The sequence below is a fragment of the Zea mays genome, chromosome 4 (genome assembly GCF_902167145.1).
Source record: "Zea mays cultivar B73 chromosome 4, Zm-B73-REFERENCE-NAM-5.0, whole genome shotgun sequence".
NCBI lineage: Eukaryota > Viridiplantae > Streptophyta > Magnoliopsida > Poales > Poaceae > Zea > Zea mays.
This window is the reverse complement of record NC_050099.1, coordinates 117,321,766-117,393,854: the sequence shown is the minus strand read 5'-3', so window position 1 is coordinate 117,393,854 and position 72,089 is coordinate 117,321,766. Positions and strand designations below refer to the sequence as shown.

The window sequence follows — 72,089 nt, the reverse complement described above, 5'->3', positions numbered from 1 at the left end:
AATCAAGAGAGACAATCCAAGAGTGAAATAAGAGCATTTTGGACAAATCAAAAATTCTAACTCTATTATTTTTGAAATTCACAAGTGGTAGCTGACCCATTTGCTTTGGCCTTAATTTCTCCCCCTTTGGCATTAAGCACCAAAACGAGATCATTATTGGCCCTTTAACCCCATTGCCTCACCAAAAATGTTAATTAAGAGCAAAAAGGCAATGAGAGCATAAGTATGAACTTGGAAGTAATTACACTAATACCGGAGTGCAGTGGAAGTCTTTGCATTGTCCAAGTCCACATTTCTCTTTCAATGTACCTTTTAGACTACTCAAACAACCAGCTTAGTCTCAAAAGGTCAAGTTGTATCACATCTCCCCCTTAATATGTGCATCACTTGCATATGGACTTGTGAGGTCCGGGGATCACATGTACAACTTGAACACCACAAATAAACAATAATGGATTTAAATGCATAAAGTAACCTGATCAAATGCATAGAACACATGTATGCTATAGATCAATCCAAGTTACGAGAATCTAAGACATTTAGCTCACTACACAACCTGCAAACAGTTTTCTCATCCAACGGCTTGGTAAAGATATCGGCTAGCTGGTTTTCGGTGCTAATATGGTACACCTCGATATCTCTCTTTTGCTGGTGGTCTCTCAGAAAGTGATGCCGGATGTCTATGTGCTTAGTGCGGCTGTGTTCAATAGGATTATCCGCCATGCGGATAGCACTCTCATTGTCACATAGGAGTGGGACTTTGCTCAGATTGTAGCCAAAGTCCCGGAGGGTTTGCCTCATCCAAAGTAGTTGTGCGCAACACTGTCCTGTGGCAACATACTCGGCCTCAGCGGTGGATAAGGCAACGGATGTTTGTTTCTTTGAACTCCAGGACACCAGGGACCTTCCTAGAAATTGGCACGTCCCTGATGTGCTCTTCCTATCAACCTTGCACCCAGCATAATCGGAGTATGAGTATCCAATCAAGTCAAAGGTAGACCCCTTTGGATACCAGATACCGAAGCAAGGCGTAGAAACTAAATATCTAAGAATTTGCTTAACGGCCACAAGGTGACATTCCTTGGGGTCGGATTGATATCTAGCACACATGCATACACTTAGAATAATGTCCGGCCTACTGGCACATAAATAAAGCAAGGAACCTATCATAGATCGATATGCCATTTGATCAATGGACTTACCTCCTTTGTTGAGGTCAACATGCCCGTCGGTTCCCATCGGTGTCTTTGCGGGCTTGACGTCCTTCATCCCAAACCTCTTGAGAAGATCTTGAGTGTACTTCGTTTGGGAGAGGAAGGTGTCGTCCTTGAGTTGCTTCACTTGGACCCAAGGAAGTAGGTCAACTCGCCCATCATCGACATTTCAAACTTTTGTGTCATCACCCTGCTAAACTCCTCACAAGACTTTTGGTTAGTAGAACCAAATATTATGTAATCGACATAAATTTGGCACAGAAAAAGATCATCATCACAAGTCTTAGTAAAAAGAGTGGGATCGGCTTTCCCAACCTTGAAAGCATTAGCGATTAAGAAATCTCTAAGGCATTCATACCATGCTCTTGGGGCTTGCTTAAGTCAATAGAGCGCCTTAGAGAGCTTGAACACATGGTCGGTGTACCTGTCATCCTCAAAGCTAGGGGGTTGTTCCACATATACCTCCTCCTTGATTGGCCCATTCAGGAAAGCGCTCTTTACGTCCAATTGAAACAACCTGAAAGAGTGGTGAGCGGCATAGGTTAATAAAATTCAAATAGACTCTAGCCTAGCCATAAGAGCAAAAGTCTCCTCGAAGTCCAAACCTGTGACTTGGGCATAACCTTTTGCCACAAGTTGAGCCTTGTTTCTTGTCACCACCCCGTGCTTGTCTTGCTTGTTGCGGAACACCCACTTGGTTCCCACAACATTTTTCTTTGGACGTGGTACCAGGCTCCAAACTTCATTCCTCTTGAAGTTGTTGAGCTCTTCCTGCATGGCCAATACCCAGTCCGGATCCTGCAAGGCCTCTTCTACCTTGAAAGGCTCAATAGAAGAGACAAACGAGTAATGCTCACAAAAATTAGCTAAACGTGAGCGAGTTGTTACTTCCTTGCTTATGTCACCCAGAATCTGATCGACGGGGTGATGTGTTTGGATCGTCACCTGAACTTGAGTTGGAGGGACTCGTGGTGCTTCTTCCTCCATCACTTGTTCTTCCTGTGCTCCCCCTTGATCCTGTCCCTCTTCTTGAGGTACCTGTTCACCGTCTTGAGTTGGAGGATGCACCATTGTGGAGGAAGATGGCTGATCTTGCTCTTGTTGCTCCTGTGGTCGCACATCACCTATCGCCATTGTGCGCATTGCGGCCGTTGGAACATCATCTTCATCTATGTCATCAAGATCAACTTGCTCTCTTGGAGAGCCATTAGTCTCATCAAATACAACGTCGCTAGAGACTTCAACCAAACCCGATGATTTGTTAAAGACTCTATACGCCTTTGTATTTGAGTCATACCCTAGTAAAAACCCTTCTACTGCCTTGGGAGCAAATTTAGAATGTCTACCTTTCTTCACCAGAATGTAACATTTGCTCCCAAATACACGAAAGTAAGAAATGTTGGGTTTGTTACCGGTAAGGAGTTCATACGAGGTCTTCTTGAGAAGGCGATGTAGGTAGAGCCAGTTTATGGCATGGCAAGCTGTGTTCACAGCTTCTGACCAAAACCGCTCGGGCATCTTGAATTCTCCAAGCATCGTTCTCGCCATGTCGATAAGCGTCCTGTTCTTCCTCTCTACCACACCATTTTGCTGTGGTGTGTAGGGAGCGGAGAACTTGTGCTTGACGCCTTCTTCCTGTACTCCTCCACTTGCAGATTCTTGAACTCGGACTCGTTGTCGCTTCTTATCTTTTTCACCTTGAGCTCGAATTCATTTTGAGCCCTCCTTAGAAAGCGCTTTAGGGTCCCTTGGGTTTCTGATTTATCCTGCAAAAAGAACACCCAAGTGAAGCGGGAAAAATCATCAACAATTACAAGACCATACTTACTTCCCCCGATGCTAAGGTAGGTGATGGGTCCGAAGAGGTCCATGTGAAGAAGCTCCAGTGGTCTTGATGTTGTCATCACATTCTTGTTGTGATGAGTGCTTCCCACCTGTTTCCCTGACTGACAAGCTGCACAAGGTCTATCTTTCTCAAAACAAACATTGGTTAGTCCTAACACATGTTCTCCCTTTAGAAGTTTATGAAGGTTCTTCATCCCAACATGTGCTAGGCGGCGATGCCACAGCCAGCCCATACTAGTCTTAGCTATTAAGCATGCATCTAGATCGGCCTCCTCTTTCGAAAAATCAACTAAGTAGAGTTTGTCGTCTAATACACCCTTAAAAGCTAGTGAACCATCACTCCTTCTAAAGACAGATACATCAACATTTGTAAAAAGACAATTGTAACCCATGTGACATAATTGACTTACAGACAGAAGGTTGTAACCAAGCGACTCTACTAGAAATACATTTGATATAGAGTGCTCGTTGGTGATGGCTATCTTTCCCAAACCCTTGACCTTGCCTTGGTTCCCATCTCCAAAAATAATCGTATCTTGGGAATCCTTGTTCTTGACGTAGGAGGTGAACATCTTCTTCTCCCCCATCATGTGGTTTGTGCATCCGCTGTCGATAATCCAGCTTGAGCCCCCGGATGCATAAACCTGTAAGGAATTTAAGCTTGGGTTTTAGGTACCCAACTCTTGTTGGGTCCTACAAGGTTAGTCACAATAACTTTTGGAATCCAAATACAAGTCTTGTCTCCCTTGCATTTGGATCCCAATTTCCTAGCCACTACTTTTGCATTCTTACATGAAAGAACAAAAGAAGCATTACAAGCATGGTAAATAGTAGAAGGTCCATTGCACATTTTTCTAGGAGTATGAGACACAACATGATTTCTCCTAGGCCTACTTCTACCATGAACAAAAGTAGAACTAGAGGCAAACATAGCATGTGAGTTATAAGCATCATGATCATAACTCCTATTGTAATGAGTGCGACTAGCAATTTTCCTATCATAAATAAAGGCATGATTCCTTTGAGGACTACTAGCCACAGGGGCCTTCCCTTTCTCCTTGTCGAGAATGTGAGCCTTTTGGCTTGTCAAGTTCTTGGTTTCCTTTCGAAAACCAAGTCCATCCTTAATGGAGGGGTGTATACCAATAGTGTAGGCATCCCTAGCAAATTTTAAAGACTTGCCACCTCATCATTCAATTTAGTAATAGAAGCAATATGTTCATTACAGGCATCAACATTAAAATCCTTACATCTATTAAAATAACAACATGCTCTACACATGAACTAGATTTATTAACTTCCTCTAGCTTAGCATTTAAATCATCATTTAAACTCCTTAAACTAGAAATAGATTCATGGCAAGCAGACAACTCAGAGGATAGCATTTGATTTCTTTTTAATTTCTAGAGCAGAGATTTTTGAACACTAATAAATTTGTCATGCTCTTCATACAAAATATCTTCTTGCTTCTCTAGCAATTTATCCTTTTCATTTAGACCATCAACTAATTCATTAATTTTCTCTACTTTCGCTCTATCTAAACCTTTAAATAAACTAGAGTAATCTACTTCATCATCGAAGGATTCCTCATCACTAGAAGAAGAGTAGAATATGTACCTTATTCTCCTTAGCCTTGAGGCAAGTGTGGCGTTCATTGGGGAAGAGTGATGACTTGTCGAAGGCCGAGGCCGCTAGTCCCTCATCGTCGGAGTCGAATGAGGAGCAGTCGGAGTCCCATTCTTTTCCAAGATGAGCTTTGCCTTTTGCCTTCCTATAGCTTTTCTTCTTCTCCTTCTTCCCATGTCTTTCTTGTCCCTGGTCATTTTCATTATCGGGACATTGAGCAATAAAATGACCAGTCTTACTGCATTTGAAGCAGGAGCGCTTTCCCCTTGTTTTGTTCTTGTTGGGGTACTCCTTGCGTCCTTTAAGTGCGGTCTTGAAGCGCTTGATGATAAGCGCCATCTCATCTTCGTTGAGGCCAGTAGCCTCCACTTGAGCTACCTTTCTTGGTAGTGCCTCCTTGCTGCTAGTTGCCTTGAGCGCAACGGGTTGCGGCTCGTAGACGGGCAGAGGGCCATTTAAGGCGTCATCTACATACCTTGCCTCCTTAACCATCATGCGCCCGCTTACAAATTTTCCGAGTATCTCCTTGGGTGTCATCTTTGTGTACCTAGGATTTTCATGGATAAGATTCACAAGATGGGGGTCAATAACTGTAAAGGACCTGAGCATGAGTCAGACGACGTCGTGATCCGTCCATCTTGTGCTTCCATAGCTTCTAATCTTGTTGACCAAGGTCTTGAGCCTGTTGTAGGTTTGTGTTGGCTCTTCTCTCCTGATCATGGCGAATCTCCCTAGCTCGCCTTCCACCAGTTCCATTTTGGTGATCATTGTAGCATCATTTCCCTCATGTGAGATCTTGAGGGTGTCCAGATTTGCTTGGCATTGTCCAAGCCACTTACTTTATTATACTTGTCCCTGCAAAGAGATGCTAACAACACAGTAGTAGCTTGGGCATTCTTATGGATTTGCTCATTAATAATCACAGGTTTATCCGTACTATCGAAATGCATTCCATTTTCCACTATTTCCCAAATGCTAGGATGGAGAGAAAATAGATGACTACGCATTTTATGACTCCAAAATGAGTAGTCCTCTCCATCAAAGTGTAAAGGTTTTCCTAGAGGAATAGAAAGTAAATGTGCATTCGAATTGCATGGCATGCGAGAATAGTCAAAAGAGTAGTTTTGATTAACCGTCCTCTTTTTCGACGAAGAGTCATCGTCGTCGTCTCTTGGTGAAGAAGAGGAGGCATCGCTGCCGTAGTAAATGATCTTCTTGATGCGCCTCTTCTTCTTCCTGTCCCTCTTCTTGTGACACGATCCTGAGTCCGTGGGCTTGTCGTCCCTTGGCTCGTTGAAGAGAGACTCCTTCTCCTTGTCGTTGACCACCATCCCCTTTCCCTTAGGAGCCATCTCTTCGGGCGGTTAGTCCCTTAGATGAAGAGTACAACTCTGATACCAATTGAGAGCACCTAGAGGGGGGTGAATAGGTGATCCTGTAAAATCAAACACTAATAAGCCACAAAACTTAGTTATGAAAGAGTTAGTGCGACTAAGTAGCTTTGAGGCGAGTTCTTATGAACAAAACAATCACAGAGAAAGCAACACAAGAGTCACACGATTTTATCCCGTGGTTCGGCCAAGTAACACTTGCCTACTTCCACGTTGTGGCGTCCCAATGGACGAGGGTTGCACTCAACCCCTTTCAAGTGATCCAATGATCAACTTGAATACCACGGCTTTCTTCCTTATAGTCTTCTTCCCATTTGCGAGGAATCTCCACAAGTTGGAGCCTCTTGCCCTTACAATATTGATCACAAAGAACACACAAGAGTAAGGTTGGGAAGAGCAACACACACAAGACTCAAATACGAAGCACAACCACGCACACAAGTGATGACTTGAGCTCGAAACACAACACACGGAGTTCACAACTCAAATGGAGCTCAAATCACTAACACAAATAATCGAATGCGTGAAGTTGGAGTCTTGGAGTCTTAGGATGCTTAGTGAATGCTTAGATGACTCCTCCATGCGCCTAGGGGTCCCTTTTATAGCCCCAAGGTAGCTAGAAGCCGTTGAAGACAAACTTGGAAGGCCATCCTTGCCTTCTGTCGAGTAGAGCACCGAACAATCCGGTGCGCCACCGGACAGGTCCTGTAGACGGTCCAGTGCGCGATCTCCTTCCGAAAATGGCATATCCGACTGTTGCTCCTCTGGGCTAATTGGCGCACCAGACACTATCCGGTGCCCACCGGACAGTCCGGTGCACCAGCTGACTGTTGGAGCAGTCCACGTGTCGCGCGAAGATTGCGCGGTCGACCGTTGGCGTAGGCGACCGTTGGCTCACCGGACAGTCCGGTGAATTATAGCCATGTCGCCCCTTTGCTTTTCCCGAGGGCGACGAGTTTGCCGCGGATGACTCACCGGACAGTCCGGTGAATTTTAGCCGTACACCGCTGTCGATTCCAGAGAGCAGCCATTTCACCGGAGAATAGCCTGGCGCACCGGACACTGTCCGGTGCACCATCGGATAGTCCGTTGTGCCAGGCCGAGCTGGACTTTGGTGCACACAGCCAAGTCTTTTGCAATTCGTTTCTTTTCTTCTCTGCTCTGTTTCTAACACTTAGACAAATACATTAGTATACAAAAAGCAATTACTAAGTCTAGAAACATACCTTGTTATATGATTTGCACTTCTTGCTTGTTTGGCACATAGCAACTCACTTACTATGTGTTGGACACTTAATCACCAAAACATTATAGAAATGACCCAAGGGCATATTTCCCTTTCAATTTTCACAAACAGAGTCATGATTCTTGATTAAGCCTTACCTTGACTCCCTCCAAGCCAGCATATCCTTGAGAGTCTTTTATTTTGATGGGTAAGACTTGCGAAAATACACTTCGTACTCAGGGTTTTCAAACCCATGTTGTTGTAGGTGAGGAAACAGCAAATTTTTGTTGCTTTTGCTCTAAGGTGGTTCCAAAGGAAGAATCTCAAGGGTGAAGCCTCGGGATGATGTTGTCCTCCTTTTAAAAACATTACACCTGTTTGTGGGAGGGGTTTTTGCCTCCTGAGTTTGTAATAATAATACATGTGCACTCATATATGACTGGTCTGTGATAACAACACTCTTTCTATATTTTAATGTAAATTAAGTTACTGTAATTGCTTCCGCTTATTCATTCCTCCGATGTGTTGTAATATCTGCGTGACGGGTGAAACGCTCTTGGGAAAGGTAAAGGATACAGATACCGAACTTGTCGAGTGATCGGGTGCATCTACAGGGTGTCTGAGGTCCGCTGGACAAGGACAACTGTAGGTGGGCCTAATGACTTGGGAGGTTCCTTCACAGCTGGTATCGGAGCGAAGCCCATATCTTCAGATATTATGAAGCATTTCAAAAATAATTTTCAAATACTTATCCAAGAAAATTTCTTTCATTCTCACCTTGCCACTTTCTAAAGTACTCCTCTTATAAGACCAGGTAACAGAGTGCAATGTATAGGAGGTTGGGAATCAACGAAAGTTGATTCCATAATTATGCATGCATCATGTTTAAAAATTATACTAATAAAGTTTTCCCCCTTATGGAGATATGCCGCCGAGTATGAGGAAAACCGCGCGTAAGTCCACTGGACCTATTGGCGTACCTCGGCATCAGCTGGCTCCAAGACATGAAGAGAGCAGCAGCGGCAGGAACGACCCCATCGGAGACCTAGAAGCCCAAGTGGAGCAGCTTTGGACGGAGCTACGCCACCGAAACAGGGTGTGGGTAGAAGATGGTCAGCGTATGAATGAATTGAGAGCTGACGTCAGACATCTGCAAGACAAGCTTGCTAAACGGGATTTGGCAATCGATTGGGCTGTCAATTCACGTTCGGTTGCTTGGGACCGGGAAGCCAAAGCTCGTGCTCGTGTGGCAGAGCTTAGTGCAGCCACTGACAACTTGCAGGTGTATTCACGACTGTACCCAGACGTGCCTACCGACCCTGTTGGAATGGGAGCCGGACCCTCAGGAACAGCAAGTGAAGGACTTGGTGGGGAATTGGACCTTTTTAAGCCCCCCTCCTTCTATGAACCTAGCTGATGAACGGTCCCCTACAACAGACAGTGAAGCAACCAAAGACAATAAAAACTAGAGTAGTATAGTTTAGATATAGTACTAATGTAAAATATGTAATAAAGTCATGTTGTACATATGAGTCTGTATCATTACATCTTGGTAATGTAAAATGATGGTGTGTATCAGCATGTTATATTTTCCCAAATATTTCTTTGTCTTAGATGCCATCCAGAACTCGTGCACATGAAGGCGCGGGTACTTCCCGTGGTCAGGAAGACACGCCCAATCCACCGCCTGTACCGCCAACGTTGGCCGAGGCTATCGCTGCCTTGGTCAATACTACCACCGATAATACCCGCTTTTTACATGAAATGGCGGGTAACCAGTTCCAGCAACATGGCGGAAGGGCTTATCCGCAGGGAGCACATGAGACTTTATACCTGGACTTCTCTGAAACCCGTCCCCCACTCTTCGTTAAAGACGAAGACCCTCTGGAAGCCGACGAATGGGTACGGGTTATAGAGCAGAAATTTGGACTCATCCGCTGCACTGAAACCTAGAAGCCGTTGTTCGCTGCGCAACAATTAAGAGGCCTTGCCAGTACTTGGTGGGGAAATTTTGTGGCCATTCAACCTGCCAGACATCAGGTCACGTGGGATGAATTTAAGTTAGCGATTCGTGAGCACTATATTCCAGAAGGAGTGCTACACATGAAACATGAGGAATTTATGCGACTCAAGCAAGGAGGAGATACTGTTATGTAGTATCTCAACAAATTTAATCATTTATCCCAGTATGCAATTGATCAAGTAAATACTTACCTGAAAAAGAAGAATTGCTTCATGAGAGGTCTCAATGACCGGCTTCAAAGAAAAATGGCCACCTGCCTAGATCTCACCTACAGCAGGGCTGTCAGCACAGCGCTGGCAGTAGAAGCTAAGAATATAGGCCAAGGAAAGTCGAAGGGATTCAGAGGTGACAGGACCAATCAGGGGCCTGAAAAGCGACCAAGGTTGGTAATCCGACCTTTCAATCAAAATCGTTCTTCACCTCGTCCACCCTCCTACCCATTTAAACAACATGTCTTCATTCGCCCCGCCACTGCCCCCACTTCAACAAATCAGCCGAGTGCCCCTAGTGCTCGTTTCCCCACCCTCCCTAGTTCCTCAACTGGCTGCTTCAATTGTGAGAAGTCTGGACATTTTATCAAAGACTGCCCATATCCGAGGCAGAATAAATCCAACAATCAGCAAAACTCAGGGAACTCAAATCAAGGCAAGGGAAACATGACAAATAATTCAGCAGGCAAGAATATTAAGAAGACTGGGCGAATATACTACACTCAAGTGGCCACTACACCGGAGGGAGAGCCGGTTATGATGGGTACGTTCCTTGTGGCCAGTCACCCAACAGTTCTTCTCTTTGATTCTGGTGCTTCGCATACATTCATAAGCAAGAAATTTGTGGCAAAGTATTGCATTCCTTGCACTGAATCAAGGGAAGGGTTTATTATTCATTCGCTCAGGGGACAAATATTTACTAAAGAAGTGGCCTTCAATGTGTCAGTAACATTGACTAAATGGGATTTTCCCACCAATATGATTGTTCTAAAAGGCCAAGATATAGATGTAATTCTGGGCATAAATTGGTTAGCCCAACACAAAGCTATCCTCAACACTGATTTAAGAACCATCAGGTTGAGCTATGGCCATGAAGAGGTTCTCATGTCCATCCCTGTAGCTATTCCAGCTAAACCATTTGGTAGAGTCTATGAAGCTATCATACCGGAAATCCAAGATATTCCGGAAGTATGTGAATTTCCGAATGTCTTTCCAGAAGATCTGCCTAGATTACCTCCAAAAAGAGATGTAGAGTTTGTGATTGAACTGAAACCCAGTATGGCTCCTATTTCTAGAAGGTCGTACCGAATGCCTCCAAATGAGTTGGCAGAGCTCAAGACTCAATTACAAGATCTACTGGAAAAAGGATTCATTCGGCCCAGTTCGTCACCTTGGGGATGTCCCGCAATCTTTGTCAAGAATAAGGATCAAACGCTTCGAATGTGCGTGGACTATAGACCCCTTAATGAGGTCACAATTAAGAATAAGTACCCTCTTCCCCGGATTGATATCTTATTCGATCAGCTTACTGAAGCTCGGGTATTCTCTAAAATTGACCTCAGGTCGGGCTATCATCAGTTCCGTATCCAACCCGAAGATATACCCAAGACCGCATTTACTATGCGATATGGATTATTCGAATATTTGGTTATGTCCTTCGGATTGACAAATGCTCCTGCCCACTTCACATATCTAATGAACTCGGTATTTATGCCCGAGTTGGACAAATTTGTGGTGGTCTTCATTGATGATATCTTGATTTACTCCAAGAATGAAGAGGAGCATGCTCAGCATTTACGGGTCGTATTAACGCGCTTAAGGGAACATCAATTATATGCTAAATTTAGCAAATGGGCATTCTAGCTGGAGGAAATCCAATTTCTGGGACATGTATTGTCTGCAAATGGGATTGCGGTTGATCCCAGCAAGATCAAGGATATTCTAGAGTGGAAACCGCCAACCACTGTACATCAAATTTGAAGTTTCCTTGGATTGGCTAGCTATTACCGCAGATTTATCTCGGATTTCTCCAAGCTTGTGAAGCCAATCACAAGTTTATTGAAGAATGATACAAAATATAACTGGTCCTCAAGATGCAACGAAGCCTTCGAGCAACTGAAGGTATTATTAACCACTGCTCCGGTACTGGCTCAACCGGATATTGAAAAGCCTTTTGATGTGTATTGTGACGCATCAGGTAGTGGTCTAGGCTATGTCTTAATGCAAGAGGGCCGAGTTATAGCATATGCTTCAAGACAATTGTGTCGGCATGAGGAACATTATCCAACTCATGACTTAGAATTAGCTGTTGTGGTTCATGCCCTTAAAATATGGCATCATTATCTGCTGGGAAATATCTGCCATATATATATATATAGATCATAAAAGTTTGAAGTACATTTTTACCCAGTCAGAATTAAATATGAGGCAGAGGAGATGGCTTGAGCTGATTAAGGACTATGAATTAGAAATTCACTATCACTCAGGCAAGGCCAACGTGGTGGCAGATGCACTAAGTCACAAGGCTTCCTGCTATTGTCTTACAGTAAAGACTTCTGACATCACATTATGCCAAGAAATGGAAAAATTAAACCTGGGAATGATTCAACATGGAACCTTAAACCAATTGAAGCTTGAGTCAGTTCTTCTGCAAAAGATTATTGATGCACAAAGAAGTGACAAGGGTATGAAACACATTCATGAGAAAATGGAAGCCGGTAAAGCAATCTGTTTCAGAAAGGATGATCAAGGTATAGTATGGTTTAATAACCGCATAGTTGTGCCCAAGAATGATGATGTCCGCCAGCAAATTTTAGATGAAGCACATCTTAGTCGATATTCCATTCATCCCGGAAGCACTAAGATGTATCAAGATTTAAAGCAACATTATTGGTGGACAAAAATGAAGATTGAAATTGCACGCTATGTGGCAAAATGTGACACCTGTAGACGTGTCAAAGCCATACACATGAAGACTGCTGGTCCACTGCAATCTTTGCCCATCCCAACTTGGAAATGGGAGGACATTAGCATGGACTTCATTGTGGGATTACCCAGGACCGCAAAAGGTTTTGACTCCATCTGGGTTATAATTGATCGGCTTACGAAAATAGCTCATTTTCTGCCAGTCAAGACGTACTACCCGATCATCACTTATGCCTAGATATATGTTGCTCGTATTCTCAGTTTGCATGGAATTCCAAAGACCATAGTGTCGGACCGTGGACCACAATTTGTATCCAAATTCTGGGAAGAACTCCACAAATCTTTGGGTACTAAGTTGTTCCATAGTTCGGCCTATCATCCTCAAACCAGTGGGCAGACTGAGAGAGTGAATCAAATACTTGAAGACATGTTGCGGGCATGCGTTCTGGAATTCCCACAAAAAAGGAATGAATATTTACCATTGGTCGAGTTTTCATATAACAATAGTTATCAAGAAAGTATCAAGATGGCACCCTTTGAAGAATTATATGGACGACGGTGTCGTACTCCATTGAATTGGTCTAAACCAGGAGAAAGGTGGTTTTTTAGACCTGATATGGTTAAAGAAATGGAAGAAAAATTTCCATGAATTATACATAATCTGAAAGAAGCACAAGCTCGACAAAAGAGTTATGCAGACAAATGACGTCAACCCTTGTATTTTCAGGTTGAAGATTATGTTTATCTGAAAGTATCACCAATGAAGGGCGTAACTCGTTTCAGTATAAAATGAAAGCTTGCACCTCGATACATTGGTCTATTCATCATTCTTGAACAATGTGGACCAGTGGCATACCGACTCCAACTACCCGAAACATTGTCTGCAGTGCACAATGTGTTCCATGTATCCCAATTAAAGAAGTGTCTTCAGGTTCCAGATCAAACTATTGATGTGACAGATGTTACATTGGAACCAGACTTAACATATTCAGAACATCCTATTCGAGTTCTGGATCAGAAGGACAGGATCACCCGGAAAAGAGTTCTTAAATTCTATAAGATACAATGGAACCAACACACTGAAGATGAAGCTACATGGGAAACCCAAGATTTTTTAGAAAAAGAATTTCCCTGGCTTTTTAGCTTCATGTAATTTGTGAGATATGTACAATTGTTGTAAAAGAGGAGTAGACCCCATACCACCCCCTGCCTTGTACAAGAAATAAGGAGATAAAAATATGACGCATTTCCTTTTCCACTACTTGCCTTAAGACTTTTAAATCTCGGGACGAGATTCTTTTATCGGGAAAGGATGTAATACCTCTGGTGTTACTGTCACTAAAACTTGAGCATAACATCATGAGCATTAGCATATCATGTGTTTGTTACACTTAGAGTGCATTCACTAGGCAAAAATTTCAAACAAGTTGTATTGGTGTGACTTGGTATGTGTGTAACCTTAGGGTAGAGTACTTAACCCTAAACTAGGCTTATGAGTGACAATGAAGCCCAAACAAGTTAAAATCTCAAAACTTATTAGAAGTGATCATACGATATCACATTTAATGGACTTGGGTAGCACCAAAACCCTGAAGTGTTAAAAACTCCGAAAAGACCCCTGGAAAACCCTAGATGGGAACCCTAGGGGGCTAAGTGTAAAATTTGTACACTTTTGACCCAAGTGCAAATACCAAGGTAGTACAACATCACAAACTATGTGTTTCTCGCATTTGAGGATTTGCAAGCCAAATGATGAAGTTTGGACTTATTTGCAAAAAGGACACCCCATACATCCCTATGCCTAAGTCTGAAAACCAGTGCATAGAGCCAACTTTGGAACCCTGTATCTTTCAGTTCATGAGGAATTTGCCTAGGGTCAACACATAAAACTTGTAGTGCTACTGTAGGAGTGCAAATTTGCTTAAGTGATTAAGCCTTGGTGTCATGTAAGATTTGGAGATAATTAGGTCTAAAGTCAAGCTGACAATCAGCCAATGAACTGAATAAGGGGTAACAGTGAAGTTGGGCAAGCTTTGAGATTGGATTCGACCATGATCCAGTAATTGTTTGACTATGGTTGCTATAGCAAGATTGTAGCTGGATTATAGGCCTACAACTTTGATACAGAGAGATGGTCGAGTCACTACATGAATTTGGGAACAAATCTCCCTACAAATTGCTCTGACAGGCTGACTGAATAAGAATATGATGGTACAGTAAACAAAGATCTCCTGTTCAACCCCCCTCGCTGCTGGTGGCCTTTGCGCCCGGATTCACGCCGACCGTCGCGATTCGTGCCTCGGTCGAGTGGATTACTCTCGACGGTAAAAAGAAATAATCGTGGATGAACACAGGACACTATGGCCGCTCTGTCTTTTGCCCACCTGCACCGGCGACGTGGCCGCACGGCCATTACCGCGGCTATCGTCGTTCTCCTCGGGTATGCCACGTCGTGGCTCGTTACTGTGCGGTAGTAACCATGGCACACTTAGGATCGCAATCGTTGAGCCGTTGCACTGGTGAATGCCACAATTAAAGCCACTAGTGTTCTTCTTCCTCTTCGACCGTCAGCGCACTACGTCCAATTCACAAGCCACCGCCCTCGAATCCTATAAATTGATTGTGCTCTCAACTCCACTAGGTATTCAAGCACCCAACGCACCCACTCGTGTCTCAAATCATTCACCAGAGAACTCCAATTTGGGATTTCCCCCAAATCAATCAAAAACACCGTGCGGTGTGAGCTCACCGTGGCTAGTGCGTTACAGGTCCGTTCATGGCTTCTTTGCTCTCGTTTTAGCGTCTCTGTGTGCTGTAGATACTTAGCCACCCGGCCAATTAAGCTAGATTTGGCTAGATCACCGGGAACACCACGAATTGTCCTCGGTTTGCGCCGTTACCGTGGATAGAGCGATTTAGAGTTAAAACTCTGCAATTGATGGAGAGGAAATTGTTATTAGGAGTCAAATTTGGTGTCAACCATACAGGAGCACCGGTAGTTGAGTTATCCGGCCGGTATAGGCTTGCCGGAGTTCCAGCTCTGCCATCCACGATCGTGGACTTCACCTTATGAAGAAATAGAAAAGGGGAGGGTCTATTTGCATTTGTAAGTGACTCAAAGAAATAGTGTTACAGACTCTTTATAGGTTTCTCAAATACCCAGGGTTCTCTGTGCAAACTGTCCACCGCGGGCGCGCGCGGGCGTGTTTGCCTGTTCACGGGCTGACTTGGGCCAGTTTCAGCCCATCACTATTCATTATTTCTTTTTTTTTCTTTTTCTGCCAGGATTAGAGAATTCATAGAAAATTGTAGAAAAATGCTAAAAATATGAGACCAATTTTGTTGAATTCCTAAATTTCTATAGTATTTAATAAAAATGGTTTCAAGATTTTTAATCCAAACCAGGAATTATGAAGTATTTAAAATAGCTAAAACCTATACTCCTGGAATTTTAGAAATTGATTAGTAACTCCAAAAATCACCAAACTTTTTGGATAAGCTTAAAATGATATTTAGAAACCTTGGGTGAAGTTTGACTTGATTTGGATAATGTTTGATATCTAAATCCCAAAACCCTAATCTTCTAAGTAGTGTTTGTCCTATGAAATAAAATACTGACTCCAAAAACCCTAGTTTCCTAGAGTATCGTGAAGGAAAATTGTATTCAAGATACAACTTGATAAACCTTTTCTATTACTGCATTTTCATAAGCATTACATGAGCATTCATGGTTATATATATGGTTATATATAGAGAACGAGGAGGAAATAGTGGTTGAAGAAGAAGGAGTTGCACCACCACCACTTGAAGACCCATCTGCTAGGAACAGCTTATATTTTGACATTTTTGGAGCAAAACCCAATTCTCCTATAACACAAGGCAAGCCTCGGTGCATTTGCCACCTCCTTGCTATTTTAAAATCTTTCTCACTTGCTTGATGCATTAGGTGATGGGAGTTGTGTGCTAAACAATTGATGCATTTCCTTCCTCGGAAGATTGAGTACCTTTCCTTGATCACCTGTTTTATGAAAAGGTTTTTCTGATGCTTAGTCTTGCTCTAGAAAAACAAAATGTTTTGTTTTGACAAAAGATGATGCTCCAAGTGGGATGGGATGTTTTCAAAAATAAAACTTGATGGTGGATCCATCATGGCCATGATGGGTTCAACATCGGAAAAGATGTACCTCTGTCAGGTACCAAACTTTGGGTTTTTAAATGATAAAGCTGAGACTGGGTGGGTGACTTGTACGAGAAGAGAGTCTCGGTGTAGTGTCTCCGTCTGCGTCGATTAAGGACCGTGTCGATGTAGGCTTGATGATTGAGGACCTTTTAACTACTCACATGCCTCATCATGGGTAAGCTTTGCCTCGGGCAGACTTATACCAGAATAAGACAACACGCAATGGGAGTGGAGAGATGGCGAGAGTAGCGTGTACCCTCCGTGGCAAGAGGCTGGACGGTGGTGTATCTATGCTCTCGGTTGGCGTGAACCTGATCTGGTCTTAAGAACCCCTGTGGCGAGTTGACATATGCAAGGGTTAAGTGCTACATATGTCGTGTGATTGGAGATCCCCAGCTGGGTAGTAATCGATTCGGATCGCCGTTACTTCTCGGACATGAATACTTGGTCACTGACCTACACGTAGCATTCCAGTGAACTTAAAGGGATGATAAAAGATGGCTAGTATAGGCCAAGTGCTTGAACTAGGGTAGAAAGAACTTTAGTGACAGGTAATGACTTAACTTGCTAATAAAACTGGATTTTTAAGGATCCACTATTAGTAAGCATTTTCGCAAACAGAGTCGTCATTCTTAATTAAGCCTTACCTTGACTCCCTCCAAGCCAGCATATCCTTGAGAGTATTTTATTTTGATGGATAAGGCTTGCGAAAGTACACTTCATACTCAGGGTTTTCAAACCCATGTTGTTGTAGGTGAGGAAGCAGCAAACTTTTATTGCTTTTGCTCTAAGGTGGTGCCAAAGGAAGAATCTCAAGAGTGAAGCCTCGGGAGGATGTTGTCCTCCTTTTAAAAACATTACACCTGTTTGCGGGAGGGGTTTTTGCCTCCCGAGTTTGTAATAATAATACCTCTGCACTCGTATATGATTGGTCTATGATAACAACACTCTTTCTATATTTTAATGTAAATTAAGTTACTGTAATTGCTTCCGCTTATTCGTTCCTCCGATGTGTTGTAATATCTGTGTGACGGGTGAAATGCTCTTGGGAACAGTAAAGGATACAGATACCAAACTTGTCGAGTGATCAGGTGTATCTACAGGGTGTCCGAGGTCCGCTGGACAAGGACAACTATAGGTGGGCCTAATGACTTGGGAGGTTCCATCACAAAGTGCGCGCGGTGAAAAGGGGGAAGAGTCACCCGAGTTTGCTAACATGGCGTTCACTGGTTTACGTTCTACGACGGTCACTGCCGAGTCTTCATGGCTTGCGACGAGTGGGGAGATTACTTAAGGCGTGTCACAACCGAGCTAGACAGTGGCACAACGGCGACGGTCGCACAACCACGTCGCCGGTGCAAGTGGGTACGGCGATAGGGTGAAACAGTGCCCCAAGTTCATCTCTTGTGCGATATTTTTCACCCTATGTAGTTATCTGCACTCCACCAGGCACGAATCGCAACGGCGGTGAGGATCACGGCGCGGGATCACCGGTGGCGGTGCACTGAACCTGGTGATCTTCGTCAGGTTACTGTACCATCGCGAACTCCCATCCTGGCGCCTGACAGAGCATGTTTGAGAGCGTTTTACTCCAAAAATCGTTCAGCGCCAGGTCAAGCTTGGTATAACAAAGTTGTTTACTAATGTTAGAGCTTCAACTTTGCCACAATGACCCTGACCTTATCTCCATTGAATTAACCATGAACTGCTTCCAAAGTTAACCAAATGTTTATGAACTTAGGTTTTCAGAGCTAAGGCTGTCTAACAGGCCAGTTTCAAGTCTCCTTTTCTCCATTTTCATGTAGTACTAGGGCTTACTCACTTAATCAAATTTGTACCCTTTACATAGCTCTACAAGTTCGATGTATTGACCTAGGGCAAATTCCTTATGAATTTAGAGATATAGATCTCCAAAGTTGGCTTCAATACACCGAATTTCAGACTTAGTCACATAGTGGTCATGTGATCCTTTTGCAATTAAGTCCAAATTCCATTATTCAACTTGAAAATTCTCCAATGTGAAAGTTACTTGGTTTGTGGTGTTCTATTACTTTGATATTTTCACTTTGGTCCAAAGGTGCATAAAATTTACTGTTACCCCCTAGGGTCCCCATTAGGGTTTTCTAGGGTTTCTTTTAGGGTTTTGAGTACTTTAGGGTTTTGTGCCACAAAAGTTCATTAACTTTGATATCTTGTGAACATTCCTAAGGACTTTGGAGATTTTTACTTATTTGGGCTTCACTTTCATCCATAGGCCTTAATTCCAGGGTTAAGTACCCTACCCTAGGGTTAATCACTCTTCAAGTCACATCATCACAACTTGTTTGAAAATTTTACCTAGTGAATGCATTCTAGGTGTAACAAACACATGAAATGTCAATGCACATGATGTTATGCTCAAGTTTTAGTGTCAGTAACACCAGGGGTGTTACAGATGTCAAAAATGCCTTTTAAATGGGTATATAGAGAAAGAGGTATATGTTAGGCAGCCCCCTGGTTTTGAGAGTTCCAAGTTTCCAAACCACGTTTTTAAACTCCAAAAAGCTTTGTATGGTTTGAAACAAGCCACTAGAGCCTGGTATGAGCATTTGAAATCTTTTCTACTTTATAAGGGTTTTAAAATGGGCTCTGTGGACAAAACTCTTTTTCTCCTCAAGCATAATAATGACACCCTTTTAGTCCAGATTTATGTGGATGATATCATCTTTGGTGGTTCTTCTAATGCTCTTGTGTCTAGATTTTTTAGATCTTATGAGCAGGGAATTTGATATGAGCATGATGGGCGAGCTGAATTTCTTTCTTGGGTTGCAAATTAAGCAGACTCAAGACGGTACCTTTGTACATCAAGGCAAGTATACAAAGGACGTCCTGAAGAAGTTCGACATGGGCGAGAGCAATCCTCTTTCGACGCCCATGTCCACCTCGACGACACTTGACACTGATGAGGATGGCGAACCCATGGACCAGAAGGAGTACAGGAGCATGATTGGCTCTCTCCTATACTTGACTGCGAAGAGGCCGGACATACACTTCGCAGTATGTTTGTGCGCTCGTTTCTAGGCTTCCCCACGCACATCTCACAGAACGGCTGTGAAACGGATTATGAGGTACCTACGTTTCACTCCCGAGTTTGGTTTGTGGTACTCCTCATTGTCCGTTCTGTCCTTGTGCGGTTATTCTGATGCTGATTTTGCGGGTTGCCTTTTGGAGCGCAGGTCTACTTCTAGGACTTGTCAGTTTTTGGGTACTTCGTTGGTTTCATGGTCTTCCCAAAAACAGTCTAGTGTTGCCCTGTCTACCACAGAGGCCGAGTATATTACTACCGCTAGTTGTTCGCAGTTACTTTGGATGATGGCTACCTTATGAGACTTTGACTTGGATTTTCATCATGTGCCTCTGCTTTGTGATAGCACGAGTGCCATAAGTGTTGCCAAGAATCATGTGCTACATTCAAGGACCAAGCACATTGATGTTCGCTTTCACTTTCTTCATGATCATTATGAGAAAGGCGACATCGAATTGCGCTATATTGATACCACTCGCCAGCTTGCAGACATTTTGACCAAACTCCTTGATCAAAAAACTTATGTTCATTTGCGAGGGGAATTGGGTGTTTGTTTCCCTTTTTGATTAAAGGGCTCCCTTTTTGGTCTTTTCTTCTTTTCTGCTTTCACTTTCTTTTGTATTATATCTGCATGTCATATTGAGCTTCACTTGTATAACTGCTAGAATGTGATTCTGTTCCTAGTAGTATGTTCTTTGTGTACATGATAATGCTATGGCATGCTTAGGCTCTTTTTGCTCATATTGATATAATATTGTTGAGCTAAGTTGTTTTCATAATTGTGAACTTGACTATTACTTGCTCAATCTAAAATTGTTCACCATTAAGATTGGCACCTAGCATATGTAGGATGTGTTGAAGTCCTTTTTGCTATACTAGTATGCTAGGTGGCTATGTCTCATGCCTTGAGTCATTCACTTGTCTTGATTTATTCATATCATGCTAATGTTTCAAAATCAAGATAAGTGATAATTAGAAAGATCGAGATGGGTTTGTATTTGTCACCACATCACTGTATCAAGACTGCTTCCATTTGCACTTTTGGATGAACTTGAGCAGTGTAGTGGACGATCGAAACTGGTGTTTTTAGCTTCTGATTGCTTGTCTGCATAGGCTACACTCGGTTGAAAAGTCAGACAAAGACAATGCTTACAACCTCTCGCACTGACATGCTTTTCAATGAAATTTGGAATCCACTGCAAAATCCAATAAATCTTGAAAATTTCAAATGGTATCTATTTCAGATATGTTTCTAGCATGATGAGTGATCACTGTTTGGGGTAGTTCACATTGTTCACTTGTGACTGGCACTTAGTTGATTTCCTGCTTACTATATGCTTAGTGTTGTCTTTGTGGTGAACATCTCTTTGGAATGCTTAAAACTGAATCAAAATACTTACACTTCACATATCTTGTGCATATACCCAGTTTGAGCATCTGCTAGCACGTACATTTATTGTTGCACACTTAGCACAGCACCACTTAGAGCATTTTTTACACTCTAGCTGGTATACTCCTGATGCTCATGCATTCATACTCTGTTGCATTTCTGTTTTTTTTCTCAGGGGAGAGTTTTTCTTTCTACCCTTGTCTGTGCTTGATGAGTTCACTTGTCAACAAGGGGTAGAGATTTTGAGATTTCCCGTTTTCTCTATCTAGGGGGAGAATTTTATCTTCCGGGCTTCCTATCATTCAAGAGGGCTAGATATGTTATTTGGAGCTATTGCTAGTTGTGTTGAGTCGTTTGCCTCCTTCTGGAGGAACTAGCTTTGATTTTAGCTTTTGTGATGATCTTATGCTCTGAATTGGTTTTTTATGCTTGAAAGTCGCCTAGAGGGGGGGAGAATAGCCAAATCTAAAATTTATAAACATAAGCACACACTACAAGCCGGGGTTAGCGTTAGAAATATAAACGAGTCCGAAAGATAGGGCGAAAACAAATCACAAGCGAATAAGAGCGGATGACATGGTGATTTGTTTTACCGAGGTTCGGTTCTTGCAAACCTACTCCCCGTTGAGGTGTCACAAAGACCGGGTCTCTTTCAACCCTTTCCCTCTCTCAAACGGTCACTTAGACCGAGTGAGCCTTTCTCTTCAATCAAATGGGACACTAAGTCCACTGCAAGGACCACCACAACTTGGTGTCTCTTGTTTTGATTACAAGTGAATTGAACACAAGAATAGAAGGAAGAAAAGCAATCCAAGCGCAAGAGCTCAAAAGAACACAATTGTCTCTCTCACTAGTCACTAATTGATTGGAATGATCTTTGGACCTGGGAGAGGATTTGATCTCTTGTTTGTGTCTTGTATTGAATGCTATAGCTCTTGTATGAGATGTGAAGGCTGAAAACTTGGATTCATTGAAGTGTGGTGGTTGGGGGTATTTATAGCCCCAACCACCAAAGGAGCCGTTGGTGAGGGCTTCTGTCGCATAGCGCACCGGACACTGTCTGGTGCGCCAGCCACATCACCCGGCCGTTGGGTTTTGACCATTGGAGCTTCTGACAGTTGGGCCACCGGATAGTCCGGTGGTGCACCGGACAGTCACTGTTCACTGTCCGGTGCGCCTTCTGGCTCTGCTCTGACTTCTACGCGCACTGTAGCGCATTAACTGCTCGTTGCAGACGACCGTTGGCGCTATGTAGCCATTACTCCGCTGGCGCACCGGACAGTCCGGTGAATTATAGCGGAGCGACTCCCAGAATTCCCGAAGGTGGCAAGTTCGGAGTCGGGTTCCATGGTGCACCGGACACTGTCCGGTGCGCCAGACCAGGGCACACTTCGGTTGTCTTTTGCTCTCTTTATTTGAACCCTTTCTTGGTCTTTTTATTGGTTTATTGTGAACCTTTGGCACCTGTAAAACTTATAATTTAGAGCAAACTAGTTAGTTCAATTATTTGTGTTGGGCAATTCAACCACCAAAATCAATTAGAAAAAGGTGTAAACCTATTTCCCTTTCAATCTCCCCCTTTTTGGTGATTGATGCCAACACAAACCAAAGCAAATATAAAAGTGCAGAATTTGAACTAGTTTGCATAATGTAAGTGCAAAGGTTGCTTGGAATGAAACCAATAATTATTTCTACTAGATATGCATGGATGGCTTTCTTCTTATTTAAAATTTTGGACCACGCTTGCACCACTTGTTTTGTTTTGCAAATGTTTTGTAAATTCTTTTCAAAGTCTTTTGCAAATAGTCAAAGGTAAATGAGTAAGATTTTGAGAAGCATTTTCAAGATTTTGAAATTTTCTCCCCCTATTTCAAATGCTTTTCCTTTGACTAAACAAAACTCTCCATTAATGAAATCCTCCTCTTAGTGTTCAAGATGGTTTTAGATATTAATTTCGAAGAGGGTATACCAATTTGAAATTATATCAAAAATAAGATACCAATTGAAAAATCTTTTCTTAACTCAAATTTGAAAGACTATATTTTTTGAAATTGGTGGTGGTGCGGTCCTTTTGCTTTGGGCTAATACTTTCTCCCCCTTTGGCATGAATCGCCAAAAACGGATACTTGTGAGTGAAATATAAGCCCTTATCACTTTCTCTCCCTTGGGCAAATGATATAGGAGTGAAGATTATACCAAATTGGAGAGCGTAGTGGAGCGATGACGAAGAATGAATAATTCAATGGAGTGGAGTGGAAGCCTTTTGTCTTCGCCGAGGACTCAATTTCCCTTTCAATCTATGACTTAGCATAATATTCACTTGAAACTACATTAGTCATAGCACATGAAAGAGATATGATCAAAGGTATATAAATGAGCTATGTGTGCAAAATATCAATCAAAATTCATAGAATCAAGAATATTTAGCTCATGCCTAAGTTTGGTAAAGGTTTTCTCATCTAGTGGCTTGGTAAAGATATCGGCTAATTGTTCTTTGGTGTTAATATAAGCAATCTCGATATCCCCCCCCGTTGTTGGTGATCCCTCAAAAAGTGATACCGAATGGCTATGTGTTTAGTGCGGCTATGCTCAACGGGATTATCCGCCATGCAGATTGCACTCTCATTATCACACAGGAGAGGAATTTTGGTTAATTTGTAACCATAGTCCCTAAGGGTTTGCCTCATCCAAAGCAATTGCGCGCAACAATGGCCTGCGGCAATATACTTGGCTTCGGCGGTAGAAAGAGCTACAAAATTTTGCTTCTTTGAAGCCCAAGACACCAGAGATCTTCCCAAGAACTGGCAAGTCTCTGATGTGCTCTTTCTATCAATTTTACACCCTGCCCAATCGACATCTGAATATCCAATTAAGTCAAAAGTGGATCCCTTGGGGTACCAAAGGCCAAACTTAGGAGTATAAACTAAATATCTCAAGATTCGTTTTACGGCCCTAAGGTGAACTTCCTTAGGATCGGCTTGGAATCTTGCACACATGCATACGGAAAGCATAATGTCCGGTCGTGAAGCACATAAATAGAGTAAACACTACAAGAAACTGGTTAAAGAACGTGGGTGAAAAACCGTCGAACTTAATGTAATAGGCCGTCGAACTTACCATAAGAACGTGGGTTTACCCACGAACATAGCCGACGGCGATTTTTGGACGAACTTAAAGAAGTAAGTTTGACGGCCCCGTCGAACTTACGGTTAAGAACGTGGGTACCGTCGAACTTAAGGTTAAGAACGTGGGTACCGTCGAACTTAAGGTTAAGAACGTGGGTTTTTAAGTTCGACGGGGGCCGTCGAATTTTTTCCCATAAGTTCGACGGCACCCACGTTCTTAGCCGTAAGTTCGACGGGGCCACGTGGCCGTCGAACTTATGGGTCGTGCCTGGGTCGGTGAGGGCTGTCCATTAAGTTCGACGGTACCCACGTTCTTAACCTTAAGAACGTGGGTACCCACGTTCTTAACCTTAAGAACGTGGGTACCCACGTTCTTAACCCTTTTCCAGAAAAAAATAAAAAATACAGAAATGTAAAATTAGACACTCATAATATCACATGCAACACAATAGATCACATACAATACAGATTTCAAACACATTGATATATGTTCATATCACAAATTCACATAAGTCCAAATATATAAGTTCGCAAATTCACATAAGTCCAACTACATAAGTTCACAAATTCACACAGGTTCACATCCATAGTTCACAAGTTCAAACACACAAGTTCAAACATTAGCTCCATCGCTCTCGATCAGGACATCGGATTGTTGTTCGTAGCTCCACCACTGGAATTGAGACATCTGTCCGCAAAGTCAACGTGAGGGGGAGGAGTCACTTGATGAGAGCCGGAATCCTACAAAATAAACCAAAATTCTCATAAATACACAACTGGCATTAAATCACATGTACACAAAGATATAGGAAAGCATGATAAACACAAAATGTGGCTTCCATATTTATGCATAAACATGAACATGAGAGTGAAAACAAACTTCATTTCAAGACGCAGCACCGTGTTATTTAAAATGATGCATCGTGCAAAGGATCCGCGATGTTAACTGTCCAAGAAACTACTTTGGAAATTTAGACTTAGACGCTATTCCAAATCTGAAAATTCATAATTCAACCACCTAACAGTCCAAAGCATGTCACAACAAAACAGCTCTCACAACACTAAGCTAATGAGAGATCAAGTGCAAGTAAACTGCACCTAAGCTAAAGATGCTTTGGCCATGGGAACTATGTATCAAAGTTGGGCCTTGAGTTAAAGGGCAACTTTACCTTTAAATGATGAACAAAAGATGATAGGCTTGACTGGAGAAAAACAATCTCAAATGAAACACTAAAGTTGCCCAAAAGTGGATTTCAAGATCTAGCTATGTTTTGCTAATATTCCATATATCAAAGTTGTGGAGCTTGGAAAAGTGAACAAGTTTCTTATTTGGAGATTTCCAAGCTATGTGCAAAAGTTTGGAGTAAATTGCAAAAGTTCAGAATTAGGGGAATTTGAATTCAGCACAGAATAGTTTTGTTTAGCCGTTTTTGGACCCCTGTAACTTTTAAACTATGGACTTTTAGTAAAAGATTGTTATATCAAACTTGTAGAGTGACTATAGGAGAACAAACTTTATTCGGTGGGATGCCCTAAAATCATATGCTACTAGGAGTAAAGGTGGTTCAAAGTGGTGTTGGCTGAATTCTGAATTTTCAGATTTGGACTATTATCTAAGTCTGAATTTCAGTGATTGTGACTGACTTTGGAGCTTCGTGGTAAATAATCCATAAGGTTTTGAACTATAATTTCTATAGAGAAATTGAAGACCATAAGTTGGTGTACAAATGTCGTTAAGGGTGATGGATATGATCCTACACAAAAAGTGGAGAGACTGAAAATGGACTGTTAGGTTACTGGTGACTGAAATTGGTTCAGTTAACTAAAACTGAAATTCAGTAAATGGTGTCCAATTTGGAGCTCATTTGTGATCAATCCAAGTGGTTTTGGACTAACGTTTCCATAGAAGAGTTGGAGCCCATAGTTCAGAGAACAAGGTTTATTAAATAAGTTTGATTTGGGGCTGCACTAAATTTGGAGTAAATTGTGCTCAAACTCTCTCTGTCAGGTGTGAGTTCAGTTTTTGGTTCAGTTTACTAAATCTGAATTTTAGTATTTTCATCCCACTTTGAAGAACTATAACTTTTGATCCATAAAGTTGTGAGCCATACTCCTTGTGTCAAAGTTGAAGAGTGTATATCAGTGAACAAGTTTCTTTAGGGAAGGTTGGCTTGGTACTGCATAAAATGTGGAGTTATAGTTGCTTAAAATAGGGGCTGTCAGACTTGTGATTTTCTGAACTTGATTCAGAAATTGAAATGCAGTTTCAGCATTTTTACCAAACTTCAGACTTCTATTGTGATAAACCCCTAATGTTATGGCTTGCACTCTCCATAGTAAAATGTTAGAGGGTAGTGTGGTGAGAAATTTCTGTTAAGGTGGATCTCCCTGACCTTGCTTAGAAAAGGGAGAAAATGCTGCTCCAAGTCGCTCTGTCAGACTGGGATTTCAGCAATTGGTTCAGTAAACTGAATCTGAAATTCAGTGTTTTCCTTCAGTAAACTGGTGTCGAATTCAGTTTAGAATCTAAAGTATGATTCAGTTCACTAAAGAGTTTAGAAAGCAGCAGGTTCTTCTCAATTTTGGACCTCTTTAGTTTCTAAATTTTCAAACTTTTGGTGGGTAATCATTATATCAAACCTGAAGATCTGTTGTTGAGAAACAATTTCGGTTAATAAGGATTTCCATGTTCTTATTTCGATCTAGGAAAAACTTTGCTCGAAGTCGAGCTGTCCGACATGTTCGGCACTGAACTGGGATCAGTGGACTGATGGGAGCCGTGCTCAACCTGAATGTGGACATCAAACTAGTTCATGTGTGCCTGACCGTAGTGCTTATTCAACTTGTGCCAAGGACATCAAGCAGGCTGTGAAGCGTGAACGGGACAAGCCGGGGCGCTACACGCCACCGCGATCACTAGGCACCAGTCAACAGATTAAAAGCACAACGACACAAAAATCACTAGGAACTGACTGATTACCAACAGAAATCACTAGGAAAATGGTGCACTGTGGCCCCCCTCTGAAAGTGACTAAAGCTAGACGATAAAACCAATCTAGACTTAGTTTATTTAGGAGGAAATCAACTAGCATTGAAATCAACTAGCATTAAATTCAGGAACGTACCGCTGGTGATGGAAGTGGATGTGTTGGCCATGGGGGGCGTCCCCAAGGCCCCATTGGATGTGTAGGATATCCCCATGGTGGTGGCGGCCAATATCCCATACCTGGTTGTGGAGGAGGAAGAATCTGTCCTCTAGGAGGCATCGACCACTAAATGTCCATCTGTGGGTTTCCTTGTCCGGTTTCAGAACCCTATAACCAAATAAATCTATGCATGATTATAATTGTAAATTAAAGTAAATATACTACAAAATTATACATGTGTTTCGTTGGTGTTTGGGGTTTGTCCAGATTGTGACGGACGGGTGAACTGGGGTCCCATTATAGATCCCATCTGAGCACTATACATCTACAAATAAAATAAGCTTGAGCACTATACACAAGATTCGACCTTTAGAAAGGTCAAACAGTGCTAAACGTAAATCCATCCTAAATGCATCTGAAAATCGAATGAATGGTGGATTACTAAAATTATTACCTGCATCAGCATTCCCTGCATCACCTGAACTTGTTGAGATAGTTGTTGAACTTGTTGTTGTTGTTGTCTTAGTTGCTCATCAAGCTCTGATTCCCTCGAAGTTGAAGTTCGAGATCTACTCCCCACCGAGGAAACAGACCGACGACCAAAGCTATCGTGACTCACAACCCCATCACCGATCCCCAACCTAGAAACATCACAAGTTATGAACCAATAGTTTTTATATATCACAACTTTGATCTTATCATACCTCCCATGTGGTAGCCCACCACCAGCAACATATGCTGCATCCGGATCGAAAGGTGCCTCCCTCCAATCTAGATCATCGTCTCCTGCTTTCCTCCTAACCTCCTCGGCATAACGAGTCTACAAAACAATTTATGTTAATTATAAACGAGTCACAAGTTAATTAAGAATAGATAGTTATTATTTACACCTACCAGCTTTTCTGTCGCGCTGTCATCACATAAAACTTCAGGATGATCTGGATCTGGACCTCGGTGTCCCTCCATGTAAACGTCAATGAATCGGGGTTCAACACCATCACGAGCCTCCTGCAGTAAGAGACATAATAAAATATACATATTTGTCTGAGGGAAAAAGAATAAATGTTACTTAGCTCGTCATACCATTCGTTGTGATTTCTCAATAAATCCATCTGCTCCAAATCGATGGAGGCCCGGTTTGCTCTTCCGGTTCAAACGATTTCTATCTGAAATCACTTTGTACTCATCTGAGGCCCAGTACTCGCAGAGCTTGACCCAAGCTTCAGGATGAGCAGTGAGCCAGTCCACTTCACTTTGTTTGTACTCCTCAGCTGTCAAGTGGATTTCACATGCCTGCTTGTTGGTCATTCTTTGACCCTTCACTTTCTTGAAGTACACGGTAACAGCTTTGACCCGTGCATCTGACATTGAACCATTTATAACTTTTCTAGCAGCATTGTGGAATACACGTTTTGCATGTTCTTCGTTTGCTGTTTCGTCCAATCTAAATTGTTCCTGCAAAATGAAGAAGCAATTAAATTCATTTATAGATGCCCATGGTAAGTAAATTTAAAATACATAATAAACTCACCCAAAATGATGACCACACTGCGTCTTGGTGAGTACGGTCGGGTCCATATGGTTTGAGGCCCCAGTGAGCCCAGTGATACGCCCCTGTCTCTGCCCCGTTGAATTGTACCACCCCTGGATAGTGAAAACGAGCTATAGATCCCAGCACTGTGTTAACTGGTGTCCGGTGACCTTTGCCACTCCATGCCACCTCCACCCAGCTCCTCTCTCCTGCAGGGTTTATGACCCTACGTTGGTCCAAGGGTTGTGTCGGTGGAACTCTAAGTGACTGCCGAAACCTACAAAATTGTAAATTGTGCACTGGTAATAATATCAATCCAACAAAAAATAGAACTCATCGTCAAAATAAAATTACCTGAAGTTCGTTGCCTGTGTCGTTGTAACAACCTCGTCATCGGCCTCTCCATCGGCCTCTCCATCGTAGTCCTCCCCATAGTCATCATCATCACGCATTGGTGAACCTTGGCGTGCCAGCTCGTCCTCCTGACTAGGTGCATTGTGGTCTGCCGCCTCGCTCGCTTGCTCAAATGCATTGTGGTCCTGCTCTAGCATAGGTCCACTTGAGCCTATCGCCTCACGCTCCGGCTCAAGTGCATTGTGGCATGCCACCTCGCGCTCTTGCCCAGGTGCACTATGGCCTGCCACCTCGCGCTCTTGCCCAGGTGCACTATGGCCTGCCACCTCGCGCTCTTGCCCAGGTGCACTATGGCTTGCCACTTCGCGCCCCTGCTCCTCCATGCAACCAAGGAGCTGCTCTAGCCACTGCCTTGACGCTGTAGAGCCCTACAAACATAATCAACAATGAGATATATCAAGTACTTGAAAATATGGTGATAATACTATTACATACATAGAAGAAAAGAAAATAAAACAAATTAAATACCTGGAACAACATAGAGGAGGTATCCCCACCACCTGAACCCCTAGTCGACCGTGACCTCGAGGAGTCACCACGATCTCCGCGCTTCTTCCCTTTGAGCTTGTCCATGACCCTCATCATCTGCACAAATTTCATTACAAGAATTTAATTATATATACTTTTAGTATTGAAATAGGAATGCATATACAAGAATTTAAATATATATACTTTTCAAAAATCATCGGCATCAGAATCTGCTTCAGCAACGCGCTGCTCAATTATTTCAAGTCTTTGTTGTTTTTCAAGAATTCTCTGTGACCTACGAGTCCTTGCCCTAGAAGGACCTGGTTCTTCTGCCATCAAATCTATGGCGAGACTAGCTACTTCATTGAGCCCTAAATCCTCAGATATAGTAAATTCTCTATTTTCTGACTGATCGCCTTCTTCTTGAAAAATATTAACAGAATCATCATCTTCGTTATTTGTGTTGTAATAATCATATCGTAACGGATGGACTTCAGGATTAATTTTGTATACAACCCAACAAGACTTCAAGTTTTCATGAGGATATGTTAGATAGTACACCTGTTGCGCTTGATGTGCAAGCACAACATTGCTATAATCGCTGCCTTTAAACCGTGATTCATGCTTTACCTCCACAATTCCAAATTCATCCTCTCGTGTTTGTTGAGGATCAAACCATTCACAATCAAATAACACAAACATGAACTCTTTGGCCCCACCAAGAGTGTACTCCGTTATGTCTTGAAGAACACCATAATAGTCATGAGTGCCTCCGTCTGCATTTGTGGCAGTTGCTACTACTCCACTGTTTGTCGTGGCTGCCTGCGGGCGGATTTTTTCTAATTTTGAAGTTCGAAAACGGTATCCATTAATATCATAGCGGCTATATTTTCTTGCTTTCAACTGACCATGTGATATCTGTCGCAAATCATCCGAGACTAGAGAGTCCAGTTTCTTACACTACATAGAGCAGAAAAAAAAGATATAGGTAAATAGCAAGTCATATGTGCAAACTAAGTACACAAAGGAAAATTATAAAGAGATAATTACATGCTCGTGGAACCATTCAACGAAACATGGACCTCCATTCATCCCTTTCATACGTAGATTATCCAGTTCCTTTGGTGTAGGTTTGTGGCCAGCTAAATATATGGAATCAAACATTTCAAAGTATGGATCAAGTTCCTCCATGTTGGTGTACAAGTAGAGCATGGTGAAATTACGCTCTCTTATGTCAACATAATGTGCAGTAGAAGCCCCGACCCCTTTCCCCTTCCATAGAAAAACACTAAGGTCGGTCGAAGGACCTTCTTCTTCAGTATGATACCGTGTTGACTGAGCATTCACGTTGTTAGTGTGTGATAAATACTGACTTGAGAAGATTGTGATCTCTTTAGCTGCAAAGGCCTCTACGATACACCCCTCAACCCTTGCTTTGTTCCGCACAGTAGCTCTAAGTTTTTTCAATTCTCTTTCTTGACTATACATCCATCGGAACTGCACTGGTCCTCCTACCAATGCTTCACAAGGTAAGTGCACTAGCAAATGTTGCATCACATTCATAAATCTAGGCGGAAATACTTTTTCCATCTTGCATACAAGCACCGCGATTTGTTTCTCAAATTGAATCATCAATTTCTTTGAGATATGCTTAGCACATATATGTCTATATATGTAACTAAGTTCAGCAATCATCTTCCATAGAGGAGGCTTCAAATAGCCACGGAACATTACCGGCATAAGTCTTTCCATCAAAATATGGTAATCGTGAGCCTTCAAACCATTTAATTTATTAGTGTCGAGGTTAACAGTACGTTTTATGTTAGCTGCATAGCGGTCTGGAAACTTCAACATTTTCAACCATTGAAATACTTCTTTTCGCTCTTCCGGCTTTAGACAGTATGGAGCTCGTGGTGTCCTCTCCTTTCCATTAGGATTTAATTTGACCTCAAGGCTAGGGCGATCGCAAAGATTAGCTAAATCTTTCCGGGCATTGATGTTGTCTTTTGTTTTACCCTTAATGTTTAGACACATGCTTATGATGCTTTCAGCAACATTGCGCTCTTGGTGCATCAAATCTATGTTGTGTGGTAAAATCAATACCTTCGCATACGGAAGTTCCCAGAGAAAAGAAATATGAGTCCAGTTGTGATCTTGACCATAGCCTTCAAACTCATGACCTTCTGCAGCCCTTTGAAGGGCACGATGTTGTATCAGGATATCTTCACCCATTAAACGTTTTGGTGGACCATCTTTAACTTTTATGCCTCTTCTAAATGACTTCGTATCATTTCGAAACAGGTGATTGGATGGAAGAAACCGTCGATGACAATCAAAGAATGAGACCTTTTTACCATGCTCCAATCGATATGCTTGTGTGTCCCCCATGCATATGGGACAACACAGTCGACCGTGGACACACCAGCCAGACCAAATACCATATGCAGGCAAATCATGAATTGACCACAAATATACAGCACGTAAGGTAAATTCACGTTTTAGATGACCATCATAAGCCTTTACCCCTACCCATAGCTCTTTGAACTCTTCAATCAACGGTTGCATGAATACATTGATCTTCTTTCCAGGATGTTTAGGCCCTGGAATAATAAGGGCAAGAAATATGAACCCTTCTTTCATGCATTTGTTGGGAGGGGGGTTGTAGGGCATGATGAAAACCGGCCAACAAGAGTATGAAGTTGAACTGTTGTCGTAAGGAGTGAAACCATCAGTGGACAAGCCTAGGCGAACACTCCTAGCGTCTCTTGCAAATTCTGGGTCAAAACGATCCAGAGCCTTCCAAGCATCGCCATCTGATGGATGCATCATAATGTCTGGATCTTGGCTCTCATGTTCTCCTTCCTTATGCCACAACATTAGCTTCGCAGTTTCTGGGGTTAAAAACAGACATTTAAGCCTTGGGGTGATGGGCATATATCGAAGCTGTTTAACTGCCACTTTTGTAGCAAAAGTAGCTCCATCCTCTTTTAGTACCTCCGCATATCTTGATTTACCGCATATCTGACAATGGGTGGCCGCTTCATATTCCTTCCAGAACAACATGCAATTATCTTCGCACACATCAATCTTCTTATACTTCATCCCAAGACCGGACACGATCTTTTTAGACTGGTATAAGTCTTTTGGCATCTTATGGTTCGATGGGATGAGATCAATAATCAGATTGATTATATCGTTATAGCAGTTATTCGAGAAGTTATACTTTGCCTTCATTGCCATAAGACGTGTAACCACCTGCAACACGGTCACAGTGGTGTCATCATGCACTTTTTCCTCTGACGCGTGAAGAAGCTTATAAAACTCCTGCACTTCCTCTGGTGTACCCTGTTCCGAGGCCAATGTTGGATACTCTCTACTAATATCAGCCACCAAGTCATCCATCCGATCCTCCTCATCATCATCAATTCTTTCTGACTCTGTGATATTCTGCTCTACTTCTCCATGTGAGCGCCACACAAGATAGTTAGGCATAAACCCATTCTTGCAAAGGTGATGCTCCAGTTCTTCGATCTTTCTCACATACTTAAAATTCCGACACTTGGTACACGGGCACTTCACCACACGAGGTCCACCGGAAAATGCGAGATCCACGAATTGTTTTGCAACCCTAACCCATTCCTTTGAGTGACCTAGAGTCACGCTATTGAATCCATCATACATCGCCCTTCTTCTATTGTCATCCATTTCCAAAACTAAATAACCCAATGTATAAAAAATGTGTAAATAAACTTCATTAAGCATATAAACGTAAATAAAAAATGTGTAAATAAACATCATTAAGCATACAAACATAAATAAAAAATGTGTAAATAAACATCATTAAGCCCTTCTTCTATTAGGAAGGATCACTAGACATAAAAAACATTTAACCAAACATTGAACCTAACATTGATTAATTTACAATGAACAAGAAATTATGCATCAATTGTAACAACTAGCCAAAATCATGCATCAAATTTTAACTAACAAACTAATTCTAATAATATGCATCAAAGAAAGAAGAAAAATACCTCCACGGAGACCGTCAAGGTGGTGATGGTCGAGGAGACGCGGGCCGGCTGTAGTTAGAGTGGAGAGAGAGACCGGAGACTAGAGTCAAATGGGCCTACAATTAGATGGAAACACGGCTTTAGGTTTCATAACTTTGCATAGAACAAAACATAACTATATGACTTGTACCCAGTACCCAGCCACCCAGAAAAATAACTATACACAGCTGCAAGTTTTTTTCTTCCTATTCTTACTTTAGGACATCTGCAACTTCTGAATTCAAATGACTATGTCGTTGCTAATTAATTTACCAAGATGCGCTGAAGCAATGTTTTAATAAGACAGCAAACCCCAGTAATGTTTTAATAAATAAGTTGCTGAAGCATATCACTGTTTTCTACTTGCTTGAACATGTCAGCAATCTCGCATGTTGGTAATCTATTGGTAATCATGTGGACATAATGCAGTAGAGCTGTAAACGATGCTCTTTATCCTCTGTTTTCTACTTGCTTGAACATGTCAGCATTCTCGCCTGTTGGTAATCTATTGGTAATCATGTGGACATAATACAGTAGAGCTATTAGTAGAATAAGAATTATTGTAAGGGTTTGAAACGGGAGTCACTGCTATCGCGTGAAGTCTTCTCCACCAACGACGCTAGAGTTCGAGTCAAGCCACCTTCTGGTTTTAGGTGAGATGATGGTTGGGTTCACGGGGAAGAGGAATGAGATGGAGCAAGCGGTGAATAGCCTCTCTTATTCTCCCTCTCCGGTCCCGCTGCAAAGAGCCACAGACTGCTGAGTCGGTGAGCTGTCTGTGCTTTCTTTTAGGCATTTATTGAATTGAGGGTTCTTATCTGTTTTTTATTGGTGCAATATTTTGCCCCAATATTTTGCTGCTACTATGCCTGCGAGTTTGCCTCTTTAAATTATTGATTAGTGGACTCCTGACTAGGCTGGTTGATTATAGGGATTAGGACTTGGCTAATTGTTTTTGTTGTTTCAGAATCCTGAAGAATACCATGAGCCAACCAACACAGTAAGTCTGGCTGCTCGTTCATGTCATATTGAGAATTTCACCAGTTCAAGCAAACAAGAAATTCCCAATGTCAAGATCGACATGGAAGCCAAATTACGAGCATGGTTGGAATCAAAGGGGAAAACAAAGTGCATCCAAAAAATGGATGGTCTTTTCTCCCCAATTGTCAGCAAGACTCTATTGTCTATGACCCATATATTACATGGAACCATACATAGTTCTTATTTCTTTATCTTCTCCTGCACAAGATACTTTTTGATCCAGTAGTCCTTGTTCCCACTGAAAATATACTACGAGAGCACATGCAGATAGGTGTATGGAATAAAGAAATATTTGTTGAATACAATCAGTCTCTACTGCTGTGTATTTGCTGAACAGGTCACCTACTAAAAGTGTACAAGGGAAAACACCGTATGAGGCCTGGCACGGCAAGAAACCTCAAGTGGGACATTTCAGAACTTTTGGCTGTATTGGACATGTCAAGAAAATAGGCCCCGGAGTAGATAAGCTGGCAGATAGATCCACTAAAATGGTCCTATTGGGCTATGAACCAGGGACAAAAGGCTACAGAATGGTTGATCTAATTACTGAAAAATTGTGCATCAATAGGGATGTGAAGTTTGAAGAAGATGAGGCATGGAACTGGGACAGTAATAACAAAGCTCAGTTGACTGAAGTTGGCCCAGAAAACTCAAATTTTCAGTTTCAGTTAACTGTTCCCAGTCAGGATATGTTGTATCCTTCTGGTACAGGTGAGGAGGGTGAGAGTTTTGGGGGTGGTGAAGTACCCTCAGTGTCACCACTACCACAATCACTTGTGACCCCTCAAAATTCAAGAACTCAAGCTATACTTTCAGGATCACAAGCACAAAATCCAGGCTCAGTTTCAGCTACTAGTTACAATTCACATCCATCTAGTTCAGAAAGTTCAGGAATTGAAATGGATTTGACCTTCTCGTACCTGGGGTTTTTCTCTGGCGGCGCTCGCTCCACTACGGTGACCGCGCCCAGAAGCCCGACTCGCCGCCCAGGATCCAACACTCGGCCTAAACAGGGAGCAGGGGCGCACCTCAGCGCAAGAACAAGAGCGGGGCAGAGGCGGGGGCGTGGCGCAGCTTGGGCGCTCGACCTAAACAGCGAGCAGGGGCGCACCTCGGCGCGGCGGCACCGACCGCTCGACGGACGTCTGAACGTGGCGCCGGGGAGGAGCTCGGCGATGCTGTAATGCTCCCGTGGTCACCGGCGATCACCGGCGGCGTGAGGTGCTGAGACGAGAGGGGGAGATATCGCCCGCCAGGAAAGGCTCCTGTGGCAGATTAGATGCACGAGTGAGCTGAGAGGGAGACTCGCGGCGCCGCGGGAAGAATTAGGTCTTTCTGGTTAAGTTCGACGGTGTCGAGTTGGCCGACGAACCTAATATAAGAACGTGGGTACACACGTTCCTAATACGTTAAATTCGACGGTTTTGGCCAGGCCCACGAACTTAATTTAAGAACGTGGGTACCCACGTTCTTAAAACAACCCACGAACTTAACTACCATAAGAATGTCGGTACCCACGTTCTTAACAAAACCCACGAACATTTATCAGTTTCTTGTAGTGAAAGAACCTATCATCGACCGGTATATCTTTTGATCTACGGATTTACCTCTCGTGTCAAGGTCAAGATACCATTGGTTCCCATGGGTGTCTTGATGGGCTTGGCATCCTTCATCCCAAACTTGGTAAGAATATCTTGAATGTACTTCGTTTGGCTAATGAAGGTGCCCTCTTGGAGTTGCTTGACTTGAAATCCTAAGAAATACTTCAACTCCCCCATCATTGACATCTCGAATTTTTGAGTCATGATCCTACTAAACTCTTCACAAATGGATTTGTTAGTAGACCCAAATATGATATCATCAACATAAATTTGGCATACAAACAAATCATTTTCAATAGTTTTAGTAAAGAGAGTAGGATCGGCCTTGCCGACTTTGAAGCTATTAGTGATAAGGAAATCTCTTAGGCATTCATACCATGCTCTCGGGGCTTGCTTTAGCCCATAAAGCGCCTTAGAGTGTTTGTAGACATGGTTAGGATACTCACTATCTTCAAAGCTGGGAGGTTGCTCAACATAGACATCTTCCTTGATTGGTCCATTGAGGAAGGCACTCTTCACGTCCATTTGATAAAGCTTAAAGCCATGGTAAGTAGCATAGGCAAGTAATATACGAATTGACTCAAGCCTAGCTACGGGTGCATAGGTTTCACCGAAATCCAAACCTTCGACTTGTGAATATCCCTTGGCCACAAGTCAGGCTTTGTTCCTTGTCACCACACCATGCTCATCTTTCTTGTTGCGGAAGACCCACTTGGTTCCTACAACATTTTGGTTAGGACGTGGAACTAAATGTCATACATCATTCCTCGTGAAGTTGTTGAGCTCCTCTTGCATTGCTAACACCCAATCCAAATCTTGAAGTGCTTCCTCTACCCTGTGTGGCTCAATAGAGGAAACAAAAGAGTAATGTTCACAAAAATGAGCAACACGAGATCGAGTGGTTACCCCCTTATGAATGTCGCCGAGGATGGTGTTCACAGGGTGATCTCGTTGAATTGCTTGATGGACTCTTGGGTGAGGCGACCTTGGACCCTCAACATCTTCCTTGTCTTGATTATTAGCATCTCCCCCTTGATCAATGTCCTCCTATTGAGGTGGCTCATCTTCTTGATCTTCATTTTCATCCTCTTGAGCTTGATCCTCATCTTGGGTTGGTGGGGATGCTTGATTTGAGAAAGATGGTTGATCTTGTGTATGTGGAGGCTCTTCGGATTCCTTAGGACACACATCCCCTATGGACATGTTCCTTAGCGCGATGCACAGAGCCTCTTCATCATCTAATTCATCAAGATCAACTTGCTCTACTAGAGAGCCGTTAGTCTCATCAAACACAATGTCACAAGAAACTTCAACTAGTCCAGTGGACTTGTTAAAGACTCTATATGCCTTTGTGTTTGAATCATAACCAAGTAAAAAGTCTTCTACAGCCTTAGGAGCAAATTTAGATTTTCTACCTCTTTTAACAAGAATAAAGCATTTGCTACCAAAGACTCTAAAATATGAAACATTGGGCTTTTTACCGGTGAGGAGTTCATATGATGTCTTCTTGAGGATTCGGTGAAGATATAACTGGTTGATGGCGTAGCAAGCGGTGTTGACCGCCTCGGCCCAAAACCGATCCGAAGTCTTGTACTCATCAAGCATGGTTCTTGCCATGTCCAATAGAGTTCTATTCTTCCTCTCCACTACACCATTTTGTTGTGGCGTGTAGGGAGAAGAGAACACATGCTTGATGCCCTTCTCCTTAAGAAAGCCTTCAATTTGTGAATTTTTGAACTCTGTTCCGTTGTCGCTTCTAATCTTTTTGATCATTAAGCCGAACTCATTTTGAGCCTGTCTCAAGAATCCCTTTAAGGTCTCTTGGGTTTGAGATTTTTCCTGCAAGAAGAATACCCAAGTGAAGCAAGAATAATCATCCACAATAACTAGACAGTACTTACTCCCGCCGATGCTTATGTAAGCTATCGGGCCGAAAAGGTCCATGTGGAGTAGCTCAAGCGGCCTGTCAGTTGTCATGATGTTCTTGTGTGGATGATGAACACCAACTTACTTCCCTGCTTGACATGCGCTACAAACCCTATCTTTCTCAAAATGAACATTGGTTAGTCCCAAAATGTGCTCTCCCTTTAGAAGCTTATGAAGATTCTTCATTCCAACGTGGGCTAGTCGGCGATGCCATAGCCAACCCATGTTAGTCTTAGCAATTAAGCAAGTGTCGAGTTCAGCTCTATTAAAATCAACTAAGTATAGCTAACCCTCCAACACTCCCTTAAATGCTACTGAATCATCACTTCTTCTAAAGACAGTAACACTTGTATCCGTAAAAAGATAGTTGTAACCCATTTTGCATAATTGAGAAACAGAAAGCAAGTTGTAATCTAATAAATCTACAAGAAAAACATTGGAAATGGAATGGTCAGGAGATATAGCAATTTTACTCAATCCTTTGACCAAACCTTGATTTCCATCCCCGAATGTGATAGCTCTTTGGGGATATTGGTTTTTCTCATAGGAGGAGAACATCCTTTTCTCCCCTGTCATGTGGTTTGTGCACCCGCTATCGATGATCCAACTTGAGCCCCCGGATGCATAAACCTACAAAACAAATTTAGGCCTTATTCTTAGGTACCCAAACGGTCTTGGGTCCTTTCACATTAGAAACAAGCACCTTGGGTACCTAAACACAAGTCTTTGATCCCTTGTGTTTGGCCCCAACATATTTGGCAACTACCTTGCCTGATTTGTTAGTTAGCACATAAGAAGCATCAAAAGTTTTGAATGAAACATTATGATCATTTGATGCAATAGGAGTTTTCTTCATAGGCATTTTAACATGTGTAGAACGCCTAGAGCTAGAAGCCTCATTCTTGTAAATAAAAGCATGATGAGAATGAGTCTTCTTTGCATGAATTCTTCTAATCTTATCCCCAGGATAACCAGCAGGATATAAAATATAACCCTCGTTATCCTGAGGCATGGGAGCCTTGCCCTTAACAAAATTAGACAATCTTTTAGGAGGGGCATTAAGCTTGACATTGTCTCCCTGTTGGAAGCCAATGCCATCCTTAATGCTAGGGCGTCTCCCACTATAGAGCATGCTTCTAGCAAATTTAAAATTTTCATTTTCTAAGTCATGCTCATTAATTTTGGCACTAAGTTGAGCTATGTGATCATTTTGTTTCTTAATTAAAGCTAAGTGATCATGAATAGCATCAACATTAATGTCTCTACATCTAGTACAAATTGTAACATGCTCAACGGTAGATGTAGAGGGTTTGCAAGTTTTTAGTTCAACAATCTTAGCATGTAAAATAGCGTTCTCATCTCTAAGATTGGAAATAGAAGCATTGCAAACATCTAAGTCTTTAGCCTTAGCAATTAATTTTTCATTCTCATTTCTAAGGCTAGCAAGAGAGGCATTCAATTTTCAATCTTAGCAATTGAACTAGCATTATCATTTCTAAGATTGGCAATTGAATCATCACAAATATTTGACTTCTCAACCTTAGCAATCAAATTAAAATTCTCAATTCTAAGGTTGGAAATAGTGTCATGGTAAGTGCTTAGCTCACTAGTTAATTTTTCACATTTTTCTACCTTTAGAGCATAAGCATTTTTGACCTTAACATGCTTTTTGTTTTCCTTAATAAGGAAGTCCTCTTGTTGTCCAAGAGTTCATCCTTCTCATGAATAGCACTAATCAATTCATTTAATTTTTCCATTTGTTGCATGTTGAGGTTGGAAAAAAGAGTAAACAAATCATCCTCATCATCACTAGAATTAGCCTCATCACTAGATGTTGCATACTTAGTGGAGGATCTAGATTTTACCTTCTTTTTCTTGTCGTCCTTTGCCATAAGGCACTTGTGGCCGATGTTGGGGAAGAGAAGTCCCTTGTTGACGGCGATGTTGGAGGCGTCCTCGTCGGAGGAGGAGTCGATGGAGCTCTCGTCGGAGTCCCACTCCCAGCAAACATGGGCATCGCCGCCCTTCTTTTTGTAATATCTCTTCTTCTCCTTCTTCTTCCCCCTCTTGTCATTATCTTTGTCACTATCACTAGACAAAGGACATTTAGCGATAAAATGACCGGGCTTACCACATTTGTAGCAAACCTTCTTGGAGCGGGGCTTGTAGTCCTTCCCCCTCCTTTGCTTGAGGATTTTGCGGAAGCACTTGATGTTGAGTGTCATCTCCTCATTGTCGAGCTTGGAGGCGTCGATGGGGACCCTACTTGGTGTAGAGTCATCTTTCTTCTCCTCTGTTGCCTTGAATGCAACGGGTTGTGCCTCGGGTACGGAGGAGGAGGCGCCTTGCTCGATGATCTTTTTGGAGCCTTTGATCATCAATTCAAAGCTCACAAATTTTCCTATCACTTCCTTCGGAGACATTAGTTTATATCTTGGATCACCACGAATTAATTGAACTTGAGTGGGATTAAGAAAAACGAGTGATCTAAGAATAACCTTGACCATTTCATGGTCATCCCATTTGGTGCTCCCGAGGCTGCGCACTTGGTTAACCAAGGTCTTTAGCCGATTGTAAATGGCTTGCCGGTCTTCTCCTTGGTTGAGCATAAAACGACCGAGCTCCCCCTCGATCGTTTCTCTCTTGGTGATCTTGGTCACCTCGTCTCCTTTGTGCGCGGTTTTGAGCACATCCCAAATCTCCTTGGCGCTCTTCAACCCTTCCACCTTGTTATACTCCTCTCGATTTAGAGAGGCGAGGAGTATAGTGGTGGCTTGGGAGTTGAAGTGCCGGATTTGGGCAACTTCATCCGAGTCATAGTCTTCATCCCCCGGTGATGGTACCTGTACTCCAATCTCAACAACATCCCAAATACTAGTGTGGAGTGAGGTTAGATGGTGCCTCATTTTGTCACTCCACATATTATAATCTTCACCATCAAACATGGGTGGTTTGCCTAATGGGACGGAAAGTAAAGGAGTACGTTTTGAAATGCAAGGATAGCGTAGGGGAATCTTACTAAACTTCTTGCGCTCATGGCGCTTAGAAGTGACGAACGGCGTGTCGGAGCCGGAGGTGGATGGCGATGAAGAGTCGGTCTCGTAGTAGACCACTTTCTTCATCTTCTTTTTCTTCTTGCCGCTCCAACGTGACTTGTCGTGTGAAGGGGATCCCTTCACCTTGTTACCGGACTCCCCGGATGGAGCCTTCCTATGGCTTGTGGCGGGCATCTCGCCGGTCACCATCTCCTTCTTGGCATGATCTCCCGACATCACTTCGAGCGGTTAGGCTCTAATGAAGTACCGGGCTCTGATACCAATTGAAAGTCGCCTAGAGGGGGGTGAATAGGAAAATCTGAAATTTATAAACATAAGCACACACTACAAGCCAGGGTTAGCGTTAGAAATATAAACGAGTCCGAAAGAGAGGGCGAAAACAAATCACAAGCGAATAAGAGCGGATGACACGGTAATTTGTTTTACCGAGGTTCGGTTCTTGCAAACCTACTCCCCGTTGAGGTGGTCACAAAGACCGGGTCTCTTTCAACCCTTTCCCTCTCTCAAACGGTCACTTAGACCGAGTGAGCCTTTCTCTTCAATCAAATGGGACACTAAGTCCACTACAAGGACCACCACAACTTGGTGTCTCTTGTTTTGATTACAAGTGAATTGAACACAAGAATAGAAGGAAGAAGAAAAGCAATCCAAGCGCAAGAGCTCAAAAGAACACAATTGTCTCTCTCATTAGTCACTAATTGATTGGAATGATCTTTGGACTTGGGAGAGGATTTGATCTCTTGTTTGTGTCTTGTATTAAATGTTATAGCTCTTGTATGAGATGTGAAGGCTGAAAACTTGGATTCATTGAGGTGTGGTGGTTGGGGGGTATTTATAGCCCCAACCACCAAAGGAGCCGTTGGTGAGGGCTTCTGTCGCATGGTGCACCGGACAGTCTGGTGCGCCAGCCACGTCACCCGGCTGTTGGGTTTTGCCCGTTAGAGCTTCTGACAGCTGGGCCACTGGACAGTCCGGTGGTGCACCGGCCAGTCACTGTTCACTATCCGGTGCGCCTTCTGGCTCTGCTCTGACTTCTGCGCGCACTGTAGCGCATTAACTGCTCGTTGCAGACGACCGTTGGCGCTATGTAGCCGTTACTCCGCTGGCGCACCAGACAGTCCGATGCTACACCGGACAGTTCGGTGAATTATAGCGGAGCGACTCCTAGAATTCCCGAAGGTGGCAAGTTCGGAGTCGGGTTCCCTGGTGCACCGGACACTGTCCGGTGGCACACCGGACAGTCCGGTGCGCCAGACCAGGGCACACTTCGGTTGTATTTTGCTCTCTTTATTTGAACCCTTTCTTGGTCTTTTTATTGGTTTATTGTGAACCTTTAGCACCTGTAAAACTTATAATCTAGAGCAAACTAGTTAGTTCAATTATTTGTGTTGGGCAATTCAACCACCAAAATCAATTAGAAAAAGGTGTAAGCCTATTTCCCTTTCAATGCTGTAATAAAGCCTTTTGTGCTCCGATGAGATTTTGGCTTCTGGCTAGTGGTGTTGAACCCTGCTTTTGCCTCTTATTGAGGGCTAGCCTTTTCTTGCTTGGTTGTGTTGAGCCGCTACCCATTTCTTTGGGGACCAAGTTTTGCTTACTCTAAATGACTTGTCTGGCTTTTATCTGGCTTATGGTCATTTCAATGAGTTTCTCTTTTTCTTCCTCTTTCTATTTACATATGCTCAAATGGTGGTGTTGATAATACACTCATCAAGGGGGAGATTGTGAACACAAGGTTGACTTGTCCCTTGTGGTTCGGGTTGATGATGAGTGATTGTCAATGAGTAGCACTCTGGGGTAGTTAGTGGACTGACCAGAGTGTGAGATTATGCTTGTGCAACCATGTTCGTCGACTTGTGGTGTGCAGGTGTGGAGCACAGGAATGGTGGTCGATGGCTGAGGTGAAGGTCATGCGGGCTCGTGCTGATGGACCGGGAGCGGTGAAGGGCGAGTGTTGGGTCTTGACTAACGAATCAGAGCAGTTAGGTGACCAACTATGGTGGCTGACACCTGGGACACACTTGTGTGAGGATGTGGTGGAGTGGACCGTGTTGCCGGCGTGGTCGAGGACTAGCGGGACACGCGTCTGATCGTGGAGGACGTGCACGAGGTGCGGTACTCACGGCAGGTTTGGTGGTTTGGGCCTCAAAACCACTAAGCGCTACGGATGTCTGGTTTTGCTGAGTTTAGGCCTCAAAACTCGGCGGTGGCGGTTCTGGAGGGAACCGGTGGCGGCACGCGGCGTAACCGTAGAGGGTGCGTCAAGGCGAAGCAACTCCGTGTGAAGGACGTGGCCTTCGGATCAAAAACCTAGGAGTTGGTCCATTTCGCCCTCGGTGGAGTGGATAGGCTCTATGTAAATAGGGGTACTTTAGGAAATGAGAATAACCGTCTATAAATATAGGGCAGGGCTGGTTGGTTCAGTATCCCTTGGCTGCCATTTGCTTTGAGCACTCATTCTAGAGCTCCGAGTTTTCTCTCTAGGCAGACACCAGTTGAGCCAAGGGTTGCGCAGTGATTTTGTACTTCGACTGTGTTCTTGATTTTCAAGTTTAATCAGAGTAAGGGTCATCGGTCTGGCCCACAGGGCTCTTTGTCTTCAAATCTCAGTTTGTACCCTTGCTAAAATTTCTGAAGTTTTATAGTCTTGGTTTCTCCTTTTCCCGATCTTGTGTTGTTGGTGAAAAACTTTGATTCCTTTGAGAGGATTTAGTTTGGGGATTGATTAGTGGTGAGTTGCACTCTTCGGACCACTACATACACCTATTTGTTGCAGATTTTGGTCGCGATTTGAAAAAAACTCAGTTTGAACTCGTTTCTAGAAAACCCCAACAAAACCCCAATTGCTGCTGTATTTTTAAATCTACAGGTGATTCACAAGTCGGATTGAGCTTAAAATTTGGGGAGATCTAGCAAAGGTATTTGCTCAGGTGTGTGTAAAATTTCATATCAATCAGAGTTCATTTAGTTCAGTTTTGAACTCAAGAACAGAATTTCGTACTGCTGAAAACTGCACTTGGTGACGATACTGTATTGGACCGTTTTGGACTTTTTGGTGTCCGATTTGCGATCCGTTTGTTTTGCTGGTCTCATGTGAGTATTAGGAACGTTTTGTAATCATGAGATCACTCGTTCGCTGATATGTTTATGGTTTGAGCGCTTACTTCATCTCAATTGAAGTAAAGTGTTAATTTTCAATGTTTGGAGACAAAAATCTGATTGGCTCCCATTCACCCCCCTCAGGTCGCCTTACCGGTCCTACAAAACATGGTATAGGAGAAATTAACATCACACCCAACATGAGAACATATTGCATAATAATATTCTACGCATCATAACGAGATCGTAGGTTCGAGAACCACTAAATTTGGAGTTACAGTTAAAGAGTTATGATTTTCTGAAGATTTAAGTGTTGGATATAAAAGAAATTAAGTGCATACTTTTTAACCTATGTTTCATGACAAAATAATGTCACTAGATGATAAACAATAATAATATGAATTTAATGCAACTGAAATGGATCAAAAAGGAGTTAAAATGAATTACTTCTGAATTAAATAAGTTTCTAGAATTATTTTCATACTAAAAACCATTTTCTATATTAATTTACTTAATTTATTTCATCTCTGGATTGTGCGCATAAATTCTAGAAAGCTCAGGGTTCTATTCATAAATATAAGGACTCTGATGCAATTTCTTTCTAACTGATAAGGACGACGGGTTGATTATGTAAAAGCGTAGGGTTTCTTTAGCAATTCTTCCTGCCGAAGGGGTATCGCTGCGCTGGGACCGCTAGATCAACCCTGAATGGCCTGGATTAGGTTGGCCCCAACCCTGAAATGATACGCTACTAGATCCTTCGGATCTCAAATCAACAATGTAGGTTTTAAGTGGCCAAAGATCTAGTCTCATCCACTCGATATTGGATCGACGGCTCAGATTTTATTATGCCAAGGGGTATGGTTATTTTAATCTGGATCGCCCACTATCCATCCAACCGCCCGCGAGCACCACCCATCGCTACCCGAGCTGTGCGGCGGCGCTGGAGCTAGCGTGGCGGCGCCATGATCTGTGAACACCCCACGGTGCTCCCGTGACCCCCATGCCCCCCGATCAGGTAAAACGAACGCGGAGCTCACAACAAATTTGATAAGGAAAAGGGACTCACCGCGTTTGTGACGAGGACTGAGCTGGCGATGTCGCCGAGCAGTCCGTCGCAAGCCCGGTGACGATTCAATAGCTGTTGGAGACCCCAAGCCGTTGGTCGGCCGCGGACGGCTTCGCCGAGCCCGTAGGTTACTCTCCTCTGCTTCCCGACCCAAGCACGCTGCAACAAGGTTACAGCGGCGATTGCGAGCTCTCTCTCTCTCTCTCTCTCTCTCTCTCTCTCTCTCTCTCTCTCTCTCTCTCTCTCTCTCTCTCTCTCTCTCTCTCTCTCTCTCTCTCTCTCTCTCTCTCTCTCTCTCTCTCTCTCTCTCTCTCTCTCTCTCTCTCTCTCTCTCTCTCTCTCTCTCTCTCTCTCTCTCTCTCTCTCTCTCTCTCTCTCTCTCTCTCTCTCGATTCTTCAACTCACGTCGGTGGTGGTTTCTACAACGTGGTACAAGGGCAGTCGCAGATGGAGGATGCGCCTAGCTTTATTTAGCCCCGAGGCGACGAGCTGGGCCCCGGATGCCGAGCAGGAAAAGCGTGGGAGGCGGTTTTAACCACCTCACGGAGTCAGCAACAGACTCGGGAAGGGGAAGCTCCTGTCGACGCGGGCCCACCAACCAGCCTAACCAAGCGCGCATGGCCGGGAGGGAAGAATCACGGTCCGCCTGTCAGTGAAAGGTTAGGTGCGAGAGCGCCCGGGCGACTGGTGGCCGGGTCCACATGTCGGTGACGAAACCAGAGCCGCGCGGGCCCGTGGTGTCCACGGGCAGGTGGGCGCCACCCGTCGCCGCCGGTCCCCAGGTTTTGGCTTCAAATGGAGGTCTTGGTGGGCCGGCCGGGGAGAAACAGCCCAGTAATGGCTTTTGCATTTTCTTTTTTTCTTTTCTTTTATAATTTTTTTTATTTCCAAATCAACGATTCAAACTAAATTCGAATTTTGGTTTTGAATTTCAGCCTTGCAAATGTACAATAGAATTCTAATATGAATAATACTCCTACTGGTTGTAATAATATTATTTAATTTTTTTTTCTCTCTTCACGTTGTTTAATTCCTTCGCTCCCATATTTTCATATCTCAATTGAATTTGAAGCTAGATTTATTTTAAATATAAGTTTGAGTTTGATGCACAAACAATAAAATTCCAGCATGATGCATAAATTCATGTGTTTATTTGGTATTTACTTTAAAGGAAATATGCCTCAATTATAGGCCACATAGTAAAAATGACTCCTTTATTATTTCTCAAATGACTAGAGTACTAGAGATTGGATTCCAGGGTTTACACTCATTCTGCATCGAAGGTATTCTGGTACCGAAGGTCCTGCAATGCTTGGCAACATATTGATAACCAGTAGTTAAATGTATTTTTGAGGACCTTGGACGGATGAAGACCCCCAACAGTGCCCACTAACAAGCACTCAACAAAGATTGGTTTAATAATTTAAAAAATTATCTGTCGAGTGCCTTCCTTTGACACTCGACAAAGCTAGTCTTCGTCGAGTGTCTTCCTGTGACACTCGGCAAAGCATATATTTTCCCTCAAACTTTTTCTACTGCCTTTTTACAGTATATATACCTACATGTTCAATTTTGGCAGAATTATCAAAGTATTTGATATAACTATTAGATTTAGTTCATTTAATTGAATTTCTTCGAATAATTTAGATTTGATCTACAAGTCACTCGAAAAATGCAAATCAGTGAATGCAAAAATGATATTCATCTTATTTAGCATAAATTACGACCTATTTTAGAAACAGATCGTAATTTTCGAGCACCATGCTCACGAAACATGACTGCGAACTTGCGATCCAGTTGTTTTAAAACTGTATAAAACAGAAACAAAGTTAGAAAACCATGAAACTTGTCGTCATGTCATGATATTTTATGTAGAGACTCTGATAAAAATTTGAGATTATTTTGAGAAAGTTGTCATGAACTATATATAGAAACCTATCCGGCCTTCACATGAAATCATAAAACTACTATGCAGGCCGGTGCGGTTTCTACACATAGTGTGGTGGCAACTTTCACGAAACAATTTCAAACTTTTGTCAGTCTCTACATATGATATCATGATATCTTGTCAAGTTTCATGATTTTCTAACTTTGTGTTTTATACAATTCTCAAACCACTAGATCGCAAGTTCGTGGTCTTGTTTTGTGAGCATGTTGTTCGAAAACTCTGGTCTATTCTTGAAATAGGCCTTAACTTGTGCTAAATAACATGAATATCATTTTTGCATTCAATGTGTTCGATTTTTTGAGTGACTTGTAGTTCAAATCTGAATTAACCGAAGAAATTCAATTAAACGAACTAAATCTAACAGGTATAGCAAACACTTTGATAATTGTGCCAAAATTGAACATGTAGGTATATATACTGTAGAAAGACAGTAGAAAAAGTTTGAGGGGACAAAAAAACCATGTAAACTTTGCCGAGTGTATGTTGGTGACGCTCGACATAGAGTTACTTTGACGAGTGCTTTCTTAGAGCACTCGACAAAGAAGTTATTTTGCCGAGTGTCTCCCGAGGGCACTCGGCAAAGTTAACGGATGCCAGCTACCATCGGCAGCTAGCGACGCTTTGCCGAGAGCCCATTTTTCCGAGTATTGGGCTCTCAGCAAAGTAGTCTTTGCCGAGAGCCTTTTTATGTCGAGAGTTTGGCTCTCCGCAAAGACTCTCTTCGCCGAGTGCAGCACTCGACCAAGTATGTTTTGCCGAGTGCCCAATAAATAGCTCCCGGCAAAGATCTAGGCACTCGGCAAAGAGCCGGATTCCAGTAGTGTTGTGTGCCCATATTGTAAATTTTCAATTCCAAAGCTTAGCAGATGCACGATCTAATGCATTCCATCCATCTATCCTTTAAATATCTCAATAAAAAATATGCACAGGTCGTGACAAATCTATGTTACATGTACACTTATAGCGTGTTTGATTTGAGGAATAAGATAGTTCATCATCTTCTCACCCCGCACTTTCTTGTTTGGTTTGTAGAATAGAATGAGTCATCACTTTCTTGTTTGCTTTATAGAAAAGAATGAGTTGATCCATCATCATTCCATTCCCCATAGACTAATAATTAGTAATAATACAAGGAATAAGTTTATTCCACCAAATTTGTGGAATAGACTCATGATGCACCACTTTAACTAGAATGGTTTAATTCTTCAAACCAAACACCCCTTATTAGAGTATGATTGGGTCCCATGAGCTAAAACGAAGTTACTAAAATTTAGTTATTTTAGGAACTAAAGATCCAAACAGGAAGAACTCAAAATGTCTAAAATAATACCTTTTACCAATTTAGACATTTTTCTCTTCCTATTTTGATTTTTAGCTTCTTAACTGACTTATTCACTTTGTTTTAGCTCATCAGATCCAAACATGCCCTTAAAAAGGTTACCCTTCCAATATTCTAGTAAGGTATACAATGTGTAGCAAATGGAGAAGAATGGAATCACACTAAGACGGCCACACATTCAAAATCAATAAATGAAATAAATAACGACTGCCATGAAAGATAAATAAAGGCATAAAGGCAACCAAGATATTGGAGGACCTTTACTTGATAGAGCATTCCATACTCTGCAAAGACATTGTCTGTTGGAGATTCTTTTCCTGGTTACTGCAAAAACATCAAGCATTTTTTACATGAAACCACCTTCCACGGAAGCTTGCAATCGGGGAATACAATTATCTTTTCTACACTAGAACGTACCGATTTTTTAATCCGATTTTTGAATGAATCAGAAACCTATGTCGAACAAACTAAGAACATGAAAAGTTACTCCACTTGCCAATACATATGAAAATAATCACATGCTTTTGTTGAGCTTTCAAGATTGAGGACATATATTAATGATTGATGAATATGATCTTTCGTGCACCTATGCTTCGACTCTTGTCACACTCTCTCTATGCCATAAAATAAGACATATTTTTTGGCACGGTTTTTTAGACAGAACTCTGACCATTTATATTTTTTTAAAATATACCATCAATAAATACAAAATAAGCATCATATTAATTTTTTAATACAAATTCAAGTATATAACATGCATACATTGAAAATATGTGGGTTTTGGCTAAATTGTTAGTCAAAGTTTTATAATGTTGACTTTCTAGAAAACATAGACGCCTTATTTTATGGGTTGCATTGCAGTGAGTAGAAACTAACTTCATCTTTTTTTTCAACTAGTGGCATATGAGAATCTAAACGTGGATACATTGCGTCGAGAGGATGTACCTGTGGCCCTAGGAAGTTAAGGAACTTCTGAATGTTTTTTTCATCCCGTCAGAAGTTATGAGTCGTCCGTTTGACCGCGCCCATCGGTCAAAGAGCTGAAACCTAACTTCCGAGAGCCACATTAAAAACCTCCACCGATCAAAGAGCTAAAATCAAACTTTCGAGAGCCACATTTAAAACCGTAGTAAGTTATGGTTATTTTCTAGAACTGCTGATAGCCTCTCGAAAGTTACTAATTTTCTATGGTTTCTTACAAAATTTGTAGGAAGTTAATAAGCCGTAGTAAGTTTATATTTTTGGTGTAGTGAAAGTTGTGTTCTGCAGATCGTGTATATGGTCGTGTAAAACACTGTGTACATGACACTGGTTGTAGCGTGGAGATTGAAATAGGGATAGATAGGGAGTAAGGCTTTATCCAGCAGTTACACATTGCAATTGCGGAAAAAGCATGGTTTCCACGTTGGATCCACCATGGGCATGCGGACAGGAGGCGGCGGCGTCGAGCACCACTCGTATCCAGCATCCAGTAAACACAAGGAAGAGAGAGAATACGGAGATTTCCGTATCATATTCCTTATTTACCCATCCATATTTAGTCGTCGTTGGAGACGTCTATATTGCCACTGAACGCGAAAACCTCGCGTCCGCAAAGCCTGATAAGAGACCTACTCGAGATATCCTAAGGCCTTGTTCGTTTCTGTCGGATTGCATCTGGAATCGTTACAGCTAATCAAAGTTTATATAAATTAGAGAAGTAATCCGGTTAGTAATCGTTCCGATCCACCAATCCGGCACAAACGAACAAGGCCTAAGTGTTGCCCGTAAGGCCTGGTTATCCCATCTGACATTAGAATTTGCTGCTACAAGAAAGTTTGAAACGCCATAGCTGCTATGCATTGAAAGTTGTACTTCTAACGCATAAAAAATATATAAAAAATATTTTCCCCATTCTGAATTGTAAGTCGTTTTAGTTTGATCATAAGTTGATTTTCTATAGTTTTAACAAGTTCATAAAAATATATTAATATCTGTGAATACGCTATTAAAAATATATTTTATGGTGTATCTAACAAATTTGTTCACACCCACTTGCTATGAAGACCAATATTATCGCTATGGAAAGCGGATGGGGCTTCAGTTTGTTCAGATTTATTCTATTTCGTTGTAGCAGTAGCATTTGAAGTGAACGATACTCTTTCCCGTAGCGTAGCCCCTTGTTCAACAGATAACAGAAGCATGGCACAGTTGTCCCTTGTTCAACAGATAACAGAAGCATGGCACAGTTGCCCCTGTTCTACAGGTAACAGAAGCATGGCAGAGAGGTAAAGCAAAGAGAATCTTCTTAGCACCGCACAGACGAGCCAACCTTGATGCAACTTGCATCCATCAAATTTGATAGAAGGAACTTTATTCTCATGACAACAAATAAGCTACACGCCTACACCGCAGAACACACATACAGAACGCATGGATACAGTACAACATGCACCTCATGAAGAGAAATTTGCTATGACTGGTGGGACCGTCTGTGTCTATGATTTGTGGGTCCGATGGCATACTGGCGAAGCCCACAAATGATAATGACAAAATTGCCAATGGCTCCCTCATCAATGACCCCCCTTGCAAAAGGCTCACACTACTTATGACGGCCACAGAGACAGTTCTCAAAGCCTACGACTCTGGCAATGCAGGGGGGTTGACTTATTCCATCCTGGTACCAAGTCGCCCGTTTCTCCACTAATTCGTTCAGGAAATAGTCTAGCTTGTCAATGTTGACACTGGGCATCACCACAACGTGGCATATATTCCCTTCACAAGCGAGCTGCCACCTTCGGACAAATACTTCATCCTTTGGCCTTTCAAACACAACTGTGCTACTGAGCTCGTTAAGCATCGCTCCGATTCCTGCTTCCTTGAGGCGATCTTTTAGGTAGTGTGCGTTTCTCAAGCACTTCTGGACTTCTTTCTGAAAGCCTCTGTAGCCCTTCCTGTTGAGGGTGTACCAGAGGAAGATGGGAGCATGGCCGTTCCTGCTTCCCATGATTGTTGCATCCCTTGACGCCAGATACTCCACGTTGCTAGACAGGGCATTTATGTACTCCAATCTTGTTATCTGGACACCACATGGCATGGGGCATCCAACAAACTTGTGCCCAGAGACACTGACACTCCCAATAGGCTTTTTAAATGTCACTTGAGGCGCCTAGTGAAGATACATATACATATATCAGCAGAATGAGCCATCAATTCAAAGCGGCTGTGTAACTAGTAGTACAGCCTAATGTAATCAGTACATACGGCATGGAAAATCAAAAATATCACCTTCTTAACAAATGGTATCATCAATCCAAAGAGGGCACCATCACAATGAATATAAAACCGACCTTTAAAGCCGTTCTCCTCGAGGGTTTTGATAACCAAATCTAGATCATCAACTGCCCCCTTCACAGTTGTTCCTGCACAGCAATGCTGTTTAGAAGCAGAACACGTGTGAAGGCAAAGCATTAGTCTGAAGAGGGTTAAAACTCACCAATGTTAACATTAATGATGGCAGGTTTGTCTCGGTTCTGCAATAACTTTCTCTGGAAATCAGCACAATCTATTTCCCCAGACATAAGAGTGTCGACTTTGACGCAATCCATCCTGTACATTCTTGCTGCTTTGAATACTGAATAATGGGACTCACGAGAAGCATACAATATTCCTTTGGGGAACACCTCCCTCCTGTGAAACAGTTTATAAAGAAGATTAAGAGCAGAATTAACATTCGCATAAGCAGTGGAGTAGCATGGACTTATCAAGTATTACCCAACAAGAATCCCATGCAGATTTCCTTCTGTACCACAGTTAGTAATATATCCCCAGTACTCATCTTTTTCTAACTCCCAGAGGCTAGCGAACCAATCCAGCACTCCAACCTCAAACTGCCTGGAATGGACACCATAGTTGCTCTCGATGAAGGGGTCACCAAGGTTGTTAATCGAGAAGTGCTGCAGTTGGGCCAGTGCACCATAATCGAAGTCCAGATTGTACGGGTAACCTTCATGAAAACTAACACGTACTGTGAGCCAACTTGATTATATTGCTGTCTGTTTTTGTTCTATTATACAAAAGGCACATCATGTGGCACACTGGCATGTCCCACTAGACTACAGAGTCCAGATTTATGCTAATGCTGACTTCTTTATTAACTACTCCATCTGGCTGCGCAAGTGTCATTTCCAGCAACAGCACAGTTTGCAGTGTGCATCTTTGGCCACTAAATTATTTAGCCAAGTAAAGCCAGAATATTATACAAAGTACTTTTGAGACTAAAGAATTGCAGCAGCACGGATAAATGCATGTGATAAATATCAGAAGACGACAGACTTTTGTAACTGGGAGGAGTAATAAGAAACTAAGAATGTGAAACAACCTCCAGCTGAGTTGGTTAGGTGATCAGGTCCTGAGTTCGAATTCCAATGAGAGTGAGGTCACTCGTTGATTCTCCTGGTTGTGTGCACACGAGACGGACTGACATATGGGCGTGGATCCTTATGTAGGTGATGAGAGGACTCAAAGTACGATAAAGATCTAGCTTATAGGGGTGGACGACCCTCATGTTGCGGAGAGGTCAACTTTCGTGACTTTTCTGTATTGGAGCTCCGATTAAACTTTTTCTTAACATAATACCGTGGGAGCGGTTTTTCCCCTATCGGCTGAGTTTTTTTTAATAAACTAAAAATAGGTCAGATAGAACAAAAGAGTTATGGTAAAGAACTAGATTCGTATTTAAGAAAGAAAACATGACTCGAACAGGTTTTTCTATCTCTATTTTATATGTCCAAAAGCTTTAGTTCATCTTTAAACCAAATATATTAACACAAAAGGGTAACTTTCTAGCATTTCCATTACAATTCAGTGCTTGCACTATAATGTAAAGTTTTATTAAAGTTGTAGGATGATTAGAAAGATACGAGAGAAACATTTCGTTTTTTGGCAATAATAATTCTTTTGAAAAAAAAGCTTTGGAACAAAAGGAATCTCAGCTTCTTGCGAGATATGGGTCTATGCTTATGCCAACACTATTAATATTTTCTTTCAAAAAGTAAAGGATGGAATATTTTATTATAATCAGACATGTATCCCTCAATTGCAGCAGAACACACGTGGTGTAGATAAAGATAATTTTGAGGGAGATTTTGTCCGCACATGACATATATAAGATCTAGTATGTTGATTAGAATCCAGTAATGTAAGTATTTAAGCTGACGAGAAGAAGACCAAAGCATGTTGTTGGCACGAAAGACAAAAGGCTGGCACATGATTCAGCGGACAGGAAATTTTATTAGGGCTAGTTTGGGAACTTCATTTTACTAAGCGATTTCTATTTCCTCAAGAGAAAATAAACTAATTTTACATGAGAAAATAAAAATCCCTTAGAAAAAATAAGATTACCAAACTAGCCCTTACTGATTATGTTTTCCATGCTTGCAAGTTAGATGCATTGATAAGACAAGATTGTGTTTCAGAATCTCTATAGTAAATATACGACAGAAAAATGGAGATTTTTGCTATTATATTACTTATATCATGTGGCTTCTTCATAATAATATTCACAGTTTTAACTTCTCTAAAATAATACTTACAGGTGTGGAACTTCTTTAAAATGGTATTTCAACGTTATTTAATATATTTCTATTTTATTTTCTTATCTTTTAAAACATGAAGAGAATCTGGCATTGGGCCTGCCCATTTTCTATCACTTGAAAGGATATTTTTATCCTTATCTACTAAGAGCACCAGTACTTATGCTCATTCTATACAGACTGTGATCTTCTTGCCACCCTGTTCGAACCGGTTTTGAGCCGGCGGACAGTCCGGCCCTGAGGCCGGACGGTCCGCGGTCCGGACGGTCCGCGCCTGTGGGCCGGACGGTCCGCGCGTGCGCAGAACAGATTAGGGTTCCGAGTTTTGTGCTACGGTTGTTAGCTATATTCGCGGGATTAGCTCGGAATCAGTTGTGTAAAGGGTCCAGCCCCCCTCCTCTATAAATAGAGAGGTCTACGGCCGATTTGTAACCATCAACAATCGAATCAATACAACTTTTATTCGCATTTTATCCTAGGAGTAGTTCTAGTCTAGTTTAGGTTTAGCCTCTCAATCCCCAAATTCTTCGCCTCTCTTCGACTCTACGCCGATTGGAGGAGTCTAGGTCGGCCGGCCCGAGCCTAGACAACCCCTAGGATCTCTCCTCCCCGACGGGGTCCCTCCCGGGAGCGAGATCCAGGCGCCGTCGGCGATCTTCCGCCGTCCCTGCGTACGTGCGGACCGTCCGGCCCCAGGGCGCGGACCGTCCGGCCGTCAGGCAGAAGTCCCAGCAGCGCACCAGGCCACGGACCGTCCGGCCCCAGGCCGCAGACAGTCCGCCCTTGCGCAGGGAGCACCACCGTGCCTCGCACCAGGCCGCGGACCGTCCGGCCCCTGCGCGCGGACCGTCCGCCCCTGTGCAGAGAGCACCGCCACGGTTCTTGTTGAGTGTTTGGCGCTCCGAAAAGGCGTCAACATACTTTTGGCGACTCCGCTGGGGAAAACATATCTAAGCTCATCAAATCGGCCCTCAATGGCCGGTTCAAGGGATAGCTCTGATATTTCTCCAAGCAACATCATAGAGCCAACTTGGGAAACCTTGCCGGCTGACGAGCAGCTCCAGTTCGAGGAGCACAAGGAGCGGATGATCCAGGAGGCGAAAGCAAAGTTCCTGGCCAACTTCAAAGTGGACAGGAACAACAAGGTCGTCCGACATCGGGCGACGGATCCGGCTTCGCTCCAACCCACGCCAGATATCCCCAATGTAAGTAATACCAACGAGCTACAATCTCTTAGAAATTATGTAGAAGAGCAGCGTGAACAAATGCAGAGCATCATAGGGGGTATGCAAAGCGATGTTAAGAGACTAGTACGTGCATTCGATAAGTCTAACATCGCAAATTTTCCTTCACACGAGGTTGGGTTAGGAGATAACGCGTGTAACACATCGGCTACAGGTTGTCACGACCAGTCACAACCCCTTTATGGGATGCCGATGGACACATACCCTAAGCAACCGCAAATCGGCAGCAAACCAGCCGATCTGCACATGCCCGGACCGTCCGCACGTGAGCGCGGACCGTCCGGGCCAGCAACAGTCGGGCCTATTTTTAATGAGTTACCTAGATATGCGCCCGAGCCACCACACACGGCACAGAACCCAAACTACCCAGTCGGACGGTCCGCATACAACGACGGACGGTCCGCATATAACCACGGACGGTCCGGGTACGTATCCGGACAGTCCGCGCATGAGTATTTTGAGGAGGATTATTACATGAATCCTCGCCCGTCCCAGCAACACTTCCCATCACACTATGCGATGCACCAACCCATTAATTCAGGATCCAAAGCCCAGGAAAGCTTTCCGGCCCCACCTAGAAGGCCGGAAAGAAACGATCAAACCTATGACCCATATAGGGCAAATGAAAATGCACCACGTAACTCAAACCAATGGGGGGAAAGACAACATGCTAATATCCAGCCAACCCCACCTATGTTTGACCAGAGAGCCGGTGGTCTTGCACCGGCTGCCATTGATATAGTAAGGGAAGAAATAGCCGGGGCGTTCCGAGATAAGCTCGGAGTAAGCATGGTCCCTGGGGGGCAATCATATCGGAAACCTTATGACAGCCGATTTGATCACCACCCATGCCCATAGGGAACCAGGATACCCGAATTCGCAAAATTTTCGGGTGATCAAGGGAAAAACACACGCGAACATATAGGCCAGTTCTTAGCACAATTGGGAGAATTGGTCGACACAGAGGCATTTCGCGTACGTTTATTTTCATTATCGCTAACAGGAACCGCGTTTGCATGGTATGCCACTTTGCCTCCTAATTCCATTTCATCATGGGGGGATCTAGAACAAAAATTTCATGATCATTTTTTCTCCGGTGATTATGAATTGGATTTGGTAGATTTAGTGTCATTGCGACAGACAAAAGATGAATCGGTTAGTGATTACATCCGGAGATTCCGCGATACAAGAAACCGATGCTTTCAAATTCATTTAGCAGAAAAACAGCTAGTAGGATTAGCCTTTAATGGTCTACGATATTATTTAAAAGAGAGATTAGAAGGCATCCAATTTTTTACACTAGCACAGTTACACCAGAGGGCTTTGGCTTGCGAAAGCCGGAGCAAAGAAACTGCTAAAACAATGCGTCACAACGTACATATAGTAGAATGCGACCAAAGTAGCTCAGATGACGAATCAGCCGAAGTATATGCTGCTGAAATGGTTTGGCCAAAACAGGCCAAATCTTCGGCTTGTTCCTCCTTGCAGCCGGTTCAAAAGAAACGGCAAGAGGAGGTTAAGTTTACGTTTAATGTTGGTAAGTGTGATAAAATATTTGACGAATTACTCAAAAATGGCAATATTAAAATAAATCACACTGTTCCATCCGCCGACGAGCTAAAACGTCGTGCATACTGCAAGTGGCATAACTCATTTTCTCATGCCACTAATGATTGTAATGTATTCCGACGACAGATTCAATCGGCCATTAATGAGGGACGATTGAAATTTCAGGAAATGCAGGTGGATACAGAGCCCTTTCCAATGAACGTGATCGACTTTGAGGGCAAGAAAGTCCTGGTTCGGCCAAACACGGCCGATAAAAGCAAAGGCAAAGAGGCAATCATCGGCAATTCTAAAAAGGCCGATGAGGATCATAAAGTTTCTTGCAGAAAAGTGGTAGCCGAGAAGACTCCCGATGGAGGGGAGACCCTAAAGGTGACCATCACAGCCTCCAGCACTGGGGGGCAAGCGCAGACAGGGAGACAGATGCAGGAACCCGTGCTGCGTATCCCGGACGGTCCGACACATAGGCGCGGACGGTCCGGGACCCCACCGGACGGTCCGGAGAGCTCCGGCGGACGGTCCGGCCGTACTCAGGACTCGCAGCGACCACGTACCTTCAAACCACGACGACCAGAGATAGGTACGTGGAAAACAAATACATTTAAAGCAGCTGGTCGGCTGATCAAGCCTGGCCCAACTTTCGATCAATTGTTGTCTAAATATGTGAAAAAGAAGGCCGGCCCCAGTGACCGGCCACCGAAGCGACCCCGCTCACCCATTCATGAGCAACGTCAGGTCAGGCCGATTGGACCACCTCACCAATCGGAAGAAATGAAAGGTCCTATTGTACAATTGAGACCTAACATGCCGACATGGACCCCTCCACCTCCTTATCCATCTATGCCATATCCATACACATACTTACCTCCACCATATGTCCCAAATCAAATGTGGGGCATGCCACCATATCCATTTGGGATGCCACAGTACCCCACCTGGGGGGCACCCCAAACATCCGTTTTTGATAGGTTGGCGCCGCCAGTGCAAGACCGATTGAGCGCTGCTGAATCTGGTCACCAGGCACAGGCCCAACAAGATTGCCGGACTACTCGGCCTCCTAGGCCGACCAATCCGGCAGGGGGGCATATGCCTGTAGCAACTCAAAGAACAACAAAAAAGGACATCATCAAAATAGGCACTGCAGATGTTGTCATACAGGGAGACAATAAAGGGCCGATGATTTTCGGCGAATCGGCCAACACAACAGAAAAGGATACAGCTACCATCAAAACAGCTGATCCAAAATACTCCATGCCTCGATGGTGCCCAGCGGGATTGACACGATCCCAAAAGAGAAAATTACAGCGCCTAAGAGCAAAGGAGAGCCAGGAGAAGGAGGCGGAAAAGACATTTAATGACACACATCCACTATACCCGCCACCACAAAAGAAATGGAGACCGAAGGCCGTTGAGAAAAAACAAACGGCCACAGAAATAGAAAGTCAATCTGCACCAGGCGCGGACCGTCCGGCCTCTGCGCGCGGACCGTCCGCCGTTCACCAGGAAGTCTCTGGACAACCTCCACCAAGCGCGGACCGTCCGGCCCCCACACGCGGACCGTCCGCCGTTCACCAGGAAGCCTCCAACGACACGACAACATCAATGGAAGAGGACAACCTGCTGGGAGAAGACCTGGTCGACTACGAGGTTTCTCCAGAACGCCCAGGTATGGATGTAAATATTATTACATTTTCTGCCGATTGTACTATCATCGGCGACGATGAACCTGTTGTTGCCCAGTTTGATTTTGGTCCTAAAGAAGCCGCCTTTACTAAACCAAAGGAATCGGTAAATCATTTAAAGCCGCTCTTCGTGCGCGGTCACATTGATGGGATACCGATTGCTAAGATGTTGGTAGATGGAGGGGCGGCTGTAAATCTAATGCCTTATTCATTATACAGAAAATTAGGTAAACAAGATGACGAACTTGTCAAGACCAACATGACCCTCAGCGGTGTTGGGACTGATAGTTCGATCAAAGTCAGGGGAGTCACGTCCGTTGAATTAACCATCGGGACTAAGACCCTTGCTGCTGCATTCTTCGTCGCTGATGTAGAAGGAAATTACAGTTTAATCCTAGGCAGAGATTGGATTCACGCCAATCAATGTATACCTTCTACATTACATCAAATGCTGATACAATGGGTAGGCGATGACATAGAACAAGTACATGCTGATGTATCGGCCTGCATCGCTGTGGCCGATGCCCCTGTACTCTGGACTTATGAGACTGCTACATGTCTCACAGGAGTAGACTTTTCTGATTATCAATTCATAAGTATAGATAAGAAAGGTTTCATTCCTGTAATGCTAGAGCCGATGGAGAATCGGCTAAATCCTAAATAAAGTTAAATGATAAATACACACAAAGTTCATGAGTCCTTGGTCACGGACAGTTCGGCCGCCAAGGCCGGATGGTCTGGTCTTTCACAAAAGAGTTCGGACTTTAAGACCGAACATCTACCACAGCGAAAAGATAGTATTACGGGTGATCCGGTCCACGAGACCGGAAAGTCCGCCATCACACAAAGATCATCTGATTCCTCTGTGGGGGACATGATAGAGGAATTCAGAGATCTTGATAAACTAGGACAGGGGTTTACATCGGCCGATCCTTTGGAGGAGATTGACATAGGAGATGGTAAAACTCCAAGGCCGACTTTTGTAAACAAGACCCTGGAGATCGATCCTAGAGATGAGATGATCGGTCTATTGAAGGAATATTCAGATTGCTTTGCTTGGAATTATACTGAAATGCCTGGATTAAGCCGAGAGATCGTAGAGCATCGGCTGCCTATTAAATCTGGTTTCAGACCTTTCAAGCAAAGAGCTAGAACATTTCGTCCAGATCTTCTCCCACGCATCAAGGACGAAATCCACCGGCTGCTAGAAGCTAATTTTATCAGACCTTGCAGATACGCAGAATGGGTCTCCAATATTGTGCCGGTGGAGAAGAATAAGTCAGGTAAACTTAGAGTATGCATTGATTTCCGCAATTTAAATAGAGCAACTCCTAAAGACGAATATCTCATGCCCATAGCCGATACATTAATCAATAATGCATCAGGAAATAGAATTATTAGCTTCCTTGATGGTAATGCCGGATATAATCAAATTTTCATGGCCGAAGAAGATGCGTCTAAAACGGCCTTTATATGTCCAGGCTTCATTGGTTTATTTGAATGGGTTGTCATGACATTTGGTCTAAAAAATGCTGGTGCTACTTATCAGAGGGCTATGAATTTGATCTTCCATGAATTGTTAGGAAACACCGTGGAAGTTTACATTGATGATATTGTAGTCAAATCGGCTGAGTTTAGTTCTCATATAGCTGATTTGCGCAAAGCCTTTGATAAAATGCGTCAGTATGGTTTGAAAATGAACCCACGTAAATGTGCTTTTGGAGTGTCGGCTGGTAAGTTTTTAGGATTTGTCATACATGAACATGGTATAGAAATAGACCCTGACCGAATCAAGTCTATTCGGAATGTGGGACCTCCGACCTGTAAGGTCGAGGTACAAAGGTTTCTCGGCAAGGTGAATTATTTACGAAGGTTTATTTCTAACCTAGCCGGGAAGATTGATGCGTTCACCCCTATTCTTCGGCTTAAGAATGATGCCGAATTCGCTTGGGGGGCAGAACAACAAGAAGCATTTGATCTCATCAAAAAATACTTATCTTCGGCTCCCGTATTAAAAGCACCACGAGCAGGAGTACCATTACGATTATACATTGCGGCTGAGGATAAGGTCATTAGGGCTGTTCTGACACAAGAAACCGAGGGGAAGGAGCATGTGGTGACATATCTAAGCCGAAGGTTGGTGGATGCTGAAACAAGGTACACTTTTATTGAAAAGTTATGCTTATGCTTGTTTTTTGCATGCACCAAATGTAGATGTTATTTATTGTCTAGTCATTGCACTGTTTCTGGTCAAGCCGATGTGATCAAATACATGTTGCATAACCCAATTATGAGTGGTAGAATTGGTAAGTGGGCCTATGCACTCGTAGAATATGACTTGGCCTATGAACCCTTGAAATCGATGAAGGGCCAAGTCATAGCGGATTTCATTGTAGAACATCGGGTTAATGATATTCATGAACTAGACATGTCATACCTCACTATTACTCCTTGGACTTTATATTTTGATGGATCGGTTTGCAATGAAGGGCAAGGAATTGGCATTGTGCTTGTTTCACCAAGTAATGTCTCCTTTGACTTCTCTAGCCGATTGAAAACATATTGCACTAATAATCAAGCTGAATATGAGGCCCTCCTATTCGGTTTAGAACTGTTAAATGGTATGAGAGTAAAACATGTGAAGGTATTTGGTGATTCTCAGCTGGTTGTCCAACAAGTGTTAGAAGAATATCAATGTCTTGATGGTACTCTAAATAATTATCTTGAGAAATGTTGGAGCATAATCCATTCTTTTGATGAATTCAGTATTCAGCATATCTCTAGAGTTGAGAATCATAGAGCTAACAACTTGGCACAAGATGCATCGGGTTATCGGATAAAGAGAGGGAAATTTCACAAAACTGAAAATCTGATAACCAGTGCAGAGCCAAATTCCCAGGTCGCGGACCGTCCGCGTGTTGACGCCGGACCGTCCGAGGTTACCAGAAGGGTTCTCTTAATCGATTCGGCTGACAATGAAGCCGATACAAGTGATTGGAGGACACCTATACTTAATTATTTGCAAAATCCCAATATCAGGACAGATAAGAACATTCGGCGAACAGCTTTCAAGTATGTGTTGATGAGTGATGAACTTTACCGCCGAACGGTTAATGATATCCTGCTTAAGTGCTTGGGCCCAGACGATGCTATATTAGCCATGGCCGAAGTGCATGAAGGAATTTGTGGTACCCATCAATCAGCTCCAAAGATGAAGTGGTTGTTGCGAAGGTCTGGTTTTTATTGGCCTAGTATGACAGCTGATTGTTTCAAGTACTACAAGGGGTGCCAAGTGTGTCAAAAATTCGGCGACCTACAGTTGGTCCCTGCAGCCGAATTACATCCTATCATCAAGCCTTGGCCATTCAGAGGATGGGGATTAGACTTTATTGAAGAAATTCATCCTTCGTCATCAAAGGGGCATCAGTTTGTGTTAGTTGCCACTGACTATTTCACCAAATGGACTGAAGCCGTTGCTCTAAAGAACATGACGCACAAGGAGGTAATTGAGTTCATAACTGAGCATATTATTCATAGATTCGGCATTCCCCAGACCTTGACTACAGATCAAGGTACTTCTTTTATGTCAAAAGAGGTACGTGAATTTGCTGAATTATACAGAATTAAGCTGCTTAATTCGTCTCTATATTATGCTCAGGCCAATGGACAGGCCGAGTCTAGTAATAGGACGTTGATTAATTTGATAAAGAAAAAGGTATCTGATAATCCTAGACATTGGCATAAGATTTTGTCTGAAGCTTTATGGGCTCATAGAATATCTAAGCATAGTGCTACTAAAGTATCTCCTTTTGAGCTTGTCTATGGGCAGGAAGCAGTGTTACCTGTGGAAATAAGTTTGAATGCTGTCAGGTTTGCCAGACAAAATGATCTAACTGCTACTGATTATTATAATTCAATGATGGATAATATTGATGAGGTGACCGACAAGAGGATGATAGCTTTAGGAGCAATAGAAAAGGACAAGATCATGGTAGCCAGGGCCTACAACAAGAAGGTCAAAGCAAAATCATTCCAAGTAGGAGACTTGGTGTGGAAGACCATTCTACCTCTAAGGAATAAAGACCGAAAGTTCGGGAAATGGTCGCCAAGCTGGGAGGGTCCTTATAAAGTGAAACAGGTGATGTCTGGTAACGCTTATTTACTACAAACATTACAAGGCAAGGATTTACCTAAGGCTTTGAATGGGCGTTTCCTCAAACAGTACCATCCTAGTATGTGGCAAGATGCCTAAGAAAACCGATGTGATCACATCGAGTTAGTTGCTTTTGGTTCGCCCAGCTCCACCAAAAGGCAGGGGGGCATATGTTCGAACCGGTTTTGAGCCGGCGGACAGTCCGGCCCTGAGGCCGGACGGTCCGCGGTCCGGACGGTCCGCGCCTGTGGGCCGGACGGTCCGCGCGTGCGCAGAACATATTAGGGTTCCGAGTTTTGTGCTACGGTTGTTAGCTATATTCGCGGGATTAGCTCGGAATCAGTTGTGTAAAGGGTCCAGCCCCCCTCCTCTATAAATAGAGAGGTCTACGGCCGATTTGTAACCATCAACAATCGAATCAATACAACTTTTATTCGCATTTTATCCTAGGAGTAGTTCTAGTCTAGTTTAGGTTTAGCCTCTCAATCCCCAAATTCTTCGCCTCTCTTCGACTCTACGCCGATTGGAGGAGTCTAGGTCGGCCGGCCCGAGCCTAGACAACCCCTAGGATCTCTCCTCCCCGACGGGGTCCCTCCCGGGAGCGAGATCCAGGCGCCGTCGGCGATCTTCCGCCGTCCCTGCGTACGTGCGGACCGTCCGGCCCCAGGGCGCGGACCGTCCGGCCGTCAGGCAGAAGTCCCAGCAGCGCACCAGGCCGCGGACCGTCCGGCCCCAGGCCGCGGACAGTCCGCCCTTGCGCAGGGAGCACCACCGCGCCTCGCACCAGGCCGCGGACCGTCCGGCCCCTGCGCGCGGACCGTCCGCCCCTGTGCAGAGAGCACCGCCACGGTTCTTGTTGAGTGTTTGGCGCTCCGAAAAGGCGTCAACACACCCTCTCCGCATCCATATCATATTCTGTTTAAAACATGGGGATATAGAAGTGATTATGCTAAGTTTTTTTATAAGTTTTAATTCAAAATGCGAACATATTATTTTTATTTTTTAAAAAATAATAAATTAAATTTCAAAAAATACTCTATGACTCTTAAGAGACCCAGATATAAAACATGTCTCATATAACTCTAATTTATAGCAAAATTTGTCCATCTATAAAGCAAAATAAACTTGTTCCTGTATATGAAGCAAAATAATTAAATTCATTCATAAGACGATTGTAGATAGTTGAAGTGCATAGGCATACGACCGGAGGACGGCTAGCGGCAACACGAGGAAGATGTCGGATGGTGACGGCAGTGAGAGTTCCCTCAAGACTTCTTTCGTTTATGTATTGTGAGAAAAGACAAAGGTAAAAATATCCTTTTAAGTGGTAGTGAATAAGAAAAGAAAATATAAATAGAGGAAATAAGGCTGGAATACTATTTTAAAGAAGAATCATACTTGTAAGTACCATTTTAAATAAGTCCAAACTGTGATTATTGTTACAGACAAACCACGTGATACGAGTACTATAAAAACAATAAAAATCAGATAAAAGGGTTGGGCCATCAAAGCCTAACACTTATTTTTAATTTTAAAGCGGTACTCCATCATTATAATACAGATTGCAACTGATAACAGATAGTATCTAAACAAAAGTAAAGTTCATTCAGATTTGCACTAAAAATGCCGTAGGCCCGTAAGATTCCTGCATAACTAGAAAACAACGTCACTATTTACCTCCATTTATTTATTTATTTTGAGAATTTACGGAGAGTGTATTTATGCAATACGAAAAAAACGAGCACGTTATTTGGTCTTATAGGTTTAATTTGGGAACAAGGATAATGAAAGATGTTAGATAGGTTAAAATCTCCTTACTATTCAAATGATATTCTTGTTCCAAACAAGCCTGCCAAAACTACCGCGGCACAAAAGTCGATACTGGGCCTGTTTCGTTGTCAGTTAATTGCCCTACAAAGAATGTCCCAACCCGCAAATGGTTAGATCGTCCGGCGCACCGATGTGTCACGATTCCCGAGATTAGGCCACCACGGACCAGATCGAGGCGCAAGCGCAACAGGAGGAAAGCAAAATCGATGGAGCCGGAGCGTGAGCGTCAATGGCGCAACGTACCAAGGTGGTGCTTGGTGCGTTCAACGAGCGAGCGGCGGTAGAGCGCGAGGATGCTGGCCATCGTCGCCTCCCTCTCGCCGGTTTCCTCGTCGTCCGCGTCGGGCTCCTTCACGGCGAAGCAGGAGGTGTGCACGTTCCTCCCCATCACTATCTCCCTCTTCCCGTTGGCAGCCTCCTCCCCCGTCGGCGCCACTACGGCCTCCGGCGGCTCCAGCTCCACAGGGAGCGTCTCCGCGGCGGCCGCCGCCGCCGCCTTGGCAGGATACAGAGCCTTCCCCACCCCGTTCATGGAGATGGCCCCTGCGTCCAAATCCGCCAGCCCGTTGCCCACGCTCCCAACCATGTCTCGTCGCCGCGAGGGGATTTGCCGAGAGGTCTTGCACAGATTTGGGGACAGACTGCGGAAGTGCGGAGGCGTGAGGAGGCGCCGCGCAGCGAGAGAGAAGGCTGGGGTGGGGAGGGGACCGGAGCGATTTGCGGGCGCATATATGATATATATAATCGCTCGGGGAGAACGGACAAACGGGTCGCTACTCGCCGGGAGGGAGGGCCGTCCGTTACCGGGTGTGTGAACGGGTCCGACTCGGGAGTCGTCTCGCGTCTTCGACCCACGAGTGGTGCGCGGGGGCAGGCCGGACTCCGGAGCCGGACGCGGAGGCGCGCCGCGGCCTGCGCGCACTCGCTGGGTAGACATGGGTTCGGATTGGCAGTGGACTGGACGTGGGGTCCGATGATCCGATCCGTGGGAGTGGGAGTCTGCTGATAGAGTGATAGCTGACCAGACCGACATGGCACTCGTTTCTTCCGGTCCGTTGTGCGCATGCGAACAATTTTTTAAACAAAGGAATATTATTATTAATAAAATGATAAAAAACAAAATAGGTGCCATTTCGAAATTCCGTACTGTCATGTGTAAGAAAGCTCTAGTTCTAAAAATGCAGATTATAACTATCAATTATATCATAGAGCAGCTTGTAATTTAGAATCTCAAAATCTTCTTTTTTATGTAGACCTCTGCTATGGGTCTAAATTCATATGAAATTATTAGAATACATTTACAAGTTAAAACACGAAAAAAAAACAAACCCATGCAACAAAAAACCTAGCTTTGTCTTCTTCCATGATGAATGGGCTACATCAGTGATGACACTGATGAGAAAGCTATGATGAGGCATGAGACATGAGCAGAGATATGTGTAAGTGTGTTGATCATATTAGCACATTTCGGTGAAGTAATAACAATGCATATATATAGCTAATTACATTCCACGGAGAGTTTTAGTTATATAGTTGTGTGAAAAGTATAAATGAAAACATGGGACTCCCCTCAATTTCTACTTCAAATGAAAGCTACGGCAACCCACGTCAAGCGAATGAAGTTTGCCTTTTATTTTAAGTTCATTTGAACTTTAGTTTTGAGTATAGAATGCCAACTATTGAGAAATCAAAGTCTCACTACCTATAGGTGTCTGTCGGAGAGGGAATTCTCCGGCCGGGTGGCGGAGTGCACCCGCACTTAATCCTAAGATGAGGAATGGGCTTAAGCGTTTTGTCTGTCCTGCTAAACGATCACGGAGCACATAAACACGCGAGAGTTTAGAGTGGTTCGGACCGCCGGAGCGTAATACCCTACTCCACTGTGTGTTGGATTGTTGTTGAAGCTTGAGAGCTGAGAGTCTATGTTGGGTCTGAGTCCTCCCTGTCAACGTTGCATGCCTCCCCTTTTATAGCTAAGGGGGGCATGTACAATGGAACTGAGCCCCGACATGTGGACCCAGGAACACAATGGATATAGTACTGGAGCTACTAATGTTTGCTGCTAGAGCAATCTTCTTGAACCCTGACATCCAAGATCTGCATAGCATCGACGTGCAGGGGAAGCTTCTCGTATAAGGGATGATGGACACAATACGCCACGCGGCACGGGCGCACTGTTTGATAATGGATTGGACAGGTGCACCGTCTGCAGGATGGCCCTGACACCGTCTGTCAGCGGAGTGGACAGGACGCATTAAATGCGGAAGGGGCACATCACCTGTCAGCAGGGTGGACAGGCGGCGCGTCCTCTCCGCAATAAATGCAGAGACCGCGCGTCCTATAGGCCTTACGTCAGGCTCCGCCCGTTGGCTTATGTCACGGGCAACAAGCCACGTGGCAGCATCGGGTCTCCGACTGAGCGGGGAGCGCAAGCGCACAGGATAAGGCCTGGACACGTGTCAGTACCGGACCCTTGCTTATGCCAGGGTCTCCCCTGTCCCGGGACCTTGTTGTGGCCCGGACCTTACTTGAAGGGATCTGGAACCCCATCCGAGGGACCTGACATGCTTACTTGGCCGTAATTGGGGGTCCGGGTTGTGCGTACAGGGGTCCGGTGCTCCCTCGCGGAGGTCCGGTCCAACTGATACATCCTGGGATGTACCATATTTTCTTGCCACACGGTGCCCCTTGAGCCGCCCACGTGGTGGGGTCGGGTATTGTTCACCGTTCGGCTAGGGAACGTCATATGGGCACCGCGTCTTCATACTGTTGTACGGGGTATCCCTGATTCAGGGTACCGACAGTGGCCCCCGGGCCCGCCTCAGGGGAGGATATGAGCCTGCAGGTGGGGCTAAAGTCTGATTGGCTTGCTGTCCCTGCGCGCCCGTTGATGCAATTACTGTCGGTCCGCCCATGGTCACGCCGACTGCCACGCCTGTCCCGCGGCTGACTGACCCGTGACCTCCGCACTTAATGGCTTTGTTGGGCCATGCGCGGGGTGCCTCGAGTCGAGCCGCTCGGAGTAGAGGTGGTCGCCGTCGCTGGTGAGGCTGCCCGGAGCTAGCTTCCAACGCGACCCTGCTGGTGCAGAGTAGTCCATTCCTGCAGAGTAGAGATGGAGCTAGAACTCCACTTGAAGGCGGATGTAATACTTTTTCTTTTTGTAAGGTACTTTTGAGTACTATTTATCAAGCAGTATTAGCACTTATCTGTGTACCACTCGTATTTCTCCGGCAGGTGCGGCCGGAACTTGGATGGCCATGACGTCGCGCGGAGATGATCTGCGAGAGCGGCACAGCCTACGCCGGCCAAGGGGACACCCGCATGGGATCGGGTGCCCATTGGGGCCTGCGGTGCTACGCAACAAAGTCTTGATCGAGGTTGCGACCCTCAACGTTTTGTCGGCGCTCGCGCGCCCTCTCTAAAGAGATCCGGGCGTCCTCTCCCGCACGCCTGCGGTTGAGCTCGGCCCGAAGGTCGTTGGTCTGTGCGCCCCTTACTGAGGGTGAGCGCACAGACGCCGACGCCTCATGTTGGCGCCGGGATGATCGTGGCCTCGACCTGGTCGAGGTAGAATGCGCCATGCCGAGCAGTCGGTCGACGTCGTCCCACCACTGCTTCATGGCCCCTGTTGAGGCCGTGGAGCTTGGAGGGTGGCAGAGCAACTCCCTGGCTGCTGACAATGCTCACGGAGTCGCCCTCGACGGAGTCCGGGATGTCTGCGCAGCTGCATGCTGCCGTGCAGCGTGCACAACAGCAGTGCACGACACTGGGCAGTTGGGAACCTGTGGTGTGGAAGAAACAACTTATTCCTCCACGAGGAAATCCATTGATGTCTCGACGCGGTGCTCCACGATTTGCACCATCATGCTGAGCGAGGAAACAAGCAAAAACCTAATGCCTAAGCCCCTATCTGGCGCGCCAAATGTCGGAGAGGGAATTCTCCGGCCGGGTGGCGGAGTGCACCCGCCTTTAATCCTAAGATGAGGAAGGGGCTTAAGCGTTTTGCCTGTCCTGCTAAACGATCACCGAGCACATGAACACGCGAGAGTTTAGAGTGGTTCGGGCCGCCGGAGCGTAATACCCTACTCCACTGTGTGTTGGATTGCTGTGGAAGCTTGAGAGCTGAGAGTCTATGTTGGGTCTGAGTCCTCCCTGTCAACGTTGCATGCCTCCCCTTTTATAGCTAAGGGGGGCATGTACAAGGGAACCGAGCCCCGACATGTGGGCCCAGGAACACAATGGATATAGTACTAGAGCTACTAATGTTTGCTACTGGAGCAATCTTCTTGAACCATGACATCCAAGATCTGCATAGCATCGGCGTGCAGGGGAAGCTTCTCGTATAAGGGATGATGGACACAGTACGCCACGCGGCACAGGCACACTGTTTGACAATGGATTAGACAGGTGCGCCGTCTGCAGGATGGCCCTGACACCGCCTGTCAGCGGAGTGGACAGGACGCATTAAATGCTGAGGGGGCACATCGCCTGTCAGCAGGGTGGACAGGCGGCGCGTCCTCTTCGCAATAAATGCAGAGACCGCACGGCCTAGAGGCCTTACGTCAGGCTCCGCCCGTTGGCTGATGTCATGGGCAACAAGCCACATGGCAGCATCGGGTCTCCTCCTGAGCGGGGAGCGCAAGCGCACAGGATAAGGCCTGGACACGTGTCAGTACCGGACCCTTGCTTATGCCAGGGTCTCCCCTGTCCCAGAACCTTGTTGTGGCCCAAACCTTACTCGGAGGGATCTGGACCCCATCCGAGGACCCGGCATGCTTACTTAGCCGTAATTGGGGGTCTGGTTTGTGCGTACAGGGGTCCGGTGCTCCCTCGTGGAGGTCCGGTCCAACTGATACATCCTGGGATGTACCATATTTTCTCGCCACGCGGTGCCCCTTGAGCCGCCCACGTGGTGGGGTCGGGTACTATTCACCGTTTTGCTAGGGAACGCCGTATGGGTACCGCATCTTCATACTGTAGTAGGGGGTACCCCTGATTCGGGGTACCGATAGTGTCCTAGTGCTCAAAAGGTCACTAGCATATCCCAAACCACGTTAAACATGAAACTATATGCCTAGTTGACATAGTGTTAGTGCTGCAGTTCTTGATAGTTTCAGTCACTCTGAAAAAGTTCGGTCCTTAGAATTATCAAGGTTCAATCATGGTTGATTCTAACCCAAAAGTTTTAGTGTGTAGGCCCAAAAATTTGGGGTTCACGATTTTTTTATCTTTTCTCAAGATAATTTTTAGGTTACCATGATATGTTGATTTAGTTGCTTCTAAACTAGAAGTTTGGGGCTAAATTGAGTTCAAAGAGAGGTTTGTTTCATGCTTAATGGCTTTGTTGGCCAGTGACAGAGAATTGTCGTTGAGATTGGGTTGCTTTTTCTTTGTTCTATACTTGGTTGTGGGTGCTTTGAACATGCCTTGGGTGAAACCTTCCCTTGAAGCCCCTGCGGTTTAAGTGTACCAGTGGATCTCTTCCTTTCTTTGGCAGAAGTCAATATAAACTCTTATGTATCCATCCATCTTCTGCAGCAGCTTCTCAAGAGAACGAGGAGGCTTTCTAGCGAAGTATTGAGCCGCTAGACTTGGCCTAAGTCCCTTGACGATAGCCTCGATGACGATGTCATCCTAGACTACTTGTGCCTGGGCCCAAAGACAGAGAAACCTTTTGACAAATGACTGATGGTATTCATCTGAGTCTTATGTGCACTGTAATATAGCTTGGGCAGTGGCTGGTTTGGATTGAAAACCTTAAAAGCTGGTAAGAAGCATGTCCTTTAACTTCTGCCACGAGGTAACTATCCCGAGCTGAAGTGATGAGTACCAGGTCTGAGCCACACTTCTGATCGCCATGGCAAATGACTTTGCCATGACTATTGTGTTGCCACCATAGGAGGATATAGTGGCCTTGTAGTTCATGAGGAATTGCTTCGGGTTAGACAAACCATCTGTGATACCCGGTTTGCAAAGAAGAGAAGTTGGGGGTTGTTCTTTTTGTTTTTTTCCCTCATCCAGTTGTTGTTTTGGGGATTTGGAATTTTGTGAACAACATTCGCAACTAGGGCAGTAGAATTTATTTGGTTTGACGTTTGCGTTGCGGTCGGGAGCTGTCGCGTGGGTTAGTTGGGCCGCAATTGGTGTTTCGGCCCATTAGCCCTCCCAAACCCTAGCCGCCACCCTCCTAACTACCCCCCCCATGTGCAGCCGCCCCCCCACTCCTCCTTTCCCCTTGGCCGCCGTCCCCCCTGCCCACCTCCTCCTCCCTCCATTGTTGCAGCCACCAAAACCCTAGCCCCCCCCAATCCCCTCCTCCCTAGGTGCTACTCCGTGCCGCTCGGATCATCGTCTTTTGGTGCGAATCTCCAATCGTTTTGGTGGAAGGAAGAAGGGAGGAAGGAAAAGGAGAGAACCCAGGTGATTTTTCTTTTGTGTTCATCCCTTGTTCATTTGCGCTGCGATTCAATTGATTAGATGTTGCGTTTGCGATTAGATAGAGGGGGGCTGTCCAGAATTTTGCGTGGTGGATGAACAGCGGTAGTTCCAGCAGTTTTTAGTTTTTTTTCGTGAAGATTTAATGGGGATCAATTTAGGAATCTTGTAGAACTTTGTTTTATCTTTCCAACGAGTATTTATGCGCTCAATTTGGAGTTATAAATTAAAAGTTATCATCGTTTGAATCCGGGTATGTGGCTGTCCAGAAAACAGATTTTTCAGAGTGATGAACAGCAGCAGTGTTAGCAGTTTCTAGGGATTTTTCGGGAGCAATTAGTGTTAATCAGTATGAGAATCTTGTAGAACTTTGTTTTATCTTTCCAACGAGTATTTATGCGCTCAATTTGGAGTTATAAATTAAAAGTTATGATCGTTTGAATCCGGGTATGTGGCTGTCCAGAAAACAGATTTTTCAGAGTGATGAACAGCAGCAGTGTTAGCAGTTTCTGGGGATGTTTCGGGAGTAATTAGTGTTAATCAGTATGAGAATCATGTAGGGCTTTTTCTTATCTTTCCAACAAGTACTTATGCGCTCAAATCGGAATTATATTTTAAAAGTTATCGCTGTTTGAATCCGCGTATGACGCTGCTCAAATCAGAAAAAAAACAGATTGCAGGGTTTATTTTGAGGACCGTTTAGAGGTAAGTAGATGTTAGAATTCAATCATGAGTTGTATACAAAACTTGTGGGGAATTTTATGTAGTTGTCTCTGAAGTTTTTGTTTATCATCACTGCTGTCCTAAATTTTAAGTTATGGAATTGTTAAGCAGCGCCGCTGCAGTTTGGTTAGTGAGGGGAGAATTGTTACCGCGGCGGGGTTTGAGATTGCGCGTAGGTGCGGTGTTGTCTTTGAG

General features: G+C 43.9%; 1 protein-coding gene across 2 annotated transcripts; it reads right to left on the bottom strand.

The window, feature by feature from the left end:
- Positions 1–50,953: 50,953 nt before the first annotated feature.
- Positions 50,954–65,442, bottom strand: LOC103653609 (serine decarboxylase 1). 2 transcript variants are annotated; one of them, XM_008680463.3, is made up of 5 exons: positions 64,977–65,436; positions 52,439–52,670; positions 52,161–52,354; positions 51,953–52,086; positions 50,954–51,833 (listed from the first exon to the last, which is right to left on the bottom strand). In XM_008680463.3, the coding sequence occupies exons 1-5, from the start codon at positions 65,317–65,319 to the stop codon at positions 51,267–51,269; spliced, it is 1,470 nt and encodes a 489-aa protein (XP_008678685.1). In that variant the 5' UTR covers positions 65,320–65,436; the 3' UTR covers positions 50,954–51,266. The 2 variants fall into 2 exon arrangements, 1 of the variants encoding a protein (XP_008678685.1); XR_004857796.1 differs by having other exon boundaries at positions 51,022–51,833; positions 52,439–52,681; positions 64,977–65,442.
- Between the last annotated feature and the right edge of the window lie 6,647 nt (positions 65,443–72,089).

What these genes read in the sequence shown, in the direction of transcription:
- LOC103653609 (XM_008680463.3), bottom strand. Translation starts at nt 65,319, where the DNA reads ATGGTTGGGAGCGTGGGCAACGGGCTGGCGGATTTGGACGCAGGGGCC. An exon ending in ACGCACCAAGCACCACCTTG is followed by an intron (nt 52,671 to 64,976) that starts GTACGTTGCGCC and finishes GTTTTCATGAAG; the next exon opens with GTTACCCGTACAATCTGGAC. An exon ending in CATCATTAATGTTAACATTG is followed by an intron (nt 52,087 to 52,160) that starts GTGAGTTTTAAC and finishes ATTGCTGTGCAG; the next exon opens with GAACAACTGTGAAGGGGGCA.